The sequence below is a fragment of the Sciurus vulgaris genome, assembly GCF_902686455.1.
Source record: "Sciurus vulgaris genome assembly, chromosome: 12".
Classification (NCBI taxonomy): domain Eukaryota; kingdom Metazoa; phylum Chordata; class Mammalia; order Rodentia; family Sciuridae; genus Sciurus; species Sciurus vulgaris.
The window spans coordinates 7,406,160-7,457,082 of record NC_136473.1 but is presented as its reverse complement, the minus strand read 5'-3'; the positions used below and the strand labels follow the sequence as shown (position 1 = coordinate 7,457,082).

The following is a 50,923-nucleotide window of genomic DNA, read 5'->3' as shown; positions in this document are numbered from 1 at the left end:
GGCCAAGTCCCTAGCCAGCTGGGGCCCGCCAGGGAAGGAGCGCCTGCGGGGGTCTGGCCGGCCGTCCTTCTTCCTGCCCTCTCTCCTGCCAGTTCAGAGTGACCACCTGTTTTCGTCGATCCTTGCCCTGGTTGCGCCTCCCTAATGTGGCAACCGTCAGCGTTCCCTCTGACCCTTCTGTTACATTAAATGACCTTTTCTCAGGCATCTCTTCCCCTTCTTTGCATCTCCTTCAACCACTCCTCCATTCCTCTGCATCGGTTGTGCTGGTTCTTCTCCACCGTCTAGAACTCAGCCTTCTCTGCTAACTTACCTCCCTACTGCCTCCCCCTAACTGGATACTCCTCAAGAGCTTGTCCTCCACCTGTGCTCTTCTTCTCCAGTCTCTTTTTGTGAATGGTGGCTTCTCAGACAGAATCCACGTGGATGCCTCTGTGAAACAGACTTTTCCAGCCTGAGTTCTGTCACAGTTCCAGGTTCAGAAGTGTTCAACCACTTATGAAATTCCTACCTTTATGAATCCAAATAATTTCATATGATTCCAAATATGATTTCAGCATATCTGAAAATCAAAACTCACCACCATCTGCTTTTTATAAGTAGACCCTCCCCCACTGTGCAAAAGGGCAGTCCACACCTGGACTCCCACTGGAACAAACACAAGATTGGGCACACAGCCAAGAGCTGGGCAGACCAAGAAACAGGACAGTGGATAAGACATGCAGTGGCAAAGGTGAGGTCAGGTAATGGAAAGAAAGGGCCCCAAAGATGCATTAAATCCCAAGAAGAGCAGAAGAGCATAGGGCACAGTAGAACCACATAGTACATCAGGAGAACCAAGGGGACAGTTGGAGGACAGTTGGGAGACAGGTCCTCTTGAGGACACCTGAGGAGAATGTAGATAAGGAGGGAGCACTTGGACACTTAGCATTGTAATTTCCATTTGAGGTACAAGGCTGCCAGGTAAGCCAGGGCTATGTCCCTGTATAAGGGCTAGTTTAGAGTCAAGCGCTGTTCAAAGCAGTTGATCCCAGATTCATTCATTTAACTCTTATAACAACCATATGAAGTGGGTGAGGAAACCAGGCAGGGCAAGGTTGGTAACCAGCACATGGTTGTACAGCTAACGGGCAACAGGGTTGGGTTTGAACCTTAGTGGCTTGTCTTCTGCCAACCTGCTTTTACCGTACTGCTTCTCAGTAATTCCCCCTCACTTCTCTATTCTTTGAACAAGTTCTTTTGTTCTTACAAGATAATGTCGCTCATAAATTCCCAACATTTCAATGTTGAAAATCATCTTCAATCACAATTTTCTCACTTAACTCATGTTTCAGTCATCAGCAAGTTAGGTAAGCTTGCCTCCTGTGTCTTTGTGGCACTTCTAAGGGAAGCCTCCAATATCATTAAAGTTCCCTGACTAACTAATTAGAACAAATAAATTAAAAAAAAAAAATTCACTGACTACAGTCATTTTCTAGACCACTGGACAGTTCTGCCCACCATTTCTCAGATTAGCAAAACTATTCACTCATTGCCTTTTTTTTTTTTCCAAGTTCCCCATGTTCCCTTGATCTTTTCCACTTTTCCTATAGCAAGCTCCTCTTTCTTTTATTCCACTCTTTAGACAAGACGAATCAATCCTTTGTGTCAGATAGGAAACTGTTCTTTAGCTTTAACTCCAGGCAATAATTGAAAGATATTTTAGATTCGTGTGGCACTTTAATGTTTACAAAATGCTTTTTTTTTAATATTTCAAAAATTCTCCCAACGGTCTTCTGATGTGGTATTAAGTTTAGATGTTTGCTTTGTATCCAAAGTCACACATCCTTAAGTGGCAAACAGGACTAGACCCAGCCAATGCCCATGTCTTTTCAGCTAAACACAAACATCTATATAAATAGTAGGTACAGGGGACAGAAATTTTTACATGATAATAAGATACCAATATATGTGATTTTCTTGGATTTATGCTGTACACTGAAGACTACTTGTTCATATAGAAGAACATTAAAAGAAAGTAACTGATGGAAAGAAAGGATATTAATGTTCATGTCAGAAAATAAATGTGATATTATAAACCCTGACAATGAAAAACTGACTGTATTGCTATTTTTACTATTTTCCTAAGAACTTGAAATTATCTTTCTAAATAACTTATTATTTTTCAAGTAGCCTGAGCTGTGATGAAGAGTGAGAGGTCCCAACTTCCAGCTCCTGCTCCAATTTGCAAGCAAAGTGAGCTCCAGCACCTCACTTAACTCCTTTGAGCTCTGGTTTCCTCTTTCACAAAAGGAGGGGAGCACAGCACCCACCCCCCTGAGAATTGTTTATGGCAGCTGTGCAAGATATGTATGCAAAACACAAGGCACAAAATGAGAAGCACTAATGTAACGACTCACTAATAAAATTTAACTCGAAAACTTTATTTGGACCAAAGTGTATTAAGTGCCACATTTTTTATCAGGAATTCTTAGTTTCCATGGATGTCAAGAAAAATCATTCCTCAGTGTGCTGGTAAAACCTAGGGAAAAGCTGCATAAACCCTCTAGCTTTGCTTGCTTTCAGTTACTTGCTTTTAGTTGACTTAAAAATCACTAACCTTGGAGGTCACACAGCTGAGCAATATATTATTAGTCTCCCACCAGCTTTCTGTAGATAATACCTCTGATGTGTGGGTTATGATGATAACGGTTGCCTAGGTTACCTTTCAGGGACCTGAAGGCCACTTTTATTGAAACCACTGACTCTTCACTTGGACCTGTGCAAGTCTCCTGTGGGTGACTTTTTGATGCTGGGAGGCCCAAATCACTGGCACAGCAGTTTTCTGAACATGCGTCCTGTGAAGAGCCACGACATTGATCGCACATGTCTAATTACATCACCTTGAGTTGTTTTCCCATGCCTTAAATCACCTGCTTCTTTATCCCGTGAATATCCCCAAACCCTGTCTTCAGCAAGGTGGATTTGAGACTTGTCTTCCTGTGCTCAGTGCCTCATGATTCTTTGCAAAACTGGCCAGTGATTGGCACACTCCCCTGCAGGCAAAACAGTTCAGTAGCATTTGGCTCTGCAGAACCTGTGTTATTTGCTAGCTTTTCAAGGGATAAGGATTAACCCATAAAAAGAAGAGACATAAACCCTTCTCATTGTGTATCTGTGGGTGGGACATTGAAAAAGAGAGAATGAGAAACAACCGGTTGGCCAGGAGCTATCTGCTGTTAAGTTGTCCAGCCACAGAGATGCCTGTGAATATGCACCAACACCACACTCGTCATGGGCGGAGCTGTGACACCAGCCGTGGGGTACCAAGCATCTTACCCCACCTGCGCGTTGACCAGAATCGCCATTCCTCCTGTCAGCTCGTGATTTGTCTCCCTGCTTGTGGCTTCCTGAGGCAGGCGTGTGTGTCTCAGACTACTGAGAACAAGTTTCACCATGAGCACTGCTCGTTTCCTTCTCTGGGGAAACCAAGCTGTCAAGGTCCTTTGAGGAGTATTGAAAACCACCTTCAGCAGAAGGCAACTTGCCAGTTCTGAACCACAGATGTGCAGGCAGCAGAACTCAGAGACTGTGCCTTGTGATGGAGGAAGTCTCAGCAATACTTAAGGGCACCCTCGAGGGGAGCTGCCAGGCTTCTGCCTGCCAGGAACTTCCTGGTAAAAAGTCTTATTTTTCAGACCTTATTTTGTGAGATTGTCTCCTTTGTTTCACGTTCTTGTTGCTGTAATTCGGATTGGTGAGTCCCTCTTGCAGCGGACTCAGTGCCAGGGAAATGGGACTCACTTCTTGCCTGAAAGGAACCTGTGTGTGAGGATTAGCCATCGTAGCTGTTCTGCGTGGGTATTAAGAGGGCTCCCATGGGTCTGTAGGACATTTCCCTAGATCTTAGGAACTGTCCTGGCCAACTCACTAAGCACGAGGCACACGCTGCTCTGAAATAGCTCCATGTTCCCCAGGGACCCCTGATTTCCAAAAGAGGGAGCCAACTCTTCAAGGGCAGGGACTGTGTCTCTTGCTGTTCCTCACAGCAAGCAGCATTGCCCTGAGCATTCGTGGTGGCTGAGGGACTCTGGGGATTGGAAGCTGCCTGAGTGAATTCCCAGCGCAGCCAGGTCTGGAACAGTCAGAATCTGTGAGCTCCTCAGTCTTACAGAACTCGCCATGTCACACCAACTGTGCACAGCCCTAAATTAGGTCAGAGAAACTGGACCACAGGGAGAAAGACCCACACTGGCCCTTCAGCCTACGGACAGCCAGGGACCACTCCAGGGAAGGTGCACAGACCTGGGCTCCTCCGACGGACTCTGGTTCCCGGAAGTGATGAGAGATGCTGAGGGTCTGGGGTTCAGAGGCCGCACCCTTGAGTCCTGTGAAAGTCTTTCCCCAGATGAGTCTTCACTCAGCCGGCCAACTACCAGTCCCACACGTTCCATGCTGAAGACTCACCGTAATTGAGGGACCCTAAAGGCAGGTAGGAGGACCCCTCACTAACTCCCAGTGGCAGAGTTCCACCCATTGGTGTTGCTTCTGACTCTTGACCTGTGGCCTCTGGTGTAAACTGATGCTGCCTCAGGTCCTGGACAGGGGTCCGTGTCAAAGTGATTGGTGCCAAGAGAACTCACTGGAGGAGGAAGATGTCACAGGTTTACTCATCTCTATTCTCCTTTGATACTGAAAACTCAAGGGAAAGAAATTTCACCTGAGTGGCATTACCTAGCAAGCGGATTTTGTTCATATCAACACTAGAATTGTGTCTGTCAACCCAGTTCTGGGAGTCTTGTGGAATCTTAAGTCTCGCTACAGAACAGGTTTGAATTCAACAGGGAGGTTCCGGGAAGTACCCTCATTTGTAGAAGGCAGTTCCACACTGGGAGGCATTAGAATCACCCTAAAAAGTAGCAACCAAGCATTCTTTTCTGACATGTAATGATTTAAGAGTGTGCGCTCCATGTTTGGACCCCATGTGATCCTGTACTAGTTTTTCTTCCTCACTAAACCTCTATTTCTTCACCTGTAATGCCTATAGAGTAGGGCTGGTGTGGAGGGGAACTAATAAAGGTAAAATGTCCATCACATACCTGATAAATGTGCAAAAAGATTATTTATATATTATTATGTATTACCTATGTTCTTATTAAGTGCTAGGTTACAATAATACTTCCTAAATTTGTTTGCTCATTAAATTCTCATTGAATCTTTATAATTGCAATGCAGGGAAACTTTTCAGTATGCCAAGTACTTCTTAGTGTCTCACAATAGCTCAGTGAGGTGGGAATGATCATCTCTGTTTTACAGATAAGAATGTGGGTTTTGGAGAGCTGAGTGGCTTGCTTGGCATCACACTAGGGACTGATGCCAGGCCACTGAACTCCAAAGCGCTCTTTCTGTTTTGCTGTTTTCCAGGAGTCACTTTGTTCCTGACCTTTCATGCTATTGATTTTTGGTATTTGATGGCAGTGTGTGATAGATTGCATTTGAGGTCATATTTGTAAATAATCCCACTGCATAAGTGTTTGGCCAAAACACTATATGTATACGTAGGCAGGGTTTCTTATGTGCAAACACTCTGTTTTCACCCTCACAACATCACATGCAGGTGGAACTATTGCTTCCTGCGCCAATGAACTTCTGGCCTTGCTCATGCCAGAAGTGGTTGATAAGAGATGTTTCTGTGTGATAATTATAACACCAATATATGAGTCATTCTATCATACTAACACATTGATGACATTCTTTCCATTTTGCAATGCCCTAAAGGACTTTTAAGTTTAATAAATATCTTGCGGCCTCTTTCTTAGAGAAGATTTGTGATAATAAAAATTTGGAATCTGAGTTCTCATGTTTGATTGATTTGATTTATAAATGATTCCTAACTTCTATAGGCAGAGCTTCTTAAGATTAGCATCCTGCAGCATACCCAAAAAGAAACTTGAGGTAAGTATATTGCAACAGACATCTGAATTCTTGGTATTTATGGAAGCTGGTTAAGCAGCTAGTTGTGCTGTCTACGCCTCAGGGTAAAAACTGGAAAAAATGATCTTGATGATGTGATAATATTGTCACAAGTTTTAAAATTGATTATGAAGGTCTGCCTGAGGAAAGCATGATATTCCAGAAGTTTCAGTTTCCCAGGGAGAGAAGGCTTAAAATTTTAATCCCAACGCTGCCACCAGTTTTTAGATTACTAATAAGCTAGGGCCTTTCACTCCAATTACTTTTGATTTTTTAAAAAAAGTTTATTAAAATAATATTTATTCATATTAAAAGAATATCAGTATTCAGAATGTATCAGTTTACATGGTTTAAGTTATGCTGTGATACTAACAATTCCAAATCTAAGCACCATGTTCTTTCTCTCTGAAGCTTCCTGCCCACTACTATTCAGTGAATGCGTCCTCCCCAAATACATGTTGAAGCCCTGGCACCCGGTGTGATGACATTTGAAGATGAGTCTTTGGAAGGTGATTAGGGTTAGAAGAGGTCAGGAGGATGAGGCCCTCATGATGAGATTAGTGCCTTTGTAAAAAGAGAATCTGAGAACTTGCTCTCCTCACCCCTCCTTTAACATGAACCAAGGACAGGTCATGTGTGGACACAGAGAAGGCAGTCTACAAGCCAGAAGAGAGCCCTTGCCAGAACCCAACAATGCTAGCACCCTGATCTTGAACTACTAGTCTCAAAATTGTGAGAAAAACAAATTTATGTTTAAGCATCCAGCCTATAGTATTTTGTTCTAGAAGCTCAAGTTGACTGAAACACCCACCTTAGGTATGCAGGGGCTCTGTTCAGGATGGTCACTGAGGAAACCAGACTGCTGGGCAAGTGTTGAGATATATGCTATGCTAAAGAAAAGGGAGAGTTTGACAATGAAATGTGTCAGCCTCTATTCATGGTCCAGAATTAGTTACAGGATATACAAAGAAGAGGGGAGTAATAGAGTTATTTTCAAACAGTACTAATGCCTACCACATTGGCATCTAAAGCAGATGCGCTATAAATCTATGTCAAATCGATAATCCAAAAATTGTGTAAGATATAAGATAATATCAAAATACTTTTTTTCAATTAGAAAATTGGATCCTATAACCTTTATATTAAGGGACAGGCAATCAACCCTCTATTATCCATTCATTCCAGTTTCACAACCTTACTGGTTAATATAGATACAAATCTGCTATATGAATGTTCACTTATTGAAAAACTTCAGAAACACACCAATATCTCTGAAAACTGACAAAGTAAAATTTCCAAACTCTTAAGCAAACACAATGAGGGGTCACTGGTGAATAATTCCTATGTGGTGTTTTAGAATATCCTACTCCCTTCTTCCTCGTGTCTGTTGATGCCAGTCTTCAATGCTCACTCTCCACTGGTACTCATGCAAATGAGCTTTGATTTATTAAGTTATTCTCATGTTCAAAATTTCAATGGCAGAGTCCCATGCCGATATCAGTAAAAATAGTTGAAACACATTCAAAATGAAAAGAACTGGAAGCGATAGGTAGAGAAAATAGAATCATACTGAATTCTAATAATTTTAAACTGTAAATTCAGATAAAACACTTAATGATTTGATATGTTTAGGTAAAGATGGATTGCTCCCTGCTATCCCTGGCTCCCTTGGAGGGTGCTTCCAGTATTTCAGCTCCCACAACTTGCTCTTTTTCTCCTGACTGACCTTGGTTCCCATGAGCAAATATGATCATCTAAATTATTTGTAAAAATAAAATGTAAAAAGTACAGGTTGAAAAAGTAGAAGACCTAGAATGGCTTTGACTGGCACACATGGTAGGTGCAGGTTTGCCATTCTGTTACGAGATGTGGCAATTCCAGCTCTTTCCCACGCCACGCACTAGCAAATTTAACAATGAAGACATTCCATTCCTGTTGCAGGGCCAGCTAGAAACCCAGGCCGGTCTCATATTGAAACAATGGAAAGTGTCAACAATATTTTTTAAACACCCTCCGAAACTATGCAAAGATTATTTAGGAAGGAATTTTTGATGGACACAGAGAGGGAAAACCACATGAAGACACACGGGCAGAGACAACCATGTGGCAGGATGACAGGAACAAAACCTGAGGAACACAAGGGATTACAGGCGGAAGTGAGAAACTGGAAGAGACAGGAAGCACTGTGCTCTGGAGCCCTTGGAGAGCCGGCCCTTGATCTTGGATGCCAATCCTCCTCAGGTGTGGACAGTGCGTATCTGCTGCTTATGTCATCTAGGCCTTTGTACCTTGTTCCAGTAGCCTCAGGAACCTGGTGTACAAACACATGGAAGTCTCAGGAATCATTTTACATTTGTTCTCAAATGCTCAGTACTGTTTATCATGGCAGTACAAATACCATCTGTCATCATTTGATGAACAAATCAAATATGAAGTCCAAACAAGATGAGCCATGCATTAAGAGTGATCATCATACTTAAAAAATAGTTGCTCGAAGAGTAACAACACAAACAAAGCATGACCTACACACAGAAAGACATCATGTCTTCTTTAAATATGCTGAAAGGCATTCGGATTCACAAGGAACATGATGAGATGCTACCGATCAGTTGACACACACTGGCGGCTGCTGTGCTCAAAGCTGTGTTGTATGAAATACTTTAGGGGAATAGAACAGTACTTCACTCCTCATCTGTGTTCAAGAAATTTTCATCTTAATTGGGGAGACAGGAACAGGTAACAGTCTAAACCAGTTCCATGTATATTTATAAGCAGCCAAAGCTCCACATATGCCCTTCTTTCCCCTACCCTGCTTTTCTCCCTGCTTACCTCCTTCTTGCCCTCCATGGTCTGCCGTTCTGTCCTGGATCCCTTCCCTCCTTTAGCACGCTTGTGCACACACTTCTTTCTTCTTGCTCCCAGTCAATCAGACAATGCAGCTCCGCGGTAGTACCCTGGAGCCGCGCCTGGGTTCCACTGCCTTTCGCACACTGGTCCAGTTGCATCGCGAGCGGAATGTTCATGTGTGGTGTCCTGAGAACCTCACCAACTTTGATTTTAGTGCTTGTGGGAAAGCACATTTTGAAGTCCCCAAAAATCAACTGAAAATTAACTTTTAAAGCTGTTTTATGAAAGCCCATGAGAACTGGTCAGTAGAAATGTAAATCAGTGGTTCTCAAGCTCCGTGTTATTGTCATTGTGAGACTTGTTATAAGCCATTTGTAACAAACTACAAAGTTCTCAAGTTTGCCAATGAATTTTTTCTTTTTTAATGAAAACACAGACTGAAGATTCTCCCTATAATGTCATTCAGTGAGCTCTCTTGACTAGAAGAGGCAATGTCCCAAGAATTACTATTCCCCACACTTAGTTAATTTAGGCTGCAAAATATCTTTTTTCCTCCAGTACCAGGGCCTTGGGCATGCTAGACAAGCACTCTAAAACTACACTACACCCGCTAGCCTTTAAAAAAAGTTTTATTTTAAAACTGGGTCTCACTAACTTACCCCGGCTGGCTCCAAACTTGTGATCTTCCTGCCTCATCCTCCTGAGTAGCTGGAATTATAGTCATGGGCTGCCACACCTGTCTATAAAATAGCATTCCTGCACACCCCAGGAGTGTGCAAATATACAGCACTTGTGAATGTAATCATCTCGTGCACAGTGGCAAGAGAAGGTTAGAAAGGCTGGTAATGGGTACTCTGTTTTGCTCTTAGGTTCCACTGGCAGGGGCTGTTGGAATCAGGAAGGCTTCATAGAGAAGGCAGGATTCCATGGGCATCTTGCAATATGGCTACAGTTCCTGTAGGTGGAAAGGGGCATAGAGTGGGTGGAGGGACTGCTTGTTCAATAAGAATGACAAATCTTGGGATAAGAGTGTTAGGGAAACTGGTAGGGGCCAATGGAGGGTTGTGCTCCTTTGAGGTTTGGTTTTTTATTTTCTGCATTTTGTTAATGGGTGAGGCATTATGATACCCATGAGGCAGATAATAAGATGATCCCTTCAACATCTTGGATTTTTCCGAAACTGTACATGAAACATATCAGAAACACCCAGTCCATGTGTACTGAGCCCTGATCAGCAGTGCAGTCCCTGTGTTATCTCATTTCATCCCACAGTGCCCTGGGAGGAGGGTGGATAACCCCCAGGTGGGCACTATTCTTATCTCTGGTTTGCAGATAAAGAATCATGCCCAGAAACTTCAAGTTTCCAAGCCAGACAGAGCCAAGCTCAGGGTGGACTTGAGAGCTTTGCTCTTACCACCACACTGGACTGCAGACCTCCTGAGACCATGTCCTGTTGCAGGCTGTGACCCCTTGAGCTACCTACGCACTGATAGAGACAGGAAGGATCAGCCTGAGCAATGCATGTCCACCTATTCATGAAAAGCATGGGGAAAAGTGAGACATGTACTTAACAAAGTGGGTATTATCACATATTGCATAAACCATTTTTATTTTATGCTTTAATCAATGGCAATTTTTGGTTCCTGCAGCTTCCAACTGGGAGCTGACAGTACATTACATTCAGTAGAGCAATTCTTTGGAAGAGTGAAGACATACAACCTTCATCAATACTCTCTATTTGAGTGGGCATCTCCCTGAAGGAGACCGCTGCCCACAGCTGGCAGACACATCTTGAGCACATGATTCAGAGGGAGTTTCTTGGGATTCGCCCAGCTCATATTTTTCTGATACTCAATTTTTTTTTTTTTTTTTTTGTACTGGGGATTGAACCAAGGGGTGCTTAACTACTGAGCCCATTCCAGCCCTTTAATATTTTACTTAGAGATAGGGTCTCGCTAAGTTGCTGAGGCTGCCTGCTGGGATTGATCCTCAAAATTTTTGAAAGCACTATTCCTAAATGAAGAATGATTTGTTGGTCAGAAACTAGTCTGTTTAGTACAAAGATATTTTGCTGTTGCTTCACTTTTCTCTTTTTTCTTTTTCATGGTGTTAGGGATTTAATTCAGGGCCTTGTGTGTGCTAGGCAAGTGCTCTACCACTGAGCTACATCCTCAACCACTGATGTTTTGCATCTTGTAAGTCAACTGTGTTAGGTCATGGTGTGTCTGTCCAGGATTCCTTAAAGATCAAATGCTGTAAATAATATGGTCCAAATGAAAGAGCTCCTGTCTCCCTTTAAATCAAACCAACTATGAGCTCTGAAATTAATGGGAAATAATTATTTAAAATAGCACATTATGAATCAGATAATGTACTTGTATAATGCTAGTTTTGACAAAAGAAATATAGTGGATTAAAATCATATTGTTATTGGTTCTATCACCATAGGTCACAGAAGCCAGGACAAGGATGATACGTAGTCTTTGCAGGGTACAGTGAGGCTGGAGCACAGCACTCAGTTATAAAGTGTGATTACCCCTAGAGCTTCACAATCTGGTACAGCACTGTATCTCTGAGAATAGTCCAGCATTCACAGTAGTTTATTTCAGGTTGCTAAATGTACAGATGGTTGCTGAAATCTGTATGTATGAAAAATGCACCTATGTCTATATAGAAATCTATCTGTCCATTCACCCATCTCTTACCTATACAGAAGGCAGAGTCGAAGCAGATTTTTCCCCATTTGTTTAGAATTTCCAAGGAATTATCTGTTTATGTAAAGACCAAACATTTTATCTTTTTCTGTTGGACCAAATAAATGTCCTGATATAAAACTATTAAAAATTATCTTTTAAACACTATAGTTTGTGCACCTACTCTATATTGCTAACAAAAATAATGGAAAATAGCCAGGTGCAGTGGTGTACACCTGTGATTCCAGCAACTAAGGAGGCTGAGACAGGAGGATCACAAGTTCAAGAGCAGCCTCCACAACTTAGTGAGAACCTCAGCAACTTAGTGAGACCCTATCTCTAAATAAATAAATAAATAAATAAATAAATAAATAAATAAAATGGACGGGGGATGTAGTTCAGTGGTAAAATGCCCCTGGGTTTAATCCCCAATATGAAAATAAAATAGAAAGTAAATGGAATTTCTCCTTTAAAATGGGATCTCATCTGATCTCATTGCCTAAAAGCTGACATTTGACAACATGGAGTGGAGCTTAGGGTCCCAAAGAACCTAGGAATTTTTTTAAAAATGGGTTTCAATTAAAGTTATTTTTTTCTATCGTATCAATAGTTAGCATCTCATCCTATAAAATATCAGCTAAAGGATGACTAATTATTTCAAGGAATTAAAAGTGCAACAGACATGGCAAGAGCTGAGGTCCTGCCTGTCATTGTGGGAAGAGGCAGCAGGTGGTGCCTTGCAGCAGGCAGCTCACCTTCGTCTGAGCCGGAAAACAAGTTCAGAACTAGTTTCCCGGTCATCTTAGGGGTTCTGAAGGGTGGAAGCACTTGTTATCCCAAAGTACTGCACAGAAATTCTTTACATGGAGTCCATATTTCAATTTAACAGTATCTCTTGAGTAATTGGTATTTTCCAGTCATACAGGACTTTAATTTAAAAATAAATTCAAATATCATGCTAAATGAGATAAGCCAATCTCAAAAAACCAAAGGTCGAATGATATCGCTAATAAGTGGATGAGGACACAAAGTGGGGAGGGAAGGGTTAGTGTTAGGGTTAGAGTTAGGGTTAGGGAGGGGGGCAAGAATGGAGGAAGGAAGGACTGTATAGAGGGAAAAGAGGGGTGGGAGGGGTGGGGGAAGGGAAAAATAACAATGAATCAAACAACATTACCCTATGTAAATTTATGATCACACAAATGGTATGCCTTTACGCCATGCACAACATGTATCCCATTTGTTTACAATAAGAAAAAAAAATAAAAAAAATAAATTCAACATTATTCACATGCCCTGCATTTCCCTGTAGACCTAAGTTCATAAGATTGATTCCTTGCTATTCAGCAGAAGGCAGCAGCAGGCCTCTGTCAGGCATGAGGGACCTAACCTTCAGGAATCTCTTTCTGCAGATTAGATGTGAGCCTAAATTCTCCTGGCTGCGGGCCACCTCTCCTGAGTTTCTGTCCATTATCTAACTTGCACTTGACCACAATGCCCTAATTCTGGACCCTCCAACGCCCCCAACCGCTATGTATGTCTGCATCCAAACTATTTGCCACCCGGTGGAGGTCCCTCAAAATTATTCCTTTATAGATAAGAAAACAGCATTTCCTCCATTTCCTCAAACCTAAAGCTTTGCCTGTGCTCCAGTGACTGGAAGAAAAACTGTGTGAAATTCTAGAACACCTTTGTGTATTTAGTACATTATAACTTGAATTTAATAACTATTTATTAAATTCCAGCTATGTGACAGGCACTGATCTGAGTACTTTGAAGACATCAATAAATAAAACAGGGCCATTATTCCTGCCCTCAGAGTATACATGCTGGTGGGACACCACAGGTGCATGCTAATAACTCAATTAAGCTGGGAAGATTACTTTAAGCACATAAGCAGGCAGCTGTTTTGTAAACCATTTCTAAGTCATAAATTTACTTCTTTCTAATTGCTGGGAACCTATAAAATCATGAAAATAATTTGTATGTACTTTCAGTTTAAATGTCAAATAATCCATGCAAATGGATTCATCTGATGCAGACATTCCTATTTGCTGTGTAGACCAGGTGTGGCCAAGACCATTCATTGGATGAAAACTGGCCTAGGGAGTCAAGAGGGTCAATCTCACATTCGTAGTCAAAGAAAAGTGCCGAATCATGAGTCTCTTGACTCCTGACCTCACCCCGCCTCTCATTGCTATTTTCCCATTTATTATGACATATCATACCTGTTCCCAAACCCTTTAATGACGGGGTAAGTCAAGTATCTATAGGACAGCAACAACAATAATAGCTGACATTTGTTGACTGCATGCCAAGTTGTGTTCCAAGCATTGTATGTGTATTAACTCAATCATCACAACAACCCTGAAGTACACATTAATATGATACTTTACAGCTGTGGCAAATTATATCTTTTTGAACTTTTGTAAACACGAAATACATTATAGTTGTAGCTTAATGGCTATTGAAAGTCTAGTGACCTAACATCATTCCAATGTTCTGAGACAAGAAGTATACGGATAATAGTGATTATTTATAGATAATAGCATATGTGCTGGCACTTTGATTCACATAAATTAGTCACAGAATATTTCAAGAGAGATTTTTGTTTTTTTTTTTTTTAAATTTTTGTCAATGAACCTTTATTTTACAAATTAGACTCAAACTCAGTGTCTCACACATTCTAGGCAAGCACTCTACCACTGAGCTACAACCCCAGCCCCTCAAGAGAGATTTTATTTTTAACTTATAGATAAGGAAACTGAGATCCAGGAAAATGTAAACTACTGAGGTCATGTAGGCAGTGGGAGGCTGAGGTAACAGAACCCCCAGCCTCCATGAGGGCAAGTGCCATTTTAGGAAGTTCATGTTAGTTTTCCTAGGAAGGAAAAGAGAAAAACTGTAGAAATCAATACAGAGCAAAACCACTTCCAGACTGCTCTCATGTCCTTGCAAGGGCTGTGCTTTGGGTGGGAACGTTCTGGGGGTTACTAAGCAAAGCGCTGAGTCACCCAGCCCTCAGGGACCTTGACCAGGCTGCTCCCTCCTGTTTGCCTCTGACGCTTTGTTTGGTGAATGAATGGAGTGTTTGCCATTCCACACCAGCTCTCCCAGACCCTTCCCACCACCGTGCTCTGTGATGAGCCAGGTGGAATCAGACTCCTTGCCCATAGTCACACTTTTTAACCATCTTTTTAATTTTTCTTTATCCCCAGTGTCAGATCTTTGAGACACTGAGAGTTTATTGGATTTTTGTTGAGGTAGGTTCATCCTTTGGAGTTTTGAGGGCCTTTATAGCCCCAAGGGCTACCAGAATCCTGGGTTTGTCCCAGCAACCAAAGGACTATTTGGAATGTTCGCCCTTCCTAAAATTGAACTTCATCTAACTCCCATAAGTAGATCAGATTTAGGGGGAATGGAAATATTTTGTTACACTCAAACATGAATAATAAGGTACAAATCCTAGAAGGTTGTGTTTTTTTAAACTCCACAATTTGGTTACTCTCTTGAGAAAGTGGAAGATAGTGAGGATTTATGAGCACTAAGCTGTTAAGACCTGGTCTGTATAACTTCTGGAAGCTCTTAACGACAGTATGCAATGAACAATACCATTTGATTTAAACTTTGGCTAAGGAAAGCCAATGTGTACCTAGCTAGAACATGAGCGATATGTTAAAACTCAACTAAAAGCAGAATATGCTCAGATTTCCAAGTGTCGAGGGCTGAGGTCTTGGAGAGGCAGGTTCTTAGCTGTAGTAATGTGACCTGCCTTGCCTGGAGCGAGAAAGGCACATGCACTTCCCCGACTGTCCAGCTAATCCCCACCCCTGCCCTGGGCCCACAAGTCAGCTAAGGTCCTCTCCTCAGCCTCTGGGCCTGTTTCTGTGAAAGCCCTCCTGGGTTGGACTGTCGTCAGCTTTACTTTCCCATCACGGAACTATGAAGTTCTTGAAGCCAGGACTTTTCTTGTGCCACCTGGGAGAAAGGAGCCTTCGCTCCATGGTGGGAACACCAATGACCAGGCACATGGGCGTTTGCACTCAGGCTGTCACTCACCGGGCTCCTCTGTGACTGTCAGTGCTGTGCAACCTTCCGGTCCTGACAACAGCATCACTGTTGGTGACAGCCGCTGACTCAATGAGGAAATTCAGTGCTTAGACGTCAACTTAACAGAGCAGCTCTCAATAGCGTATTTGACTTGTCGCCATGGCCACAGTAGAGAGTCCTCAAAACAAAGCCTCAGCCAGAGCGGTCAAGTGTCCTTAGCACCACGACTCTCCAGGCAGCATCGATGGCCTTGGAGAGAGAAGAAGGAGGCAGCCCCCAGTGACTGCATCTTTGTTGCCAGCTACTGGTTTCCGCCTTTTGGTGGGAATGAGATCTAGATGCAGAATATTGGCTACTCTCAATAACTGGTCTTCATAGGAACCAAGAGCTATTATAGAAACAGCGTGTCATGACCTCTTGACAGTCTCTACCCCCTTCTCAATACACTAACTGATGCTGTGACTACTTTGATCTCTTTGTCTTTCTTTAGCTTTTCATATCCCTCCTCACCTTTTGAGCCAGGGTCTCACTGTGCTCAGGCTGGCCTCGAACTCCTGCCTCCGTCTCCCAAATAGCTGGGACAATAGGCACTGCACCAACTCTTTTTATCTGACCCCTTTGTGAATCTAACTGAAGCTACAGACTGTCCCACAACAACGAGTACAGGCTTATTTCCATACATTTTTGCAAACAATCTCAAGAGATTCATAGAAACAATCCTTCTGACTTGACACCTCCCCCAAACAAACGAACAAAGCCCCCTCGTCTTTGTGTGAGCACCCAAGCCTTCCATGGCCATCTTGGAAAGTGACCATGTGTATGGTGATTTCATACTACTGTGTGACAGCCTGGCTGTGTGGCCTGTGGTAAGTGATCTAACCTCTCCGGGCATCAGTTTCCTCATATCTAGATGGTATTTCTCATTTAATCATCGTGTTGCTGTTAGGATTACAATAATTAAATCAGCTATAATTAAATAAAGTACCTCCATGGTTCCTGGTGCATAAAAAATGCCTCATCAGCATCGACTCATAGCACTGGGGCTCAATTTTAATTTCCCTTTGTTTTTTCCCTTGCATTGTCCCCATTTTCCAGTCCTTTTCCAACCGTCATTTGTAGTTCTCTTCCAAAACCAGAAGCTTTTACCTGGGCTCCTACTGAAAGAGAAATGCTGCCAGTGTTCAGAGCACACCTTAATTGCAGCCTTTTTACATGGAAGTCCTAAAACAGCTTTCCTTCCCTCCAATAGGCTCTGCAGAATACCTGCCTTTGATTCATTATTTCAGGAAAAAAAAAAAAAAAAAAACCCAAATCAAAACTCCACGCTTTTTCCACTTGTGTAGCTTCCAGGTGTTTTTCTCCACTCCAAGCACTTCGAGTCCCATGATCTGCATTCTGCCTGTGCTGCAGCAGCCGTTTCATGGTCCACTCAGTCCAGTAGTAGGAGCAACTTCTAGAGTGGACCTAAATCAGAAACAGCACTCCCTGGCCACTGCACCCGACAGGAGTCACCACGCAGACGGTCCCACCTATGAAAGTCATTAACAGACCCAGGCCAGCATCAGCTCCCAAGCCGGGAACGCCCTCAGATGCTGAAGGAAGTAGACAGGATCCCCCCTGCCCCACAGGCACGGTCTTCCTTCTGCCTGCTGCAGCATCAGGCTAAGACAAGCTTCATGATGTCTTGTCATGCTGCCAGGCTGCTGCAAAGAACGCCAGTAAACCGAAATCTCTATTACGTAGGAAGCCGTATAATTGGAAATGCCAGTAACTGTTCTATTGCTTTAATTTAGAAGGTGAGGAAAAATGATGCTTTAAATACAGGTAGAAAGTGACACAATGTTTTTTGTTTTTTGGTTTTTTGTTTTTTGTTGTTGTTGTTATTGTTGTTACTGTTTTTTAGTACTGGGGATTGTGCCAGGGGCACTTAACCACTGAGCCACATCCCTAATCCTTTTATTGTATTTTATTGAGACGGTCTTGCCGAGTTGCTTAGGGCCTCACCAAGTTGCTGAGGCTGGCTTTGAATTCGAGATCTTCCTGCCTCAGCCTCCCGAACCACTGGGATTACAGGGTGTCACAATTCTAAACAAGACAATATATATAGTTTCAATAGAGTTTGAACATAAAAAGGGCCAAGCAACTGAGGGCCTTAGAAGTAAAGTTGTATCTATTTACTCCTATCATTTAAGAAATGCATTGCAAAATAACAGAATGAATCAAACAACGTTACTCTATGTAAATTTATGATTACACAAATGGTATGCCTTTACGCCATGTACAGAGAAGCAACATGTATCCCATTTGTTTACAATAAAAAAATAAATAAATAAATAAATAAATAAAAAGAAATGCATTGCATGCCTACAATGTACCAGCATTGTTGGTCTGAGTGATAGGTAGAATAATGGCCCCCCCGAAGACGTTCATTCATAATAAGTCCCCAGAACCTGTGAATTTGTTACTTTATTATGGCAAGGGGGATTAAGGATGCGGATGAAATCAAAGTTCCTAACCGCTTGCACTTAAGGTAGGGAGACTCTCCTGCACTATCCAGGGGCCAGTATAATCATAGGGTCCTTGTACACTGGGAAAGGGAGGCAGAAGATTCAGTATCACAGCAAGGCAGTGTGAGAAGGACCTAACCTGTCACTGCTAGCTTTGAAGATGGTGGGGGGGCTGTGAGCCAAAGTTTGTGGTCCATCTCTCTAGAGGCCGGAAAAGGCAAGAAAACAGACTCTTTTGTCACCCTCCAGATGAATGTAGCCTGCTAACACCTTGACTTCAGCCCCGCTGAGAGACCTAGTTCAGATTTACAGCATAAAAGACCGTAAGGTAATAAATACATTTTATTTTAAACCAAGTTAGTAATAATTGGTAACAGTAGTAACAGAAAACTAATACACCAGTGGATTTACTAATTTAGTCAGATTGTCAGTCAATATTTATCTCTCCAAAGAAAAAACAGGAAAGACATGACTCATGGTCTGGAGAGACAAACATATTAACAACCAATTATATAAGTAGTTTTTACGTGCATACACACATACACACGTTTCTATTTGTTGATCGTGCAAGACCAAAGAGTCTAACACAAAAGGGGAATGAATAGAAGGCACCGTCTGAGGTGGATTGTTCTTTTCTTCACTGTGAATCCTTTTGGGGCCCAGAATGATTTATATGGAGTTCTTGAGTGGTTACAAATTCTTCTCCACCAATACTAGGGTTGGCTGCTGGTCCATCTCTCCTTGACTTACCCTGTGGAAGGACAGAGTGCAATTTATTCTTCCCAGAAAAGGAACATTTACAATCTCACCAACAATTAAGAGGACGGAGTTCTTGTTGCAAAGTCATGTGCACCCAAAGAGACAAATGGAGCTCATCTGCTGAGGGAGGCAGCAGTAGAGCAGTGATGAGTGCTTCCAGAGACACCCCTGTCACCTGCTGAAAGTGACAGGAAGAAGAAATTCCTCCCAGGTTTGGCTGCTGCTGTTGTGGCTGTGGCGCTCTAACCCTTCTTGGCCTTTCCTGTGGCCTTGGACTCTGCTAGGTTAGGCAATGCCAGGCCACGGCCTTGCTGGAACCTTCGAAATTATCACCATGGGAATGCATTCCATACATTTCAACTAAAAAAGAAAAAGCTGTTTTCAGATCCAATTTTGAAGTGAATGCAGAAGGACCTATCTTCGGGATTCAGAAAGAATGGAAAGATCTGTTTGGACCTAGTCAGTTGCCAAACTGGTTACCTACACTGCCAAGTTATCTCTACTGGGGTCTTTCCCCGACCCACTGTTGTTATGACCTCCACCAACCACCTAAAACAAGCCAACAGAGTTTAGAATATCACTGGACTATTCTAGAACATACATCTGATAAATGCTGCGTGCCTCTTGGAACCAAGAAAGACAGACTACTCTTCATCATAGCAACATTTAATCTGCATCTGGATAACCTGTTATTAAAAGCTCTACCACCTAAGAAACCCTTCAGATATCCCGTCTCACATTTACCACGTATTTTTGTGGTTTCATTCGGTGCTCACTGCTGAGAAAATCAGACTGTAGAACTGCCAACTTCCCAAGAGGCACTAGGTCACAGGGGTTCTGAGCAGTCTGAGGCAATTGGACAGGTTTAGGATTCACAAGCCCGCTCTTCCCGGCTATCCCTCAACCCCAGCATACCGCTCCAGGCTGGCACGTGCCCTGTGGTCGGAAGGAAGGAAACTGCCAGGCTGCTGCTTGGCCCTGAACAGCACCCCAGACCCCTGTAGGGCTGCCCTGCTGATGGTAGGTTCCTGGAATGCCATTCTGCTCTCTCCCCTTGTCCTCTGAGAGGTGCTTATTAGCAGAAGCACAGTTGCAGGACACACCTCTCGTGATGGCAGAGGACCTGGTGATTGGCAAGACGGAAGGCACTGCCAGCGTCAGGCAGAGCTGGCCCCAGGAAGTCGAAGGAAAGAATGCCACAACAGGCACAAATGGCTTTTCACCACACGGAAGCGGGTGGAGGCAGAACAGAAATTCCTACCTCTGCAGTGTGTCCCTGACCTTTCCTGCCTGTTGACTCAGTAGCAGAGCCAGTCAATAAACAGTCCTGAGAAACCACAGGGCTCTTAGCCCAACAGAACCAACTCAGTGCTCATTAACTACCTAACGTGTGCTTATTGCTAAGATTTTTCTACACTACTTAAAATGCCCCCAGCAAGATCATATTTGGGCCACAAAGCGAAGACCCTCAGCCATGGAACTCTGCATTCCCCACATCTGATCATAGGATGCTTGTTATAGCCCAGATATTAAAAATAATAAAGGGGTTGTGACTCAGCAGTAGAGCACCCATCGAGCACGGGGGAGGCACTGGGTTCGATCCTCAGCACCACATATAAATAAATAAAATAAAGGATGTGTCCACCTACAAAAAATAAAGAACAATAATAATATAGAGCATGACTGCTAATACTTACATAGCTGATGCCATTAAAAACTATATAGTAAAAATAATTATACTGTAGATTTTTAAAGAGAAAATTAAAATGTGTCAAGGGGTGAACTATAAACCTAAATACCAGAATACAAGAGAAAACACTATGAATTCAGTAGAAAGGTCATGGGCAAAGGACGGAAGGGCTCATAAAAGGAGGTTCGGGTTGGGGAGATCAGGACTCTCTCCAGGACGGCCCCCAGGGATGGAGGCCCTGATCGAAGTCTCTCAGCATAGCCTGCATTTCAGATCCCGATGCCCAGGTTGCACCCCAGCACAACTGGGTGAGATTTCTGGGATGGGATCAAGGCAAGTTTTATTTTAAAACTCCCACCACTGGCTGCACAAGAACACTGTCAACATGTCTCCCAATTCTCTAGGTCCATCAGCCTACACATACAGTCGTACAGATTACAGAGGCTTTTACAGGTACAAAACGTGTCCCATGTCCCTTTCCATTCTGCAGACCCATTGCCTCCATCTCAGACTAGGCTGGACTGCTGGCCAGCAGGGGCTTCTGAGCACTTGGCATTCGTGTGGCATGATTGGTGAGCAGGGAGCGCAGACGCATACCTCACATTGAAACCTTAAAATGTCCCGTTCATCACTTTAATGTTGGTTGCGTGTTGAAAAGATCATATTTTGATTATGTCAGATTAATAAAATACATCATGAAAATTAATGTGCCCTTGTGCCTTTTATTTAAGGTGCTTAACAGATCATATAATTACAATGCTTGAGTTACATTTCTGTGGACAATGATGTTCCAAGACAAGCATCATTGCTGACCAGGGCTAATATAATCTTCTCTTAAATGGGTTTCTGCCTCGCTTCCTACTCAGTCCCGCTCAGAACAAATCTGGGAGCCTTGCTCCTTGCCTCCGCCCCTCAGGTCTCTCCCACCCCCAGCAAGTTAAAGTCTTGGCACATAACTCAGACATGACATGGCTCCTGCTCACTGTTTGCCTCTGTCACTCTACATGGGCCACCTGTCCTGGTGCAATTGGTTTCCTGCACTGCCCACACCCTGTTTCCTTAACTTGGAATCTGCAGGGGAAGTCCTGCATCTGTGAGTGAGAATTCTGACTCATCTGTCTACACTTCCCCTCCCTCCAACCAACGTAGAGAGGTGTGCTATCTCTCTACCCTGTCCTTCAGGAGCTAGGGACCTCAGATGCGCCATCCTAGCATTGATCGCACATGCACTACGGTAACTAGTGTGCAGCCTCTTTCCTGCTACACGCTTTGGCTTCTTGGAGACAAAGAAGGAGCTGACTCACAGCATGATGCTTTGTGCTCTGTAGTATATCAGTCACAAACCCTGCAACCACTCCCAGAAATCAGACCCAAACCTGCTGAAGGAAGTTCACCTTTAGACACAGCCTTAGGCTACCACCTCCTACCACCCCATCTCCTGCTCTCAGGAGACAGTTTCTCAATATACAACTGATCTGCCTGCTATGAATACATTTCATCAAAGGATTAGCATTGGTATCATAGGTCACTGGAACCTTGAGGATGGAAAAGGGGAAAAAGAGGCAGAAGGGGGACTGAGACACTAAGGACAAGCTTGTAAACATGTTGTGAATGACTCTTCTCCTGTTTCTGCCTCCTGGGGCTATTTAACTTCTTACAGTATTTCTGCCCAGGAATCACTCAACAGATTGAAAGCAAATGAAACGCCTAGAGTCTGCCCTTTGCCGTACCTGTTCATTCTTTTAACTGGTATTCTAACTTAGTGACCAGAGCTCTTCTGGAGCCAAAGGATTGAACTGGGTTTCACTCCCCCCCTTAATTAGTTCTAAGGCCTTGCGTGAGTGGTTTGTTTCTGTGTACCCCAAGTTTCTTTAATAAAATTGGAGTTAATGATGATACCTACCATTGCAGAAAGAATAAGGACCCCCCTGCCCTGCCAAGACGTCCACACTCCAATCCTCAGAGCCTGTGAACATGTAATCTTCCATGGGAAAAGGGACTTTATAGACCCCTTGAATTCCAGATCAGGAGTTCCCCAGATCTGGAATGCACTGCAAATGTACTGTGTGTGCATTTATTTTTGTTTTCTACCTTTTCCCAGAATTCCTACTTGAAAGCTATCTTGTGTGCACTTCATATGAGTGTGTACATACTCCCGGGAAGCAGAGCCGAGTTGCCTTACTGCTTTACTCATCTGCAGAGTCAGTGGATGCCAGCCTCACACTTGGTGTCACTTGAGAGGGATGAGCAGAGGCAGGGGTGGGTCTGCTTTGGCTCCCAGGGGCTGCCGTTACCTGGGTCCTAGCTGCGGTCACTATTTGCACAGTGCACAGAGGTGTCGCGCTTGTGTCCACAAAGGGATGCAGATCAGGAAGCAGCCCAAGAGACTGCCCCGGATGCACCCCCGGGGGCTGGTCCTCCATTAACTGCTCACGTGAAGGTCAGCGAGAGGACCTGTGGTCCTCTTGTTCTCCTCAAAGCCAGCATCAGATGGACTATCTCAGAGACAGGAAATGCTTGAGGAGGACAGACCTGCTCAGGAAGAAATCTGGGAAATAATGCCCGAGGCGTGTGGGGATGCAGGTGCCAGGTGCCTCTTTCCCAAGTTCAAGCAGAGGCACAGTCCTGGGTTTCCTCCTGCAGGTCCTGACGAGAAACCACGTGCAAGAAGGAATCCTGAAAACTGCTGCCTGCTGTTGACTCCTTTCCAAGCCCAGGCCTAGCGCCCCTCTCTTGGGCTCATTAGCTAACTTGCCTTGAGTGTGACTGAAGCCAGAGCTCTGACTCATGGGGCAAACCTTCCACATGGACAGGGACTCCAAGAGCCCGAACAAAGCTTGGACCCCCGATGTCACCACCTGCCAAATGCCAGCCAGCCTCTGGTGCTGTCTGCACAGACCACCGACCCACCGGTGCGTTGGCTGGGGTGTGAAAACGAGCGAGTGCACCAGCTGTATTCCAAGACCTCTGGGGTGCACCAGGGATACAACTAGAAATTGAGAAATGGGATCCCCAGCACCCCCCCCCAAAAAAAAAAAAAAAAAGAAATTGAGAAACGGTGTGCTTGAAGAGTCTCATAGATACCTTTATAATAGCATTTTTCGGAACATGAAGCATGTGTTTATTGCAGAAACAGAGAAAGTAATTAAGAAAAAAATTAAAACCACTCATAAAATGTCAACACCTAAAACAATGACTGTTAGAATTTTTTATTTTTTAAATATCTTACTCCCCATCTCCTTGACAATTCTGGTCATTTCTTTTTCTTGTCCAGTTTCCATCTGGTAAGCAGAGTCTCCTATAGTTTCCAGTAGAGGAATCAAATACGTGAAATGTATTAGTGGTTCCTCCCTTGGTCAGGGGCTTTTCTCTCCAGCCTCTTGGTGGTAGATTTATTTTTAACTGTCAAGAGACGGTGAATGAGAGTGTATCAGCTTATCCATTCCTCAAACATGAAAGGTTCACACTCTCTTAACGTATATCAAATGTCGCACCTGTTCCTTCCATCAGTTAACAACCCAGAGATGATGTATTCTGGTACGTTTATGAGAATCTACCCAAGACACCTCGAGACTTTTAAAAAAAAATCTATCTTCAACCACAAAATAAATCAAACACTGTCACAACTTACCAGATGTTCTGTGACCCAGATGCTGGGTGGGAGGGACAGAGAACATTTCTTTCCCTGGAGGTCTATGCAGGAAAAGTGCCTCTCTTAAAAGAGTAGACCTGTCCTCTGCCAGGGCAAATACTCCTTACTTTGTGAGAAAGTTAATGTAACGTGTAAAGTGCTGTATATAGTATTAGAATTACAACATTTAACTTATCAAACTCATTTCCAAATGTCTTTGTCCAGGAACTGTCAAAATAAGCTACTAGGTCTGAACCACTGTCAAATTTTGCTTCTCCCTCTGTCTAACCAGTCAGCAGTTGTCAGGAAAATAGCAGGAACTAGTGAGCACCTCTTTGGCCATGATAAGCAAACAGGTCTTGTGAGGGGACACCAGAGTCCCCTCTTGCTCTTGTGTCCACACTGCTTCTTCCTTATTTAGTACTCTGGTGTCAGACCTCAAATCCAAAGTCAACATGCTCATCAGTGAGCAATGCTGTTGCTCCATCCATGGGAAATGTCATCCTCATGCCCAGGGCAAGCAGCACTAGCCAGCTGTTAGGAAACTATAGGCCGTACTGCACAGAGAAAATGGACAGATAAGATTTTCACATTTCTTGGTGAAATTATAGTAAAACTAGCAACACAGAAATCATCCCCAAATAAAGCCTCTCTCTTTCTCTTTTCTCTTTTTCTTTTTTGTGATGTTGGAGAATAAACCCAGGGGCACTCTGGTACTGAGCCACATCCCTAGCCCTCTCTTATTTTTTAATTCTAATTTAAAAAATTGTAGTGCTTTGTAGTTACACATAATGGTGGGGTTTATTTTAACATATTCATAAATGCATTTAACAGTTTTCTTCATTTCAATTCCCAGTATTTCCTATCCTTCCACTCCTCCTCTTCCACTGCTACTTTTTCTATTTTTTATTTTGAGACAGGGTCTCCTTAAATTGCCAAGACCAGCCTCCATCTTTGCAATCCTCCGTCCTCAGCCTCCAGAGTAGCCGGGATTACAACATGCACCCTGTGTCTGGCTCTCGCTGGCTCTTTTGTCTATATGTCTGGATGTTCATGGTAACGGCTCAGGCATTGACGTTACTTCTAGTGAAGTCAGACTAGGTCTTGTGTGGGGGGTCATCCACTAGCAGGGGAAGAGGGTTCCTGCAGGACTCTCTTTCCCACGAGTGATTTGAAATTCTTGTTTCCCAAAGAACAGAGTCTGAAAGTGGGTGTCTCCCACCTCCTGCAAACACCTACCTCTGACTCTTGCCTCTTCGGTGCCTCAGGCCTTTGTTCAGCCCACCCTAAAGATGGCAGGAACTTCAGACATTCAGCAAGAGCCCTGGTGACTTTAGCCCCTGGTTGCCATTATCCAATCAGCACCATGAGAAATCACAGTGCCAGCAACACTGTCGGCCTCAATCCCAGGAGAGGGATTAAATTCCTCTTTTAAGTTCTGGCTTGCACTGACCATTAGCCAGTGGCTCTCCAGTGTCACTTAGGCAAGGACTCCTGTTTCAAGGGTAAATATGATACAAAACAGTTCACAATCTTTACCTTGCATTTGATCTTATTTTTACAGTCTTTAACTTTTAAACGCCAATAGTATCAACTCACCATCCACTTGACATCGTTTTACAGAAACACTGGGACTATGACTAACTCGTCTGCACTGCGCTAGAGTCTCTAAGCAGTGAGTTTTGCATGGTCCACTTCACTTGCTCTTCATAGTGAAGTCCACACAGCAGGTGGGAGGGTGCTGATAACAGGGCCTCTTGTCATCACTGTCATTACTGCTAATGTCACCCCCTTGGGCAAGCAAGAGTGTTTTTATTTTGCTTCCCTCCTGAAGCAGGAAGCTAATTTACTGTCCCTGGAAGCCTCCAGTTTTCAGCCTTTCTAGGGTACTAAAAATCCCAAGTGGGTTTGAACAGGACCAGCAGTACCTTGTCAGGAGCATTGGTATCACCTGGTAAACTTGTCATAAATAAAAATTTCAGACCTGACTCCAGACCTACTGCTTCACTTGAACACAGAGCATGAAGAATAAATCCTTGTCTGGTGGTTAGGGATCCTAACTCAATGAACTACCCCCCACCCTTCTTGGCCTATGGTCGTTTGCTGGCCATGTGCTCAGCAAAATCCTACTCCACATTCCCAAGGACGCCCTGTCCTCCTGAGCACATCCTGACCTTCGGTACCTTTGTTAAGCAACTGTCCTGCTCTGAACTATTCATGACATTGAAGATGTATTTCTTCATTGAGTATAATGCTCTAACATTTACTAGTCCATTCAGGCTAAATGTTAGAGTTTAGGTATGGGGTGTCCCACAAAAGCTCATGTGAGCCAATGCAAGAATGTTCAGAGGTGAAGTGATTAGATTATGAGAGGTGTAATCTGATCAGTGGATTAATCCACTGATATGGATTAAGTGGGTGGGAACTGTAGGCAGGTAGGGTGTAGCTGGAGGAGATAGGTTGCTGGAGGTGTGCCTTTGGGTTCATATTTTATTCCTAGTGAGCAGAACCTTCCCTTTGCTTCCTGACCCTGACATGAGGGGAACAACTTTCCTCCACTGGGCTGTGGAAGCAGCCAAGCACAGACTAAACCTCTGAAACCATGAATGAAAATAAAATTTCCCTCCTCTATGTTGTTCTTGTCAGGTCTTCTGGTCACAGTGACAAAAAGCTGACCAAAACAACAAAGTACTGGCAATTTAAACAACAGAAATTTCTTTTCTCGTAGTTCTGGAGGCTGGAAGTGCAAGGTCATGGTGTTGGTGGGTGTGGTTTCTTCTGAGGCTTCTCTACAGCCCTCTCCCCACGATGTCCCCACATGATCATCTCTCTGGGCATGTGCTCTGCTACTGAATCCCCTTCGGGGAACTTTTTTTTCTTAAATGATGAGGCACATCTGCAATTAGGTCACTTCCCTTGTCCCATCTCATAGAACCCTAGAAGGCTGCCAGTCTTCCTTCTTTGTGTCTTGCATTCCTTCTTTTCTTTAATCCCAGCGGGCCAAACTTCTTTATTTGTGGCTCATGCTCATGCTGATCTTTAATCAAGGGGCTGTTCAGCTGTACCCTGAGTTCTAATCAGAACAAGCTTTCTTACTTTTTTTGGAACACAGATAGGCTAAATATTATCCCAATCTTCAAATTCTGATGCTTTAATGATTCAGTCTAAAATGACTCTCCCCCTTACATTTTATGATGATTGGCAAGGAGAAACAAGTTCACCCCTTTAACACTTTGCTTGGAAATCTCTGCTAAATATCCAAATTTATCACTTTGGTTTTACTTTCCACCAAACTCTAGGACACAATTTGTCCAGACTCTTTCCACTTTAGAACAAGGATTTCGTTTCCTCCATTCTCCAATAGCCTGCTCCTTATTTCTGCCCACGGCCTGATCAGAATCACCTGTAACATCCATATTCCTACTAACAGTGTTTTCAAGGTACTCAAGGGTTTTATTACCATGCAGCTCAAAACTGTTCCAGATTCTAACCATTATCCGGTTCCTAAGTCACTTCTATATTTTAAGGTATTTGTTACAACAACACCTACTTCTTGGTACCAGAATCTGTATTGTTTGATGTTCTTCAGAGAAACAGACCTAACTCTGTGTGTGTGTGTGTGTGTGTGTGTGTGTGTGTGTGTGTGTGTGTGTGTGTGTGAAAGACAGACAGATTGATTTTAGGGAATTGGCTCATGGGTTTATGGAAGACTGCAAGTCCAAACTTTGCAGTTCATGTCTGAAGGCCTTCTACAAACTGAATTCCCTTTCACTAAGGGAAATCTAGTCTTTTACTGTATTTCAGGCCTTCAACTGTTTGGACGAGACTCACCTATGTTATGAAGGGCCATCTGCGTTACTCAGCCTACCCGTTTAAATGTTAATCTCATCCAAAAACATCCTCACGGAGACATGCAGATAACATCTGACCGCAAACATGCCATGCTGAACAGGCAAATAGGACTCATGCTGACATCTGCCATACCTCCCATCTTTATTTTCCTTGTTATCATCATTTCAGCTGTTTTCTCATTAACCCAGAAAAGAAGTCCAAAGCCAGCCAGGGGGACTGGCAGCACCCTGCCCAAATAAGGAAGCATGACTTCAAAGGCGGACAGCAGCAAAGCGACCAAGCAAAGGGAAAGCCCTTCCTTCCGGTCGCTTGCTTCTCTTCCCAGAGTGGAAGTGCAGGTCAAGACGGTTGGCAGGTTCCACTGCTGGGGTTTATGGTGCAGCAACAAACAGTTGCCTAAAACTATTGGCATTCATTTAGCCTCTAGGTCAATTCGACGGTGAGGCCAACAGCAGAATCATTTATCTATTTGTTTGTGTGTGTGCATGTGGGGGTGGCGCTGGGAGTCGAACCCAGGTCCTTGCACATACTCAGCAAGTGCTCTACCAACGGGCCATGCCCTCAGCCCCTCAAAGCACCGTTGTTAGGCAAACCAAGAAAGTACCCATGGAAACCTCCAGGCAGAGGTTCAATGGGCAGTGTTCTTCTTTGCATCCTGCAAAGAACTTTGCAAGTTTGGGGTAGTCTGTAAATTACAAAGGTCTGGCTTGTGGGTATTTGGGTGGTCGTTCCCCAGGTCTCGATTATTCCTTTGTCTATCAGTCATCTATACATATTGAACTGATATGATATGTTTATCAATATCCCAGAGACAGCAAACAGGCCATGATGTGGCTTTCTTAGAAAATTACTTTTACCGTCATTGCACATGAACAGTCTCTCCAAAGTTAAGCCAGTTAGTCTATTGGTTTATTCTAGATGAAGACAAATATAAAGCAAACTCTATGGCATTAATATGACTTTGCCTATTTAAAATTAATATAAAGACTATCTAATATATTTTTTAAGATATAAAAAGAAGAGGTTTATTTTGTTTGCAGTTTTGGTCCAAGGTCAAGGGTCTGCATCGGCAATGACCCTCACGCTGGCAGAGACAGTGCAGGGCCTCCTGTGGCAAGAGACAATTTGTATGTGTATGTCTAATATGTTTTAGCATTTAGGGAAAACCTTAAGAATGGAACAGAATTAATAATTTATGTTGCAGAATAATAATGGTTTGCTCAGTCTTGTCCCCACTCTCTTGTTCTACACCAATTTTGGACACATCAGGAGATTCATGTCGTGAGGAGAACTCACAACTCACGTCCACTAACAGTAGGCGTCTTGCCATCTGCACTCTTGGGGAGATGGGATTGACCACCTTGGAGACGTTCATCTAAAAGGGAACGTCCAGGAGTCCTGCTGCACTGGACGGTCATAGTGGCTGTGGCTTGGTTATCCTCCCAAGTGGTATCATCAACATCCAGCACATTTCCTGACCCAGAGTCTAAGACTGATCAGTAGCAGAGGAAGGAATGAGTGTATTTAACTCTATCTATTCAGCAATGATCTCTACGTGCCTGGCACTGTTTTTATTACTTTAGGAATGATTTGAATTCAATCTTCACAACGACCTTCTATCTGGTACTATTAGGTCATAGCTTGGGTCTGAAATGTTCCTCAGAAGCTCATGTGCTGAGGGCTTGGTCCCCAGTGCAGCCGTGTTTAGAGGCGGGGCCTGGGGTGATGAATGGGCCCTGAGGGATCTGACTTGACAGTAGGTTAATTCTGTGATGGATTCATAGCTTAAGGTGCTATTTAGGGGTGGTGGAAACTTCAGGAAGTGAAGATGAGTTGGAGCAAGTAGGTCATTGGGGGCGTGCTCTCGAAACTATACTTGTCCTCAGACCCTTCTCTCTGCTTCCTGGCTGCCCTGAGGTGAGCAACTCCACTCTACCACATGCTCCCCACTGGGACAGTCCACCTCACCACAGGCCTAGAAGCAATTAAGTCAGCTGACCATGTACTAAAACCTCTGAAAATGTGAGCTAAACTAAACCTTTTCTTATTTAAGTTAATTATTCTCAGGTATTTTGTCACAGTACCAGAAATATAACTGACACATTATTTTTTATTTTCAATTTTTTTTTTTTTTTTTGCGGTGCTGGGGATTTGAATTCAGCAAAGGCTGAATTTAGACCTGATCGATCTCACTCCACAGTTCATTCCCTTAAGGACTACAAATGAATGAATGAGTGACCTAGGAAGAGGGTCGTGCCCACCAATGGAGTTGTTGGAATTTTTTTTTTTTTTTTTTTTTTTTTTTTTTTTGCAGTGCTGGGGATTGAACCCAGGGCTTTGTGCTTCCAAGGCAAGCACTTTACCAACTGAGCTATATTCCCAGCCCACGGAGTTGGAAGTTTTTATGGATTTGTCTATCACCATGGTAGTTGTCTAGAAGTCACTAGACAGAAGCTTCCCTACTCCAGAAAATTGCCTTGTCTTGATAGGACTGTGATGTTAAGTAAACAGCCTCCAAATTACCAGTCTGCCCAAGACCAGGTATTGGCTATATCAGCAATTTGCTATTTTGATGCAGGGAACAGAGGGGTAGAATAAACCCAGAGCATCTAGTGCAGCCTTGCTCACCTTCCAAAAGGACACCCTGTGGGGCTGCAAATTAGTGTGCAGCCACTCTGGAAAGCAGTGTGGAGATTCCTTAGAAAACTTGGAATGGAACCACCATTTGACCCAGCTATCGCACTCCTTGGCCTATACCCAAAGGACTTAAAATCAGCATACTACAGAGATACAGCCACATCAATGTTCGTAGCTGCTCAATTCACCATAGCCAGATTGTGGAACCAACCTAGATGTCCTTCAATTGATGAATGGATAAAGAAACTGTGGAATATATATACAATGGAATATTACTCAGCTATAAAAAATAATAAAATTATGGCATTTGTAGGCAAATGGATGAAATTGGAGAATATCATGCTAAGTGAGATAAGCCAATCTCAAAAATCCAAAAGGCGAATGATCTCACTGATAAGCGGATGATGACACATAATGGGGAGTGGGAGGGGGGCAAGAATGGAGGAAGAAGGGACTGTATAGAGGGAAAAGAGGGGTGGGAGGGGGAAGGGGGAAGGAAAAAATAACAGAAAGAATCAAACATCATTACCCTATGTAAATGTATGATTACGCAAATGGTATGCTGTTACTCCATGTACAAACAGAAACAACATGTATCCCATTTGTTTACAATTAAAATTAAAAAAAAAAAAGGACACCCTGCAAAGGACTTGAGAGCCACTTGGCAGGTGTGGCCGAGGTTGGTACTCAGCATTTTAGCTGACCAGAGATTGCAGTCGGGCAGATTAATGGGTCCCAAAGGTCAAGTGTCCACTGCTCAGAAATCATTCCTGATTAGATAATATCCCTCACACTGACAACACTCTGCTCAGACTCTCCCTCCTTAAGTGAAGATCCCTGAGAAGATGGTGCAGGGGGTAAGGAAAGCCCCTTTCTCAGGTCAGTCATTACAGTCTGACCTACTCCATGTATAGACTCGGAGACAGCCAGGGGCTTTAATGTGAGCTCACGGAAAAAAGGGAACATTGAACTTCCATGGGATTGAGGAATGACCACTCAGCAAAATGCCCCAGCATTTACTGCAGCTCTTCAAATCACATTTTAGAAAACAGAATAGGAGCTAGGCTGTAGTCCCAACTCCTCAGAGGCTGGAGCAGGAGGATCCCCTGAGCCCAGGAGTTTGAGGCCAGCCAGAGCAAAACAGTGAGATCCTGTCTCTTAGAAAATTTTTAAAATTAAATAAAGTAAAAATAGAATGAGAATTATAATGCAATAATTAAAAATGAGCCCTTCTGATAGATGCTTTCTAATATCTAAGAAAAAAAAAAACTCATTTTTTTTAAAAAACAGTTTGACTGCTTTTTTTTTTTTTTTTTTTTTTTTTTTTTTTGCGGTGCTGGGGATCAAACCCAGGGCCTTGTGCATGCAAGGCGAGCACTCTACCGAGTAAGCTATCTCCCCAGCCCCCTCTTTGTATATTTTTTAGTTGTTGTTGGACCTCACGGGTGCTAAATGAGTGCTCTACCACTGAGCCACAACCTCAGCCCTGTCAAAATTTTTTGATAAACACTTTCAAAATACAAAACTCTTTAGTAATTATCTCCAAATCCTAGGGTCAGGTTAATTGGAACTTCCTTCTGGACATCTATATATATTTGTATTTTCTTTGAGAATAAGTGATTCTTTTATGGAATCACTTTACCGAAAAGTCCTTCACTTTATTCCTAGCGTTTTACCAAGCTACTCATCCTTCCAGAATCATCAAACAGGAAATTGAGAAGAATTTAATCCAAAAATATGACCATGCCCATTTATCACCTCCAGTGAGGAAGTAGGCAGTTAGGGAGGGGAGGCACAGGGGAGGGCGTTTGGACCCACACAGCCACTGGCACACTTGGGGCCTTGTCTCAGCCAGCCAGGCAGTGAGCCTGCAGCGGGTCCGCAGGTTCTGAGATCTCCCTGTGGGTGGCTCAGAGCAGGATGCCAGCAGCAAGCGTGGGAGGGAAGCTGGAAGCCGGGGTGTCCTTAGAGGTGGCTGAGGACAGGACGGGGTTGTTGAAAAAGAGGAGTCAAGGAGTCCCTGTGATTTTGACCCAAACACCTGGAAGAAAGTTCTGCAATTAACTGAGATGATGGGTGGGAGCTGGCTTGAAGAAAAGCATCCGGAGCTCATGTTTGGACACATCAGTAAGCATGAGTAGCAAAGTCGACATTCACGCGGAGACCTCAAGTTAACATAAAAGTCGATTCAGTGTACCGAGGTCTGGGAGGAAGACACAAATGTGGGGGTCAACCACACACTGATGAGGCTTAGAGCTGAGACCAGAAAAGAAAACCATGGCTGTGAGGTGGCGGGAGGGGGCCGGGGGAGAGAATGAGGAGCCACCAGGGAAAGGAGAGGAGGAAAGAGGTGCACCCTGAGCCCCAGGCTCTGCGCCAGGAGCCCTTTCCTGCTCCACGGGCCCCTGCTCTTGGGACCAGGCCTCTGCTGTTTTTCCTATCCAGTGCTCTGGTTCCCGCCAGGGTTGGCGTCTGGCCTGACCCCTCGCCTGCTTGGCTGGAATCCTGTGACCGACTGCCTTGGTCCAGCCTTGCCCCCAGGGGTCTGGCTTCTGACTGCTTCCCCTGTGAGGAAACCAGTTTTCCAGAACTACACAGCTGCTGTGGATGCTGAGCGGCTGGCCTTCCCAGAAAGCCCCTTCCCCATCTCACTACTGAGTGTCTTATGCACCACGTGGAATGACCATTGTAACCCGTGGCTGCCCGGATCCTGTCTGTCCAGCCAGCATCGATATCGCTCTATGGTTCTCTTCTGTCTCAGATGTGTGTCCAAAGATGTCCCTCTGGTTGTTGGGACTCAGGAATCATTTAGCACCACTGTGACATGAACTTTGCACGTTTCCAGGTCATCTGTTGTCTTCTAGTGCAAGATTTTTTTCAAGACTTAGGTCTAAGAATGAACCCAAATGTTGTTTGTAGTGATAGGAAAGAAGAGAAAAGAAAATGATATGATCGAACTCTCACTAAACACCAACAACTCACTAAACATTTTTCTGATCTAATATAATTTAATTTACACAAAATCCCATGCAATTGATTCCTGCCTATCGGATGAGGAACTGGGACTCATCAAGGCTGAACAATTTTACAGTTACCAGCTAGTAAGAGGCTGAACTCAAAGATAAACCAGGGCCTGACTGGCCCACTAACCTTTATTTATATTTCTGAGTTATAGTGATACAGCCTGCTACCTTCTATGAAACCCTTTATCCCATCAAGAACACGTACAGACTTTACCTCTATTCTCTCATTTAATCTTCAGATCAATCCTTTGATTAACATCAACGTTTATCTCATTTAATCTTAGTATCAACCCTACCATTGTTTCCATTTTACAAATTGAGACACAGAAAGAGTAACTTGCAAGAGTTCGAACCCAGAAGTTCTGACGCTAATAACACCCATTAAATGCAATCAGCATTATTTAATGTTTGTGCCTGCCTACCTGTCTTTCTTTCTCTCTCTTTCTCTCTTTCTTGCTTGCTTTCTTTCTCTTCTATCCCATTCCAAAAGGAATATTAGGCAAGGTACGAAATATGCTGTATAATAAAATGAGAAATACGTGAAATATTTTTTTTCAAAAGCACAAGGGTAAAATAAGAATCTGAGGCCTGTTACAGAAGCTACACAGTGAGGCAGGCTGTTCAGGACCATCCTAACTGGGTCAGGGACCACTGCAATGGCGTCCTATGGTGGGGAAGAGAGATTGGGCATGGTTCTAAATACAGTGAGGGGGTCAGGGATGGAAAATTACAAAGACTGCAAGTAAGGAACATTCTGGCTAATCTGACCTGACAGGATTCTTGCAGAAGACAGGCCAGGTGACCAGACATCTCCTGAGGGATGGTGGAGGAGGAGAAACCTGATCAGATAGTGGGTGTGATCAGATATCAGGGATGGGGTGTTCTCCCTAAAAGGACATAGCAGGGCTCTCTGCCCAAAGTGGACATTATAAGGAAGTGCACAAATGGGTCTAGCAGAAGATTCAGAAGCTTGACTAAAGTTTGGCCAAGTAAAGATTCTTTGTCAGGCCAGAAAAAAGTGAATACAAGAAACTCCTTCTGAGAACTTATTGGCTTTGCCAAACAGAATGAAAATCATGTCAAATGAGTTTATTCAACTCAAACACATTGTAACAATTTCTGACCTATGTCCAAAGACCAAGTATACAATTTAAATACTCAAAAAGAAAATACTCAGGTCAAAGACCAGAGTCTTTGGAAGGTTGATAAATATGCTTCTTGAGACACCAACAACCCTTCAGAACCTAAGGTAGGGCCAAGGGGGTCTGAAACCTCTCATCTGGGGTCAAACCACAGCCTCAAGCCCAGGAAATAAATGAAGGACTTGAAAGAACTCATTACATCAGCCATCTTTTCCTACACAGGAGGTAGGGATAGAACAGATTCTCCTGTGCTATCCGGAGTTGGTCCAGATTTCCGATATTCCAATGTGTGTGGGTCAGTTCTCAGTTGCAGGCAATGAAACCAACTGTAGCTGAGCAAAGCACACAGGAGACTGTGAGCATGGACGTGGCCTGGAGGCTGGATACCTAACTGGGAAAGAGAAACCCAGAGATGTTTGCCCACACGCAACACAGCACACCACCCAACCCTCAATTGCGCCCCGCCTCTGCTACAGCCCCTGTGCTGGATGATCTTTGGCCTGTATTTTAAATGGCCAACTCTTGTCTGAAATTCTGAGTCTAAAATGTCTGGCCAAGCCCAGGGCATAGGCCTGTGTTCCCGCAGTGATAGGGGCCAGAGCAGAAGTATCTGGACTTTGGGTTCTAATGGAGTCAGACTCTGCCCTCCCCTCTGCCCAGCCACGGGGCAGAGGAGGACTTGCCCAGTATCACAGGAGGGATAACTGGGGCTGGGGATGTGGCTCACTGGTAGAACACATGCTTAGCCCATGGAAAGCCCTAGGTTAAATCCCCAGCACCAAAAACAAAATAAAATAAAATTTTAAAAAAGACATAGTTACACACACATAGTTTTGGCCCTACACGGCGTAGTGTGCCTCCTATCTCCAGAACCTGAAAGTAAAATGAATTTCTTTTTAAAAATTTTTTATTTTTTATTTTTACAGACTGCATTTTGGTGCGTTGTACACAAATAGTGTACAACTTTTCATTTCTATGGTTGTGTACGATGTAGACTCACACCATCCATGTAATCATATGTGTACATAGGGTGATGATGTCTGTCTCAGCCAACTCTCTTTCCTTCCCCCATCCCCTCCCGCCCCATTTCCCTCTACACAATCCAAAGTGCCTCCATTCTGATCTAACTCCCCGGCACTGCCCCACTAAAATAATTTTTTTTCCCTTGGCCTGTCCTGTGTTTTCTCTTGCAGCTGCAGGTGACTGACTTTCACATAAAGGACAGAACACCCTTTATTCCTGATGTATGCTCACTACCTAAACGGGGTTCCTTCTGGGATCGCAACAGTGCTTGACAAAGCCTTTCTAAATCAGTGGAATTTGAACTCCCAACTGTCTGTCTGCATCATGTAGCTGCAACAATAGCTATGTGACTCTTTAGCTCTCCAGATGCAGGTTAGTGTCGAGCCCCCTGGAGTGTCTCCCTACACGTGTGCAGTTCAGCAACCAGCCAGGAATGAGAGACATGTCTTTGCACAATTTTAGGAGACCCTGCTTTGTGGGTCCCTTCCTTATTTTTCTCTTCAATTTCTAGCCCTTCTGGAAGCTTTAAACTTCACATTTTTCTCTTTGTCTCGTAAAATTGCCACTTTAGATTTGAACTCTATCTTCACATGCCCTGGGTGAACTTGAGAGTGCCCTTAGGGGAAAGGTCAGATGAAGTGGTTAAACTAAGTTTACTCAGGGTATTAGTTAGCTTTCTGTCACTGTAACAAAATACCTGAGATAATCAACATATAAGGAGGAAAGGTTTATTTTGGCTCATGGTTTCAGGGGTTTCAGTGTGTAGTTACTTGGCTCCATTGCTTTGGATCCATGGCAAAGTAAACTGTGCATAACAGCAAAAGCATGAGGCAGAAGAAGTTGCTCACTTCATGATGGCCTGAAAATCAAGACAGACAGCAAGGGCCCAGGGGCCTAATATCCCTTCAAGGGCTTGCCCCCAGTGACCAGACTTCCTCCCACCGTTTCCCTTCTTTTAAAGTTTCCATCTCCCAAGAGTGTCCCAGGCTGGGGAACAAATCTTCAACACATAGGCCTTTTGGGGGAAACTGATCAAACCATATCACTTAATTCACTTCCTTTATTTTAAGGATTGTGTCCTTCCAGTTTCTGTCTTTCATGTGATCTCTGATGCCTTCAAACTGCTGTCGTTGATACTACAGAGTTTGCCATTGTTATCAGCAGGAGAATTGGTCCAATAAATGCAACTCTCCCACGCCCCAAGACAGACGAGCCAACCTGTTTTCTCTATGTGGAAGTACAGTCAGGGGATGGAGTGATACGCAATCAAAACCAGAAGTTCCTACTCACTGAAGAAAATCATTGTTATAAAATACTTTTGGTCACCTCTACTTCCTAATTCCCCAAATTCTACAAATTATGAAACATAAGCAGTCGACATACTAGCCACCTAAATATCATTGTATCAGAGTAACTTCTTTCTCCTTTACATCTTCCCTTTCCATGCATTTAATACCTGTAGCATTATATAGTCACATTATATGTCACTTGAGTGACAAAAATAATTTTTATGTGGATGTCGGAAATAGGAAAGAAAAGTAATTTTTCCACCTTTTCATATTTGAACTAGTTGGACCTCTTGAAACTTTCACTAAAATGAAAAACAGTTAAAATTAAAGAACAAAATTCTGCTGTGACTTTTTTGCACAAGCAACCCTCGTCCAGAGCTGAAGCCGGGTTTGAATACCTGCCAAAGGAACTGGGCGCCAGACTTTGCTCCGGCAGCTCGGTGAGGGGGTGTGTGTGCTAATGCCACTTGAATCAGTTTGTGCCAATGCCGACAATCCAGCTGACACACAGCAGAGCGGTCACAGGACCATAGAGCCAAGTGCAACACTGGGAGCCCCCACATTTCCCGTCATAAAACCTGGGAGTGCTCTTGGCCACATTCCACTCTTTTTTTTTCAGTCCCCATCTTCTCTTTCCTCTGTCCCTAATCCTTCCAGTAGAACTTCCAATGCATACTCCAAATTTCTTCTCTGTGGATGCTCGGTCTGGTCTCACAGTCACCATAAAAATGAAAGAAAACACATTCCTTAGACATCAAAAAAGAAGAAAGGAACACCCCAACTTGGAGAACAATCAAAGCTGACGCAGCCGTCATTTCCCTCTTTGAAAATGGGTTTAGTCACCCATTCTAGGAACCAGAGTAAAATAAACACTTCAGTTGTTATTCAGTGCAAAGTGTTATGATACAGAATTCCTAATGACTGCTTGCAAAGGGCTTCTGTGCAAATATTTACCGGCTGCTCAGATTTGAAATCCCACACCCGCTTGTGAGCCAGGGATTCTATTGATCCATAGAGTCATTCAACCCAGCATCGGAAAGGATGGAAACTATCAATCCAGTTTGTATGGCCTATCATAGGGTTTTCTCTTGCCATTTTCCCTGAAACATGGGCATCCCTTTGATGGGAGCTCATGGCTTCTCAAAGAAATTCATCCTGTTGCTGGATAGGATCAATGGTTAAAAGTTTCTTGCATTAACTAAAATCCTCCATCTAGAACCTTCAACTTGTTGATCCTTTCATTCAAACGTTTTCTGCGAGAAATTGTCCTTTTCTGCGTCAGTTTATATTTGTGTGTCAACCTCCTCGTGTTGATGGTGATGCTCTCAGCCAGAACCAGGTTCCCAGCAGTCACCTACAACCCCAGGGCAATGAAAGAGTACCAGCAGCTTATGCAGAGTCAAATATTCAGGGAATGTTCCTGAATCCTACATCAGTCCGTCCATGGTCTTGACCCTGAGTGCTCACAGATCCTTGAACTTCCGTGTCCCATTTGAGGCTTTTGTACTGTGCAGGCCACAGACATCCCTGAGGTCCCACTGCCTCCTGGGGACACACCAGATTGTTTGTAACCTTGGGGCAGGCCACTAGACTTCCATTCCCTTCCTCTCAGGATAACTTTTTTCTCCTTATTCTTAAAAATGTCATTCCTCTCTTGACCCTACTATTTGTTCAATTCCTTCCAAGCTTTTCTAAAAGTTAGGAAAAGCCCTTTTCATCAAGCATGCCCCCCCCAAAAAGACCCCCCAACAATAGAATTCAGTATCTGACCCTCATCTGAAATGGGCTTGAGTGGAAGCGAAAATAAGTTAGCTTTTTATTACTGTGAACAAAATACCTGATGGGAACAACTTAGAGAAGGAAAAGTTTATTTTGGCTCACAGTTTCAGAGGACTAGTTGGTGGAGGGCTGATTCCATTGCTCTGAGATTGAAGTGAGGAAGATATCATGGTGGAAAGAGATGGTGGAAGAGGACTGCTCCACTCACGGAGGCCAGGAAGTAAGCAAAGGGCTACAGGTAAGATGTACCTTTCCAGAACACATCCTGACTAACCTACCTTCCCCAGCCATGCCCCACCTGCTACAGTTACTGCCCAGTTATTCCATTCAAACTAGGATGGACTGATTAGGTTATAGCTCCAATAATCAAATCATTTCACCTCTCACATTCTGACCTAAACCCAGGAACTTTTGCGGGAGACCTCATATCCAAACTGTCATAGAAGACAAACAACAAAGGAAGATGTAGGAAGACCAAATACAAGTTGCAACTGCCCTACTTAGTAAAAGTAGAATCATTTTCTTAATTTTCTTCTAAATATTTTAAAATATTTTTCCTGAAATCCTTTCCAATCCAGGAATTATTCCTATTTCTTTCAATTATTCCTCAACATAGTTTCCTGGTTTTTGTTGTTGTTTAATCTTATTTAAACCTCCTGTTTGTCCAAGTCTCTCTTAAAATATGGTACCAAGACCTGAGCACAATGCCCAAGATGTGGTCTGACCTGGGCAAAGGATCTTAGGGGTCATGGTATAGTCATTGTTCTGGGAAATACACAATAAAATTGAAGATAACATCAGTTTTCTCCCCAGACACATCATAGTGTTGACACACGTTGAATTTGCAATTAAAACGGAACTACATCTCTCTCTAGAACTTTCTTCAGTATGCATGTTCCCTGCTGACACACAAAGGGACTCACTTCTGCTGCTACCACAAATTCCAAGATGCAATTTTTACCCAGTGTTTCCATCACTTCATTCCATAAGCCAAGTGTTTTCTTGTGGCTCAAGGGGGTTTCAGCTTTCTGAGAGACGATCAACAAAGCAAGTGAAATTTTCAGAACTTTTGGGACAATCGGATTTAAAACAGCTAACTATGAAGTCAAAGTCTCCATCCTCAGTTAACTTGGCTTTGTGTTCTTTTGATTAGAAGGAGTCTTATTAAAATCATTTTTCTACATGTATAGTTAAGATACCTACAAAGGGCAAACCCCTATCAATTTAGGCTAATTAGAGAAAAGTCAAGTACATTTAGTACCAAAAATATGTGAATGCAGGGTTTGCTAAGTAGAAAAACATTCCTTGGAAACTATCTCCAATAACTATTTTAGTCATCGTACAAATTATTTATATGGTACACCTATAATACTTGACCTCAATTTACTCTCCAGCAGCATTTCTTGCTTAGGAAGACTTTTTATTAGCTCAGAAGTACACTACAGGGGCTGGGGAGATAGCTCAGTTGGTAGAGTGCTTGCCTTGTAAGCACAAGGCCCTGGGTTCGATTCCCAGCACTCCGAGAAAAAAAAAAAAAAAAAGTACACTACAACTTGAGCCCAGTATGATTATTACAAATTACCAGGTTTCAACTTAATGAGGTTTTCATGCCATAAGGATTATAGGTCTCACAGAGAGGGAATCTTAGTGGATATCAAATCCAATTTTCTATCCATTTCTAGAAGCCACTGCTTGAATATTTCCTGAGCCAGAAACGTGTACACGAAGGCATAATGCAATGCATAAAATAGAAAAATGCTTATCAAGGGAAAAACAAATTTCAGGTTAGAAGCGCTATACTTTAAAAAGATGCATGATTTAAAATGAGTAGAAGTGAATGCTTAATTTGCAAAACTATTCAAAACAAAGTGTTTGCATGATATTTGAGCTGATGGACTCTTTGATGTACGAAGAAAGTAAAAGATAAGTGTTATTATCCTCATTATTCCCAGGGAGCCATGTTAACAATCCTTACCATTTATAATGGAGACCGAGCTGATTCCAGCTGATGAAATGGGTATTTTCACCAGAGAGAGCTATGGAAAGAGCAGAGTCTGACTCAGAGCATTTCACTAAAGTGCTGTTGAGAAGAGAAACATAGACGAGGCAAAAGCACTTACACAGAATGTCCTCGAAGTCCCCACAAAGATGCTTGTCTTGCTCTTGTTTGGGTCAACATCTGACCCATCGTCCCATCAGGAGTAGAGCCCAGGCCCCTCAGGTGAGTCCAACAGGCTGCCTGGCCACCTGTGGGCCCCCAGAGCAGAGCCATAGCTCAACGTTAAGGGGGGTGAGGGCAGGGCAGGGGAGGAGGCACAGAAATTGACAGAGGGAGACAGAGGCAAGTGGGCAGAGCTGGGCACATGGTGGACCCGGGCAAGGAGTGAACTGCGACTGTCCCTGGTGCCACAGACACCAGCCTGCAGGACTAGGTCAAGAGCCCAGATGCCCCAAGTCAGGCAGGCTTGGAATAGACCCCCTTTGGCCACCCTGGGCAAGTCACTTAACTTCCCATTGTCTCTGCTTCCTAAACTGGAAGATAAGTATCTTGCATCAGTACTAATAATCCTTCATCTATAGGGTCTGGTAGGGAGTATCTAAGATAATATCTACAAAAAACATGTTAGCACAGCACCAAGTACATAGTAAGCACTCAAAAATTGCTCTTGGGCTGGGGTTGTGGCTCAGTGGTAGAGCACTTTCTAGCACATGTAAGGCAACTGGGTTCAATTCTCAGCACCACATATAAATAAATGAATAAAATAAAGTCCACTGCAAACTAAAAAGGAATATATATATATATATATATATATATATATTTTTTTTTTTTTTTTTTTTAAGTTGCCCTTGATTATTTCAACACAGACTCCAGGACAATCATAAACCAGCTTCAAGACATTGGTTCCTGGACTGCAGTGGCCAAATCTCCTGCCTGAGTTGCATACGTGGTATCAATGAGCACAGAATTTCAGTCTTCCCAAACCCCCACTCTGGTTGCCCCAAATGCCAACACATAATTGCATTTGTTTCTCTTATTAAGTTTTTTTTTTCAGCAGTAATATATAATTTTTATTGCCAAAAGAAATTTTTCTAAATTTTTAAATTTCTTTTTATTTTTTAAAGATTTTTAAATTTGTTCTAATTAGTTATACATGACGCCAGAATGCATTTTGATACATCATATATAAATGAAGTATAACTTCACCTTCTTCTGGTTGTACATGCTGTTGAATCACACTGATCATGTAATCATATACATACATAGGGTAATAATTTTGGAGATGCATTGTGGAAAAGCTGCAGTGTTGTAAGTGGATCTTAATGGGTGACTGGTGGAAGCTCAGAAGACCAATACAGACAATAAAACCTGTTCATGAGGTTGCAGAAGGAAATAAGGACTCTCTTGGGAGTCTGTAAGAACTCTCAAGGCTTTTCATGTTACATTTTTTCAAATAACTTGTCCAAATTTTACCCACATCATAAAACTTTGTGTGAGGATGAATTTAAAGGTGAGGGACTAATTAATCTGGCAGAGGACATTTAAGGCAGCATAGCATTCAGGTAGTGGTGTAGATTTTGCTGGCAACTTTTAATCAGGTTTACTGTGAAAATCAGGGGCAGAAAGCAGAGCTGAAGAATTTTTAAAATTTGCAGTCTGACCAGAGAAGTGCATATAAAACTAGGGCCAAGGAAGATGTGGTTGTCAGAGGTTATAGCTGTTAAAGAGATGCTAAGTAATTTGCCCAATGACAATAGGAAAGATGACTTGAGGCATCTTGGGAATTTGAAAGACCACAGCCACTGTGGGCTTAAGGGTATAAAAAAGGAAAATTTCTTTGAAAAGAGATCATGGGGGCACCCTGCTTGCACAGGGGGCCTAGGAAGTTGTTTCATCATACTCTTATACCCACGTGCTCATGGCTACTGCAGCTCTGATCCCAGTGCCCTTAGCTACTGCACAAACTGGCAGCAGATGTTGGAATTATCCATTTGTAACTGGTTCTGCAGGAATACAGGCTGTTGGAATTAGGGAGGAGTCATGGAACCTTTGGCTCAGATTTCAAAGGAAGGCCTGAGAGGCCAGGTAAAGTGTAGCAGGGTTAGAGTTCCTGTGGCCTGCCCTGAGGGCGTGATATGTGAAATTGTGAAGATGAAGTTGAAGCTGGAATGGAGACCCCAGGAAATAAGAGATGCCAGTAATATGGACTATCTGCTGAGGAAAGCTCCCAGCTGCAGAGACAGTCAGCCCAAAAGAGACCCCATGTGCACTGCAACTGATGAGGGCAAAGGAGCAGGACTGCGCAAACCCTTTGGAGAGCACGTCTCATTACTATGTGTCCCAGATGCTATCTGTGGAGTTAGGGGACCTGTCTGGCTGGGTTTCAGACTTGTTTTGGTCCTATCCCTTCTTTTAAAAAAAAAAAAAAAAAAATTTTTTTTTTTTTTTTGGTACCAGGGATTGAACTCAGGGACACTCAATCACTGAGCCACATCCCCAGCCCTATTTTGAATTTTATTTAGAGACAAGGTCTCACTGAGTTGCTTAGAGCCTCACTTTTGCTGAGGCTGGCTTTGAACTTGCAATCCTCCTGCCTCAGTTTCCCAAGCTGCTGGATTACAGGTGTGCTCCACCCCTCTCAGCTCCCATCCCTTCTTTCTATGCTCCTGTTTTTCCCTTTTGGAATGATAATGTTTATTCTGTGCTAATGTGTATTGGATATATAGAAATTGTTTTTGATGTTTACAGGGATTTGCAACCAAGAGTTTGCCTTGAGTCTCAGATGAGACTTTGGACTTGGACTTTTGGGCAATTCTGGAATTGTTAAGATCACGGGGACTCTTGGAGGTGGACTAAGTGCATTTTGCCATTGTAAGATGGACATAAAGATTTGGGAGTTACGGTCAGAATTTGATGGTTTGTGTATAAGGTTCCTGCCCAAAGTTCCTGTGTCAATGAAGGAATATTCAGAGGGGAAACTACTGGATGACAAGATCTGTAATCTAACAGTCTATCCGAATTTGAACAGACTAACTAGATGTAATTGTAGGTGGATGGGGCATGGCTGAAGAAGGTGGATCTATGGGGACATACCCCAGAAGGGTTCATCATCCCTGTACCCCCTCTATCCCTTGCTTCCTGGCCTCCACAAACAGAGAAACCTTCCTCCACCACACCCTTCCACCATGATGTTCTGCCTCTCCTTGTGTCCAGAGCAATGGAGTCAGCCCATCATGGACTAAACTTCTGAAACTCTGAGCCAAAATAAACTTTTCCTCCTCTAAGTTTGTTTGTTTGATTGCTTGTTGGTCATATATTTTAGTTACAGACAAAAAGCTGACTAATACATGCTCCAAACTGAGGAAGAACTTATAGTAATGAATGAGAGAAAACTTCCTCTTCTGAATCCTTCCCTCCCTCCCTTCCTTCCTTCCTTCCTTCCTTCCTTCCTTCCTTCCTTCCTTCTTTCCTTCCTTCTCTCCTTCCTTCCTTCCTTTCCTTATTTATTTAATTTTCAGGCAGGGTCTCACTGTGGCCCAGCCTGACCTTGAGTTCCAGGCCCCAGGTTTTCCTCCTGCCTCAGCTTCTCAAGCCGCTGGGCTACAGAACAATGCCGTTGCTCTAGAAGCCGTTCTCTTCTAAGTAGCAAAGCACTAGACTCCTCCCACTTAGGAGAGGAGTCTAGAGTTCTAGTCTCATTAGTCCTTTCTTTGGTTACTCAATACAAATCTATTCACTATTCTGAGAAACTGAACTAAAATTTCATCTCTATTTATTACACTTATTAATTGACATAAGTTCTCAGCCACAGAAACAATCGCCTAAATGCAGCAATGCTGTCATATTATCTTTATATCTTTAGACCTTGGCATCTAGTAGGTACTGATTAACAGATGTTTGCTCAATAACTTGGTGAATAAACAAAGTCTCATCAATTATTTGACCATTTGGCAACTGGCTAGTGCAGAAATGATCAACATGACATATCTCTTTTCTTTAGTCTACCTTTGCTTATGTACAAATATCTGTAATTTGCTAATTCTTTATATCTTCAGAATGTTGTTCTCTCTTACTAGATTTTATGCTGTTTGAAATTATTGATCGCCTTAGAAATATAGAACCATGAAAAGAGGAGGCGCGTGCATAGCGCATTTGAGTCATGGAAGAAGTCAATGTGGCTGGAGAAGGGTAATGAGGATGGCGAATAGTAGGACCCGACTTCAGAGATAAGCAGAGCCCAGAGCCTGTGGACTTAAAGTCCAGATGAGAGCTTGGTCTTTGACTCTGCCACAGAATGAATTGGCATCACCATCCTCTGTCCTTGAGGTCCTCCGATGGACCAGTATGACCGCAAGAGAAACCAACAGCGAGTCTGGGCTTCTTGATTTGACCCTGCCTCTCTCTAGTGGACCTATCCACCCAGACAAAACACAGTGGGGAGGGACCACTCTCCAAGGGAAACCAGTGCATAGAGAATGAGGACAAATAAATGCGAAGCAGCAACAGCAAATGCCCTCTCAACCCAGCCTGGTCCCTTCCTCTGCTTCCAAGCCAACCGACAGTGCAGCCCTCTCAGAGGCTCAGCATGGAAGGCAGAGGACAAGGGGTGGAGGCCCTAGCTTGCTGTCCTGTTTCTTTGCCGAGGTGTCTACACTGTGTGTCAGTGTTTCATAACCCAATAAGCCCTCTCTCCCACAGTGGTGACTTATCCTTTCCATTCCTTTTTAAGAGCTGTGCTTTCCTGAGCTGCCTCCTCTGGCCAACCCCTGCTTCCATGCCAAAGCCATTACCTAATGAAGTCTCACTGTCCCCAGCAGTCTCAGCCACTGCCACAGTCAACATATCTTGGTCACCATCACCCTTTCATCAGAAACACTTTTGTTACTTAGTGGTGCAAAGAGTGCTATCCTCGCGGGAAACCAGGAGGCACTCTGAGCTTGGACCCTGAACCCCGAATTTTGTGTCCTATGGCTTTTTACCTTGGCTTGGGTTTTAACCTCTGCTTATCTATTGAACCAGGCCCCTGGTTCATGTCAGTCACTTCCAGTTTTAATTTAGTCCAAAGCGATTATTTGCCAAGACAAAATTTTACCTCCTGGTTTCAGGTTCTTCCATCTATTCTTGGCCCTAATCCACAAATTTCTTGGTTGTGCCTTATCCCGTGACAAAAATAAAATAAAATAATTATTACTGAAACTGTCATTTGAAAAACTAACCTGATTGTTCTCAACTCAGGGTAGGTTTACAAATATAGTCATCCCTCTGTTTTCTGGGTGAGGGTGGGGGGTCTAGGATCCTTCCCCAAAACAAGTCCTCTCTCAAGTCCTTTATATAAAATGCAGTAGTATTTGCATAGAAACTGGACACATCTTCTGTATACTTTCAATCATCTTTACTTACTTATGATACCTAATGCAGATGCAAATGCCATATAAATAGCTGCTATACTATATTATTATTTTTAGGGATAATGACAAGGAAAAAGTTTGTATGTGTTCAGTACAGGTGCAGTTATACATATATATACATGGACATTTACATATGTGTGTGTATGTGTATTTAATCCACAATTGATTGAATCCATAGATGTGGAATGCACAGATACAAAGAGCCAACGGCATGGGAATCTGTATTTTCATTTCCTTGAAGCTTCATCATAGAACTTACCATATCTCCCCTCAAATTGTCATTGTATACATTTTTTCTTCTTTACAAGGTTGAATTTGTGGACTTCGAGAAGATGGGAGCTTTCTATTTCCCACATTTCTACTCAGATACCAGAGAAATTGTCACCTTTTAATACACCCAAAGATCACCCTAAGTACTTGCAAATCTCAGGCCCCGCACTGGTGATTCTGATTCTGCATGTCTGAGACGGGGTTCATTAATATGTATTTTGTCAGCTACCAAACAAGAGAAGACAGGGGGTCCTCAGCGCACACACTGATAAGTAGTAACATGGTGGAAAAGAGCAAAGGAGGAAAATGGGACTACAAAGAAGCCCACTGTTGCTTGTGAAGTCAGGATCTCTCTGGGAATCAGTCCCTGGGGATGTGACTTGCTTCTCTCTGTATCCCACTTAAAACTTACATGCACATTCAGCTTCACACTATTAAAAATAGAAGGTAACTGTAGTGATCCAAATGGGAGAAGCGATGGGCTTGACTCACCAGACATCCAGAGACGGAAAGAGCAAGTGAACTCAAGTCAAGGATGCGGCCTGGACTCAAAGGGATGCCGGGGTGCAGAGAGCTAGAAGGGTGGGTGGAAGGTCATGGCCTGAACTCCACTTAGATACCATTGGCCCAAGTTCATCCACGTGGCCACCATGGGTTGTATGAGAGGCTTGGAAATGCAGCTTTTCCCCAGGTGCCCATTCATACAGCCCCAAAGTAGGAATTTTCAGTGCAAATGGATAATGGGGGTTGGTAACTAAGAATCCATGCTTCAGGTAGTGGTCATGGAACATTGGAGACTAGTTAGTGGAAACAGTCAATTGAATATTTCTGAATAAGACTGTTTCAAATGACAAGAACTAAGAATGGAGGAGAGAGCCATTACCAAATGGATTAATCAATAAATTATTTAGTGGACATGGTTAATTTCATGGAAGTAATAAGGTATATTTAGATTTCCAGTCTGATCTGTAAAAAGCCCAGTTATCACTCTCACTTACCATAAGAAAAACAATGAGCAGGCTGAGACTCAGCAATTCTTCTTAGAAACTCCAGAGAACTGAGGTCACAGGGCAAACTGCCACCCCCAAAACTGGAGAAGCAGGAGGACACAGGAAAGCTCGGGGGACTGGCCGCATAACTGATGCTTGCTGGAGGCTCACGGTGGAAAGAAAACACACTAATCTAGAAGTCCGTGTCTAGAGAAACTAATCAAGAGCAGATGTTGAATTAAGACTTTCACGGACAAACAAAAAATAAAAGAATGTGTGGCTGGGAGATCTGCCTTGCAAAAAAAAGTCAAAAGAAATTCTTCAGACAGGACAATGACATAAGTCAGAAATTTGGATCTACATAGAGGAAGAGGCTTTCAGAAGGAAAAATAGGGGTAAGATAAATTTTTTCATTTTTCTGACTCTTAACGGCGCTAACAGGTAACAGTTTGTTCAAAATAATAACAGTAATGTAGCAGAAAATTAGAGCTTATGGATGAGTGAAATGAATACCAGCAGTGTAGGAGGGGATGGGAAGGAGGCATAGGAAGGACTAAGTGCTGGGCTATGTGTAAGTGAACTTCATTTAATTATAAAACTCTACTGCAAACTGTAGGGCAATAGCTGGGGGCGTGGGGAGTGAAGAAGTATAATTGACCTGTTAAGAGAGAAAAGAAAAATGAAATTCTATAAAATCCTCAATGAACTGGAGAAAGCAAGAAAAAAGCAGAAAACAGATCAAAGAACAAGGGCGACAAATAGAAACATCTAGAATTATGGTAAATGTGAGGCCAGCTGTATCGACAGAAACTATTCATGTAACTAGAAGACAGCCGGATACAGAGGAAAGGAGAGGGGGTCAGAAACAGGGGGCCTGGTCTAACCCTGCATCTGCCACCAGCAGTCTTGGTAATCCCTGCCAGCGCTCCACCTGGGCTTCTACCCACATACTCACCTTTGAAACGGGGGCCTGAGTGTGGCTCCCAGCCCCCGTCACGTGGTACATGTGACTGCAGTGTCTTCAGGTCATGGGTCAGGGACGCACAGGGGCAGACAGTACCACTTTATTGCTGTGATCTTCACAAGCAGACTTTCTTCCCTTCATGAATTTTGGGCTGAGTTTTGCCAGCAGCTGTGTTGGACACCACTTCGAGTCCTTTCTGGATTTCTCTTCGTGGGCCTTGGGCATTGGCCCTTGTCTTTTCCTCCTGATGGAGTTAGAGATGGACATGATAGGCGCTCCTCACCAACTGACAAGTCAACCGATCATTCTGCTGATTTTCTCAGAAAAGATTATCTCTGAAACTCTTTTCTTCTGCTCTTTAAAAGCTGTGACGTGGGGCTCAGGAGCTGTTGAGGTCACCAACAGCAGTGGAAGCACTTCCTGAGTGGCAGGGACTCCAGCAGATCCCCCTCAGTCCCGACTGTTCCATCTACCTGGATGCCCCGGTTACCTGGTATTCAGCATGAGCAAACCTGCTGTTTACTGGCTGGCCTGTCTCCACAAACTGCCAGCCGCTGCCAAACCCTGCTGTTGGGATCCCAGGTGTAGACGGCACTTGCCAACTTCCAGCTATTTCTTATAAAATATGAGTCTTCTGATATTCTTCACACGGATCCTATGGTTTCGGCTTTGCCTTGCTTTCTCTTCACTCTTCAAATCCCTTTCTTTTTGGATTCCCTAATTTCCACTCTTTCTATAATACAGTTTAATTTCATTTACCAGCCTTGGTGACTCCACAGAGGAAGGGTGGTTAAAAATTATCCTACCCCAGAGTTTTCACTTCTCTTCAGTTTAACCTTTATTTCACGTTTTGTGCTTAATTCACCTTCATGTACCATCATGCTCTACAGAATTGGTGTGTTTACCTTCAAAACTGAGGGAAAATTGACTTCTGTGAAGATACACCTTTGATTCTGCTTTTTTTTTTGAAATCTAGACTCCATCCCAGCTTAATTTTTCAGAGACAGTTTTGGGCATTCATCCCTCAGAAAGGCAATGGTAAGCTCAAGGCTTAGTACAGGGACCCAGGGAAACCAAAGCCAAGTGCTCCGCCTGGAGAGGTTGAACAGCTACTTGGAGTTATCTTGGAGACGGTGACGTCAAAAGGCAGATGACAGCCCGAGTCACCGCTGACAGTAGGGTCTTTACCCCAGGCTGCAGTCTGCTGGGGCTGCTGCACAGCCATGGAGCAAAGGCCAAACAAAAAAAAGTCGGCCGGTGCTCTCGGCAGGTTAGCTCTACCGGGTGAGGGATCACAGGACGGTTGGAATGCTCCATCCACCGTGTGGGATTCCCAGGGATCATTTTCCAACACTCTCCCCTCGTCCCACGGAAATCTGCTTTCCATTCTTTCCCCTCCACAGAAGCAGCATTGAACAACTTCACCAGGACATCCTCTTACCAAATCCTTTGGCTCTTTCTGATGTTATTGTCAACTCAGTCCTGAGAACACTTTCTTCTCGGGCTGGGGAGATAGCTCAGGCAGTAGAGTGCTTGTCTTGCAAGCACAAGGCCCTGGGTTTGATCCCCAGCACTGCAAAAACAAAAAAACTTTCTTCTCCTGCCTTCTATCACTCTATCTGAGGCTGGTCCCAGGGAATCCCTAGTAGCTCCACCAGACAATTACTGTCAATCCACTTTCTCTGCCTGCACCTCCCTAAATATCCACAATCCTAACTACTTACTGCCACTTAACCTTCTTGGTGACCCACGTGTTTTAGTCAATTTTTTCGCTGCTGTGACTAAAAGACCTTACAAGAACAATTTTAGAGAAGGAAAAGTTTACTTGGGGGCTCACAGTTTCCGAGTCCCTGTCCATAGAAGGCCAGCTCCATTCCTTGGGGCTCAAGATGAGGATGAACATTAAGGCATGAGAGTGTGGTGGAGGAAAGCAGCCAAAGACATCACACCAGGAAGCAGAGAGAGAGAGACTCCACTCACCAGATACAAAATGTAGATCCCGAAGGCACATTCCAAAGACCCATCTCCTCCAGCCACACCCTACCTGCCTTCAGTTATGACTCAGTTAATCCCTGTCGGGGGTTACTTTACTGATTGGGTTAAGACTTCGTAACCCAATCATTTCGCCTCTAAGCCTTCTTGCCTTGTCTCACATAAGAGCTTTTGGGGGATAACTCACATGCAAACCATAACACCAAGGTTTCAGGACCATTTATATACGAGTTCCTTGTGTTTCTTATCTCCAGTCTAGGTTTCTTACCGAGTTTCAGAATTAGAAAGGCATCTTCTCCAGCAGGATGGTCATGGGTATCTCAGCCCTAGTCTGTCCATAATGAGACTTTCCTTCCCTCTATTTTCAACTCTGTGATATCTCCTGTTTCCTGGACTTTGAATAATGGCTTCATCATCTATTATTTTTTTC

The 50,923-nt window shown here is 43.4% G+C and overlaps 2 long non-coding RNA genes across 4 annotated transcripts; both read right to left on the bottom strand.

Annotated features, from left to right (window-relative positions):
• Window positions 1-18,370: 18,370 nt before the first annotated feature.
• On the bottom strand, window positions 18,371-19,899 carry LOC306642208. Its single transcript, XR_013758424.1, has 2 exons — window positions 19,721-19,899; window positions 18,371-19,165 (listed from the first exon to the last, which is right to left on the bottom strand). It is a non-coding gene; the product is annotated as an uncharacterized lncRNA (long non-coding RNA).
• A 14,919-nt stretch (window positions 19,900-34,818) lies between these two features.
• LOC306642207 lies at window positions 34,819-48,873 on the bottom strand. Of its 3 annotated transcripts, none has more exons than XR_013758421.1 (5): window positions 48,493-48,873; window positions 47,547-48,195; window positions 40,847-41,118; window positions 37,491-37,797; window positions 34,819-35,167 (listed from the first exon to the last, which is right to left on the bottom strand). It is a non-coding gene; the product is annotated as an uncharacterized lncRNA (long non-coding RNA). The 3 variants fall into 3 exon arrangements; XR_013758423.1 differs by lacking the exon at window positions 34,819-35,167 and having other exon boundaries at window positions 35,878-37,797; window positions 40,847-40,907; window positions 40,994-41,118; XR_013758422.1 differs by lacking the exon at window positions 34,819-35,167 and having other exon boundaries at window positions 35,878-37,797.
• Window positions 48,874-50,923: the final 2,050 nt, after the last annotated feature.